Here is a 72,089-nt window from a genome sequence, read left to right on the forward strand (position 1 = left end):
CGAAAAATCAAAGATTACCGTGTCCACCTTAACCATGGCCTTAACTATGAAAAGCTTATCGTCAATGGGCATACATTTGTTTTAGACGGCGAGATGCACTCGCACTGTACCGCTTCTTTCGCGTGCGCAATCACGAAAGGAGGGTCGACAAGTCGTGTAAGCGCAAAAAAAAAAGAAAGAAAGAAAGAAAGAAAACGAGTTTTTAGACACGTTTGACGAGTTTGGTTGACAAGGTAGACGAGAAATATGTTTACGAGTTTGCATCTCTCGTGGCGACTATCGAACCAAACACTATTATGAGCGCTGAATCTTGAATGAGATACACAATACCTGATACTGAGATCATCCGACACGGATTCACTATTTATAGGAAATAGATAGATCGGCATGGCTGGAGTGTATTCATATTAGTTTCATATAACCTCACTAAATAAAAAATCAATTTTCATAATGCAACTGCTTCGGTGTGGCACCGTAGTTACCTGCCAACAGAAATTACACTTGTCTTTGGTGTTATTATCGTCCGCCGGACAGCAATCACACTACGATAGCGCTATTTTATATGCTTCCGCTAGAAGTTGCCTGCAAGTGCTGGACGCGCTGAGCCCAGTCCTAGCAGCCCTCGAGTAGAACCATGGCTGACAATCACCAATCGTTCCGCAAAGAGTTCAGAGAAACATCGACTATCCAGTCGAACGCCAGAGGACTTAGATGTCGGATGCCTGACTTTCGTCAGTTTGTATACTCTAACTACTTCCCAATCATCGTATTCTGTGAACCGAAATTATCAAACCCAATCCGGCTATCCGGCTATGAATCATGTCCTCAACTTGCAGCTAAAGCAGCAAGGTCATTGTGTTTATTCGTCGGGAGCTTACCTACGTCGTTCAGCACGTGCCACCTCATGATGAGAATCAGTATGTTTGCCTGACTGTTAAGAAGAAAAAGGTAGCCTTTACACTGGTGGGTACCTACTTATATACCCCATCAACCCGGTTTGATAGCAAGATACTACACGACATCTTGACAGCAAATCCTGGTCCATGGATTATCACAGGAGACTTTAACGCCAACCACCCTATCTGGGAAGCTCCAAAATTCACGCAACGGGCCGACGACTGGCTTCATTTGCATCTGACCATGGACTGTCCCTGATTGATGATGGGAGCCCTACCTTTCTACGAGGCTCATCATACAGCAGTTGCTTAGACTTGGTTTTTGTGTCACGTCGCATTGGCTACTCGTGTGAGGTAGTTTTTAGACATTGAGACGCATGGGAGTGTTCATATCCCCAGTTACCTTAAGATCAAAGGTTTGGCCAGCTGCCATTCGCCGAACACAATTAGGCGAATTGACTGGTGTACATTCGAAACCAACATGGAAGAAGCTTGCCGCAAAGGTCTCCCTTCTGGCCTTCAGCAAGCGATCAAGGAGGCAACGCAGAATGCGATGTGCGACATGCACCCAAATGTTCTCAAAATCCGACGTGGAGTTGGAGCGACTCCGTGCGATTCGTCGGCGGGCCGAGCAAAGATACCGACGTACAAAGTCCATCCATGATCTAAGAATAGCCAGACGCACGAAAAAGAAGATCCAGCGCCAAATGGACACACTGGAGTCTCGACGGTGGGCAAAATTTTGTGAATCCCTAGACCCCCTAAAATGTTTTTCTCGTATATGGAGAACCGTGCGAGGCCTACGTACATTTTGCGAACAACGCGTGCCATTCAAAGCCCTGGCACTTTTCCAACGTAGAGAGGACATCGAGGTAGCGGAAGATTTCTGCAGCAAGATTGCAGGTCAATCAACGTACACAGGCTCCCTTGGTACGGATAGCATTGCGCCGCATACACGGGATTCACGCATGGACTTGCTTTTCACCACCGAGGAGCTTGATTCGGCTCTTGTTTTGTGTAATCGGTCGTCGTCTCCTGGACCAGATGGCATATCGTACCGCATCTTGTGCCACCTGGGTCAGCGACCACGAAACGCTTTGCTGGATATATTCAATGAATGCTGGTGGGATGGAAACGTCCCTCAAGAATGGAAGACATGCCGTCTGGTGCCACTCCTCAAATCTGGCAAGTCACCACTAGAGCTCGTGTCATACCGCCCAATCGCGCTGGCAAGTTGTGTAGGGAAGGTGATGGAACGCATAATCCTTGCCAGATTGGATGGTGCCTGGAACGCTACCAAGTGTATCCAAACGCTGTGGCCGGTTTTCGACGTCTCCGCTGCTCCATCGATAATGTCATCGATCTGATCACTTACGTCCAACATCAAAAGAGACGTAAACGATTATCTGTCGGTATGTTTCTGGACGTAAAAGGAGCGTATGACAATGTTACTCATAATGCCATACTTGATGCTCTTGAATCGGTTGGCCTTGGTGGCCGAGTGTACCGGTGGACACGCAACTACTTAAACATGAGGTCCTTTTTTGTGCAGACCGATCACGGTCCGACGTCTCAACACCGCACATACCGTGGTGTTCCCCAAGTTGGCGTCTTGAGCCCCACACTATATTCAACCTTGTTCTTGTCGGTCTCCTGGAATGCATACCAAGTGCTGTCCAGATATCAATGTACGCCGATGACATCTGCGTGTGGACGTCAGGTGTAACACGTCCTCAGGTGCGCGCGAGACTTCAAAAATCTTCGACTTAAATATCGCCGTATCTCAGCGAACAAGGCCTCCAGATTTCACCTGAGAAATGTGCGCTGGTCGCGTTTACGCGGAAGTCAATGACATCCTACGCCATATCCATCAGTGAGCAAAACGTCTGTTACGCCAGGACGCATAGATTCTTAGGGGTGATCATTGATCGAGACCTCAGCTGGAGTCCCCATGTGGCCTACCTGAAGAAACGCCTAACGGACATTTCACACGTTTTCAAATTTCTTGGAGGGAAAACGTGAGGAACGTCAGTACACGCAATGTTACAACTCTGCAGGGCGCTGTTTCTCGGATATCTGAGGTACAGCTTACCTGCACTGAGCAATGCCTGCAGATCGAAGCAACATCCACACAATCGAGAGTGCTCAGGCGCAGGCACTAAGGGTTTGTCTTGGATTGCCGCGCTCCACATCGACAGCGGAAACAATTGCGATAGCTCAAGATTACCCAGTGACAACTCATATGACATTGGAAGTGCACACATCAGGCACATTGCTCGTGCCCCTTTCCATCACCTCGCCGTACTGCCGAAAGACCGGCCCAGTGCCTCGTTTTGCCAGGAGATATTGGCGCACCATGACTGCCTCCCTCGAGATTATACGCTTGCCAAGAGGCTGCTATCACCTCCTTGGTGTTGGGAACGTCCACAAGTTCGACTCTCGGTACCGGGGATTCGAATGAAAGCAGGGCTCTCGTCACCAGTTCTCAAGCAGCTATCTCTACTCATGCTGCACGAGATATACAAGGACCATTTGCACATTTGCACTGGTGGCTCAACAACTCTTGACGGATCTACAGGGGCTGTGATCTTCCCCCAAAAAAACCGTGACCATTCAGTTTCAAACTTCTCACTGGACAACGTCGACTGCTGCGGAGCTTGCTGCACTTCGCAGCGCACTTCACATGATTCACGAAGACTTACCACGAAGATGGAGCATATTTACAGATTCGAAGGCAGCCCTGTATTGTCTGCTATCCCTTCTACGTCGTGGATCACAAGAGCAACTTGTGCTGTAAATAAGGCACCTTTATCACCAACTAGCCGAAAAAGGACATGACATCACTTTTCAGTGACTGCCAGGCCACTGCGGCATCACGGGCACCGAACAGGCCGATGAAGCTGCGAGGAGGACTCACGAAAATGCTGTGAAGGAACCCATCTCATTATCAAGAGCCGATGCAGCAACAAAGCTTCGCATACTCGCGCGTGATGCCACATGATCCATGTGGAACACATCAGGTTTCCGGCATACTCGACTGCACCGCCTGGACCCATCCCTCCGACTACGCATTCCATCTGGACTTTCTCGAATCGAGACAACTTCTCTCTGCCGACTGTGGCTTGCAGTATCCTTTACGAATGCTTTTGCTTGCCGCATCGGAATGGCTGACAGTGCTGCCTGTAATAGTTGCGGCAGAGAGGAAACAATCCAACATATCCTGTGTCATTGTCCCCGCTACAGCTCCCAGAGGCAGTCGCTCGTGACGGAGCTGGCACGCCTCGACGACCGGCCGCTTTCTCAGCAGACGATCTTAGAATCCCGGCTGATACGGTCTTCACACCAGAAGGCGACGAGGGCGCTACTGAAGTTCCTCCGGTCAAGCGACCTGTTTGAACGACTGTGACGCTCCTGAGTTCCTTTGTGTGTGTATATGTGTGTGCTTTTTTATTCTCCCTCTCTTTCTATGTGTGTGCATTATTCTTTTCCTTTCTGTCTCCCCTTTCTCCTTCCCCAGTGCAGGGTAGCAAACTGGATATCTACTTTCCGGTTAACATCCCCGCCTTTCGGATCTCATTTATCTCTCTCTCTATGACATGCTAAAGATACAAGGGGTGTTCAAGTAAAACCTGAACTACTTGCCCCCGCGTTTCAGCAGAGCATAGATTGTAGCAGCACAGAAAGATTTCACCTTGCATCGCATTCGTTCACGGACAGCCTGTTTAGCCTCATTGTCACTGCCATAGTATTCACCTCTCAAACTCGTTCAGTAGTCCAAACAAATGAGTCACTAGGAGCGATGTTGGTACTGTATGGTAGATGTGGCAGTAGCTTTGTTCAAGAGAGCGCACGTGGTAATGAAGCGAGGCTTTTTCTTCTTGAGTGCATCTGAACACGTTGGAAAATCATAGAGTTGTACTCGCTTTTGATGGCCCTAGGGAGAAAATCAACATTACTGAGGCCGCATTCATCCAAACATTTCGCCAGAACTCATCTCCCAATGATTGTCGACAATAATGCGGTTAGCATTGAATCAATATAGTGACAAAACGTATTGCCCCACCGAAAGGAGTTATGTATAAGGCGTGTACTTCAGCGGGACTCCTTTTCGTGCTTCCCAAAGGTCTAGCGCCACGCCGCGAAGCCTGCGAGTAGCCTCCGAAATGCATGGCGCCCCGGTGCGTGCGAACGCTGAGAATAGCTCACTCGATTGACCCACACTGAGTGGTACATACTCAGTGACTCAAGTTGGTGAGAGGTTCTTGAAAAGCGGCACATGCCCAGTGCATTTGTGGCGGAGCCTGCTAATGCGTCGGGTTGATGTCCTTAAGGAACAATTGTGGCGTGGGTTTTTTCATCGCGGAAATTTAAGGGATCCTTCTCGTTATTGTAGATAGGTACATTTCTAGTCAGCACATACCTAGTTACCCAAGTTGGCGTCCAAAACGTTCACTGAAGAGAGGCACACACCCACTGGCACATACCCGTTACCCATCAGAGAGTTTCATTGAAGAACGGTACATACCCGGTCTCACTTCTACAGTTGACGCATGCCGACGTGACAGTGGTGTCAGATACGGACTCTTTTCCTGGCATCACTCAAGTTCCCCGACCACATCCAATCACCGTCGCATTCCAATTATGGTGCGCAGGGGCGCGTCAACCATCGTTACCGGGCCAGTCAGACAGGCTGGCGACCCCACCCTCGTGTGCCGCGCGTGAAGCTTTTGTCTCTCCCCCCTCTTCGTGACACTTCCCGAAAGTCCAACGGGATGCCGGCACGGTTCGAGATAGTTGACCCTAGTCCCGAGCGAAGCTGTTTTGCAGCTCTGGAAAGCCAACCCGTCCCCTCCAGCTGAGCGCTTCCAGGCGAGGACGCTACGCCGGAGGCAAGGCAACCATCGGAAAACTTCGAGAGTCCCCATTGGCCGAACATGACGCCACTGGCGCGGGCCCTACGATTGGAGAAAAATAACGACACCTGAGTGAACTAGACGATTGGCTGAATATGACGGGACCCCTAGAGACCGAAGGGGTTAAAAGCGAGAGACAGACCGAGAAAAGAGACGTTAGTCTTGCCGCGGGCCACAGCGTCCGATTTAGTGCTGGCCATAACGATGACTCTTCAACTGTTATCTGCTTTGTTATAATCCCGTAAATAATGTGAATAAGCCTGTTAGCATGATGTTCCGTATGAATAAGTCATCAACATCAGCCTATATTTATGTCCACTGCAGGACCAAGGCCTCTCCTGCGATCTCCAGTTACTCCTGCCTTGCGCTAGCTGATTCCAACTTGCGCCTGCAAATTCCCTAACTTCATAACCCCGCCTAGTGTTCTGCCGTCCTCGACTGCGCTTGCCTTCTCTTTGGTATCCATTTGGTATCTTTGGTAACTCTAATGATACACTGGTTATTCGTCCAACGCATTACATGGCCTGTCCAGCTCCAGTTTTCCCTCTTAATGTCAACTGTAATATCGGCTATCCCCGTTTGCTCTCTGATCTGAATAAGTATGCGTACGAAAAGATCCAATCGCGCCATACGCGCCGTGCACCGTATGCTGTACGGGGAAAAGCGTGGGAAAGCTTGCTAGAGAAAGCCTGCGAGGATGAGCTGAGAAGGATGGTGGTTTGATGAACGGTGGATTCCCGCGAGCACAATGTTGATGGTCACGTGATCAAGACCGCGCTAAGGCGAATGGGGGGGGGGGGGGGGGGGGGGTTAGCGCGCGTCTGCTCTTTTATCCTGGCCGTGGCGGCGGATGTCTGTCCGCGCGGCTGAGCGCATACGCGGCCCGCGCGCAGTATCTGTGAGGTAATTTGCGGCGGGTGTAAACGTGCAGTTCGAACCGAGATGGCTGGTGACTTCATGCGAGCTGTGTCCGCGCATAATCGCGCGGACACAGCGTAATCTCAAGCTTCCGACACATGGTGAAGCCAAAAGCAGCACGAAGCGTTCTTTCTCCGCTGCAGGCGCTCTTCATCATGCCCGCGTTGCGACTGCGAGTGTCCGTGGTCATCGAGTGAGATATGTTCATTCTTCCCTATGCGCGGGTGACACCATGCTCTTTAATTCAATTAGTAAGTGCATGTTTACTGCTATATATACGACCGACAAAACTTCGAACCTCAATTACTTCGTTTTTAGTTGTCTAATACTTTGCTATCACTATCAATGATTCGCCTTTTGGGCTAAAGTGCGACTTTCTTTGGTTTTTACAAGTACATGAAATATCTTACAGGATGTATTGCGGTGTTGGGTTTGGTCTTGGCTTTGGATTTGAACATTGTATACAAGGTGTTTGTGAGCCCTGGCATAACTGGCCAGAACGCTGTTGTTGCAGAATTAAACAACTAAAGCGTTCAAGTGCCGGAGGCAAATGCACGAAAACGTATTCGTGAATGAGCAAGGAAACCGTTATGCAATTTCTGCGGAATTGGAATTGTACCTGCCAACATTAATGCAGTTATCAGAAAACCGTTGTTTTTTGAGGTTCTGGCCCGCTTTTATGACAAGTTACAGCAAGCAGTCGAGCGTTTTGTGCCAGAAAAAATTCTGAAGAAAAGTGTTAAATAAATACTGTAGTTTATGGTGAGATTCGTAGCCTGGTAAGCACTTTCTCGCAAAGAACTTCGGCGATAGCTTCAACCGCAGTGCAGTAGCGCGGTTTCTAAACTTGGAATACACCCGCGTCTGTTGACAAGAAAACCAACTTGCGGTGTTAAATGGCCTAAATTCGTGCTGACTTCACCGAAAGTCAATGTTCGCACACTGCATGTCACCGTTGCCGAGAACTGGACCCTCCATGTCCGCGTTGTCATGCCGGGCCACGTCCCACTTTTCGACCATCTCCGTCTTAAACAAGAAGTGAGAGGAGCTGCTAACCTTCACTTTTCTTAATAAATACGCAGTTTGCCGATTGCACTGGTGTCTGTCACTTATGTCATCGCTTTTCCTTTTCTTTTTCTTTTGTTACCTAATGCTTTGACATCACAGGGCACGCTCCTAGGTTGAAAAGGAAGACCGGCAAAGACGTAAGTCCGGTAAGTGGATAAGTTTTGGTTTACGGCGTACCATGAGGGCGTATCAGTAGAACTACGATGAAATGGCTCATAACCCAGCTGAGTGAAGCTGCTTGCAGAAAACCGAGGAACAGGATTCCCAGAGGCCATGCTGGCAAGTCCCAGTGTTTACCGCTTGGAATACAAGGTATAGACAAAATTTTCTGTGGTACTAAGCCCGAACGGTCGGAACTCTTACCGCTGTTTTTCGGACGTTCGCAGGAGCAATTATCCTTTGATAAATCGCCCGATGGCTCAAGCAGCTTGTCAAAAATCAGTTCAATAAATGCAGTTCCTTTTCTCTTTTGGGTCCTTGTGATATCACTTGCAAAGCACGGTGTTGTGTTTATCTTCATGTGAACAATATTAAGTAGCTGTACCATAACTCACTCGCGGCACACGTTGAACAAAAACACTAAACTTAGTTCTTCCGGGTGTTTTCTCAGCGCCACAGCAGGCCCCTTCGCTTTCGCCGCACTACGCTGGTGCTCTGTGGCGACGGAAGTGACAATTTGCTACTCTATGCTAAAAACTATATTTTATTGCGATAGCAATTATATGGACACTACAACCGGATTTCTGCCGTCGCCGTCGCCGTCGCCGTGAGGTTCCCTATAGATAAAATCTTCGCCGCGCGCCGTATGCCCGAGCGGAAGCGTGCGGGGACGCGCGCTATCACGGAGAGCGAACGCACTCAATCTCCCACGCGCGCGCAAGGAAGCAGGAAGCCAGCGCCGGAGGGAGCGGGGGGGGGGGGGGGGCGCACTTCTCTGCCAACACTGCTGCCAACAACCGCGCTCGTCGCTCGCTCGCACCGTCTCTTATCTCCACACGGCTCTGACCTTTATGCGCCGTGCATTCGCCGCTCAGTTTCCGTTGAAGCGATAGACCGCACGTACCTTCGCCCGCTGCGGCGTATGCTTGCTGCCAAGCGTTTTTGACAGTCGTTGTCTGCTGTCATTCAGTGTGATCTCTTCGTGTTGTTTGTGCGCGCTCACACCACGCTTGTTCATTCAGTTCGTAATAGTCGGGCCACATTTTCCAACGCACGCTACACATGCAATGCTGCCCGGATCGGCAGTGCAGCGCTACAGGTGTGTCCCTTCGCACGCGCTGCCCACGGGAAGCGCTTCTCATCAACACCACCGTTTCGCACGCGCCTTCTCGTGGTCATCGAGTCTCTAGAGCTTCATGTCGGTCTACTTACGCCGCAGCAAACCTGCTTACTTAATCAGCTCATGTTTACTACAAGTCATATTGCTACCAAAGCCGCTCACCTTACTTCGTATGACATTGCTGTGTTGCTATCGCATTCATTGCTTCGCCCTTATGGCGAAACTGTGACATTTTTTTTCTAAACAACAAGTTTAGAAACTCAAAAGCATTGAGGCCTGAAAGTAGTGCTAGCTTTCCTTCCTATGATAAGGAAAATAATGCGTTACAGAGGCCCAACTAAGTGAGCGTCCAGACTATAGCGACGTCCGCTCGAAGGAAAAATTTTCCTGCATGCTTTCGGACGTGCATTTTCCTGAACCTGGCGCATGCATATCTTTCCCAGGCCGCCATGGAGTTGCTAGAGTGCATCGAAGCGCTACCTCCGGGGAACGTTCTTTTGCTCGATGATTCTGTCACTAAGAGATTCAACACCGCCAACAAAGATGGGCTGCCAGCTTCCGTTTTTCATCCGACCAAAGGTAAAGCGTTGCTATATAGAAAAACTCCACGTAGCGGCTATTGTAATTTCAGTTGCAGCGAACATCGCATGCCTTTGGCTTTTAAGCGAGAAACCTTTCAGCATCTGAGGCATTTCCAACGCTTCAGGAGAAGAAGGAACGCCATATAACAAAGAAAAGACGACAGGACCGTTCGTTTATTTTGTAAAGCGTGCTTCGATCCCCAAGTTTGTTCAGATGTTTTAGTATATGGCAGTGTCCTATAGTTCAATAAGCACCGTGACCACCTATGCCAGAGCTCAAAACCCTTGGTATGCAATGTTCAGGTCACTGCATAAAACCAAATCCAAGATATACGTTATCTTTTTTTTTTTTTATTTTGTTCTCCGGATTTTGTGGAGGCAGCAACAGTAGAGGGCAAATGCGATAAATAAAAGGTTAAAAGAAGACCCTGCGCATGCATGGCCCTCCTGGAGGTGGTTATGTAGTTATGTGAAACAAATCCCTCCTTGCGAGTCTTGACATGGAAGTGTGCTTGAGCGGGTTCTGACTATACTATTACCAAAGGCAGGTTTGGCGTTGGTTCCCGTTCTCACTGCTGGGTCATGGGCGACGGAGTCAAAGGGATCCCTGTGACGCGGCAGCCGAAGTTGAGCGATGCAGCTAGTTCGATACATGGGCCCGTGATACCCTTCTGCAGACAGTGCGCTAATATGAACATCCATTACTAATCATGCCGGTGAACCTCTTACTGGTAACAGCAAATTGAGGATGTAACAACTTTCTATAGGTCCTGGATCCATCGTTTTCCTTACAAATAAGAGGCGTTTGTAAGCAATATTTACTGGTCTGTTCTTTCTTTCGTATAAAATTCATTGTTAGAGTGTGAAGGCGCTTAGTGATGCACCATTCATTACGTTCACTGAGTGCACAAACTAGGTGCACTCAGTGAACTAGGTGCACTGCGTTGTAGCGTGCGCAGAAATTCTCGGTAGGTGTTCTCACTTTGTCGGACAATAATATGTCTGTCGGCAATCATGTAAAGTCTATAACTTTATTGAAGAAATTCACTGCACCCAGCAGTCCGTCTGCAAACAGAGAAACAATACAATTGAATTTTACACTTTAACAATACAATTGAAACAATACGATGCATTTCTTAAACAGATTTTGAGGATAGATGTTTCGAAAGTGGTGCTGGTCTTTGGATTTTTGCTAAGCCCACGTGACTTCACTAATCTTCGGCTTCAATTTTGCAATTATAAAGTTTGCCCTCAAGTGAATAATTATAGAGTCAATGAGCACGTTTAAATAATTAACAAATTTTCCCTCGTACTGATATCAGCCCACCTCGCCTATCTGCCAAAACGGCAGAGGCCTAGGTATAACAGTTTTGTTTGAAAGAAGGGGTTTCACATCAAAAGAAATCCTTGGAATGTAAAATAAATTATGAGAAAGCGGTGCCAAAGCACCCGTTACAACAGTGCTTCAAGTTGAGAGACGACTTTCTTTTTGTCGGCTTTTCACACTATGTGTTAAATAGATCTATACAACTTTGCCATTTTGAACTCTTGGCATGGAAACTTTTCAAGTGTATTTATACCTGCTGCAGATGCCACAGCCAATCAGCAAACGGCGATATAGCCGTATAGACATTTTTTGCGTTCACGATTGCGCGTAATGTTGTAGCTTGCAATAATGACAAAAATTATTAAGTGAGAATCTTTGGTTTGCCCATCGTATGTAAATTACATATTCTGCAGCTACAGACATGGTGATAAATTATACACACGGAAAACCTGCCTATCTAGTGGGGCGGCGAGGAGAACGTGCGTAGTCTGTGTGGAAAAAAAAAAGAACGTTGTCTCTCGCGAATAATTAACCGCATGGTCACCGAGTCGGAAAGAGGAAACATTTGAGTTATGGCTACCCAATGCAACATGTTTGCAATCAGAGACGCCGTAGTCAATGGTTCCAAATAAATTTCGATCGCTGGAGGTACGTTGACGCGCACCTAAATGGCAGTACACGAACGTTTTCCCATTCCACCTCACCGGAATAAGACTCGGTGGCGGGGAATCGAACCCGTAACCTCACGTTCAGCAGCAGAGCGCCATGGCTACTGAGTCGAAAGAGAAAATAGTTTCACCCGCCCATCCGCTGCCGCCCTGAGCGGTACTGGTTTGGCAGCAAAATTGTTTGCCGAGACGCGTGGGAAGTTCGAACTATCTTGCCTATGCAAATCGATGATATTTTCGAAGCATGATCACACAGGGTGTCATTTAAACATTTATCTAGGTTAATGAATTCCGTTGTATATTCTTCATTTTATTATATTCAAACGCGCAGTGTGCAATGTATGCACCGAATCCAAGCAATGTTATGCCGGAAGCTCGTCTGAGAACCATTTTAGATGCAAAGCAGCTTATGGTCGGGGCTATGTCACTCCCTCCCTCCGCCGTGCGGCGTCCACACCCCTACTGCGCCTGTACGCCATGCTCCGGCTTCCGGAACCGGAAGCCGGCTTCCTGTTCCACTTCCGGTTCCGCTTCCGGAGAACGCTTCCGGCGTTTTGCCCGAATGATCCCCCGGTGCTTTATCCACTCATCATCATTCACTTCGTGGATATGCGGTGTTGAAAAGAGGGCTCGAGCCGCTGCCACGAAACGGCAGCGGCGACAGGCCGATCCCGAAGTTCGGGCTCGCGAAGCCGAAAGGAAACGTCAACGCCGCCGAGAAGCTACTAGTAACTGATGCAACGAGGGCTCGCGTAATGAGAACTTGAGTCGACCCCATGGCTGCTTCGCATACTATACTCATACTTCGCCTACGGGAAGATGGTGTAATTTTTAAAAAATTATCTGCGCCTGAAACCCTCGCGTTCTACATAGCGACGGTGCTACGACAGCAAATACAGCGCAAATTCTGCAAGTGTTTCTTTCTATTGAGCGGCCGTGAAACATCATTCCCTTGCGCTCCTGAACTCGAATATTGATTACTGTCTTTCACGAATTGTCTACGTTGCAACAGTCGGCCACTTATTCATTCGCTTCTACAAATTTTGTTGATCACGTTTTCTTCCTTTTTATTCCCTTTGATCAGTCCTCAAAAAGAGCATGTATGCTTTGTAATATACCGGGTGAATTATTTTGATGTAAATAGGTTTATAAAAATTACAATTAACCAATGCGACCATGCTTTTTCTTCCCTATTTATTCGTTCACCACGGCGGACACTGGACCGTCGCAGTCTGTTCGCTAATTAACTATTAGTTTGAGCTTTTTTAAACGACGAGATGAGCGTGAAGAACTAGATAAATTAACTTCCTACTGACCGCTTAATAGTGAGAGAAGAGTTACGTAGGAAACGCAGCCAGCTAGATATTGCAATCCAAACTACTTGATGAGGATCCATTTATACAAGCATGGTCTCTATTAAGTTGACAAAGATAACACGTAGAACATACCTTGACAAAGTTAGTGCACAAGATAAACCTATACATTAGGGGCATGAGGATTGTTCGGTTACGTAAAAAACGCTTAACCTTGCACTCGGCCGCACAACGCTTGAAACAGCGAAGCTGGGCGATCGTAGCCCAGCATTTTCCGGAAGTGCGCACGAACTTTTCATCTTATTAGGGGGGGCGCTGCGATCGCCAGAGAGTGAAGACGCGGCCCACTTTGGCTCTTCGATGTTTTATTTTAAGTTTGCGTGGAACTATCATTCAACGTGGTAAACATTGAGCAACGACACCGTGAGTACTTTCTGTGAGTGTGGTGTGCTTTTTCACGGCTCCAATTGACGTTTTTTTCTGGCTACGAGGACTTTTTCGACGGCGACCCACTGACCTAAGCCTAACCACGTCTGGGCCCAGCCCGAGTGCGGCCTCGGCGAGGCCGGCCCGGTGAGCACGACATCATGTCGCCACCACAGCAACATTCGCACTCCAGTGGACCCAGCACGGAAGCTCCATGCTTACCTCAGCTTAGAGACGCCGAAAATTTGAAGAATAGCCCCTCCAGAATGCCGATAACGCGACGAGCGAAGCGCGCTGAGAGCGCCGAAACGCCGAGTGAACGCCGCGCTACAGCCGAAGACGCCGTGGCGCGTCCCTCGATGGAAGAGGCCAGAAGAAGGGAGTCGCAATTGAACGACCAAATGGATATTCAGGATGCTAGCGAGGACGACAACGACGATAGCAACGACGAAGACAACGAGGACAACGGAAGCCTTGAATGGTCCTTTTTCAGCAAGCGGAAACCAAACAGAAAAGTCAAGCCCGAACAGCTTCGCCTCGAACGGGTAAGTCGACCTCATTTTGCGCTCTCGATCAGGCCACTTAACAAGGTACACGTACATGACATACCTAAGCAGGCTATAACAGCAGCACTAGAGATGACGGCGAGAAGTTGGGAACTTGCAGAATTATCAATTTTCCGCTACGACCCTGCGGCGAACTGCATAAAGGTTACTTAGGTCAGGGTCAGGGATGAAGAACACGCGAAGAGGCTTGCGGCGCTGACCCGACTGGCTGAGAAAATGAGCGGTCGCGTTCGTACGTATGAAGTGATAATTGAAAGAACGCCAACACAGAAGGTGGGGAACAGTCGGGGGGTCATCAAGGTGCGTCCCGGCCAGACCATTGAATATATCAAGGATCACTTGAGATGCGAGACGGCAACTATCCTAGAGGCACGTCTGCTCGGGAAGACAAACATGCTGCTGCTAACATTTAACACGGAATCTCCCCCAAACAGGCTCGTATTGGATTATGAGATCACAAGGGTGCATGAGTACAGACCGAAGGTTATCGCTTGCTACAATTGTCACGGATTGGGACACATTGCCAAGTATTGCCCTTCAGACGAAGTTTGTAAGCAGTGTGGTAGAAAACACCCTCAAGACAACGAATGCGACGAAGAGCTATTCTGTGTCGCATGCCAGAAACAGGGCCACATATCGCTAAACTCGGCATGTCCTAGCCGTGCACCGAAAGACATTAAGAAAGTCGTGCAGAACACAGAAGAAGGGCAGAGGACAGTGACCTGGGCTGAAAAAGTGCTGGCAGGAACATCCACGCAACCCACACTATCCGCTCATTATGAGCAACAAATAAAAGAACTCAGAAAGGAAAATCAACAGTTGAGAGCAATGCTGCAGCAAATACTCGCACGACTACCACCAGAGCAACGAGATACGCCACCACCTCCAACGCCACGGCAACGTGAATCGGAGACGCCGGCAGACCGAGAAAAACGCACGCGTTCTAACAGTCGGGTCGGGCGATCAATTAGTCGAAAAATCACGGCAAACTCTAGAAAGCCGCAATATGTAGGACCCGCACAGACTCAGCAGAACCAGGCACCATCAGTGTCAAAACCACTCACAGCCCAAGACTCGGCGTATGCGCAGATGCTGAGCATCCTAAGGCAGGAAAGACACACTGAGACCCAGCGCCTCGAAAAGAACCTACGAGAGGAATTTCAGACAGTCACGAATGCAATACAAACTCAGATGAAAGCGATATTCACGGAAATTCAGAGAAATATTCAGAAGCAACATGATGAATCTAAAAGGCGTAAGCCAGCAGATGAAAGATGACGGCAAGGCCTATATGCATCCAATGGAACTGTCGAAGTTTTACGCAGAATGGATCCACACTAAGACAGCAAATTAAAAAATTCAAACCCCTTGTCGTGCTTCTACAGGAGACAAGGGGACCGTGCACTATTCAAGGTTACCGAACCTTTCAGCAGGCTACAATACTACACCAGGGCAATAGAAACCAACAAGCGCAAGGCCAAGCTGCCCTTTTAGTTAGACATGATTGCACCGCAACCGAACTGCAAATACCAGATTTGTGTAATGATTTCAGAGAAATTGTGGCAGTAAAGCTATGTCCACGCGGGCACCGGCCAATGGTTGCAGTTTCCGCGTACTACAGACCCCTAACGGGCAAGCACCGGAATGACTCCTACCAATGGCTCGGTAAGGTGCAGGCACAAGCTGGAGGCCTTCCCATTCTAGTGGGGGGAGACTTTAACGCCAAGCATCAAACATGGGGCTACGCCAAAGCTGACTCGAGAGGACGCATACTGCATGATGCAATAGAAATGTCAGCTCTGGATATATGCAACACACCAGAAACACCAACCCGCATAGGGCTACACGCGCGACAACAGGACACAACGCCCGATCTGACACTAGCCACTCCAGGGCTCATAAGGCAATGGGACGTAGAATCGACGACATGGGGAAGCGACCATTTACCAATAATCATCACGCTCAATCGCAAAAAGATCCGAGAAAGGAGAGAAACGGTGTTTTTTGACTGGAAAAAATTTCGAATGGCCACCGGGGACTCTTTTGCGGACTTTGAACAATTCAGCGCTATGATAGCGGAGGCACGGCCGGAGGCCAGAGAAACTATCCCATGCGATGACACTACAAGTCACATGGATATGCACCTTGCAAATCTATGGCGGAAGGTCAACCGCCTCACACAGCAATACCGGTATAAAGGAAAGCGTCACAAAGATCTAATGCGCCTTAAGCATCAATACCGACTCATCAAGGAATACCAACAACAACTCGAAGCAGACACGTGGCACAATACGTGCGCGAAGCTTGGCCGGGAGCCCGGTCTAAAAAGGCTATGGCAGATTTTAAGGAGCCTTCTTGGGAGAAAGAAAGGCGCGCCTCCTCTCGCGGAACTCTTTTTGCGAGAAGAGCCTGCCGTGCTGGAGGAGCGCGTCATCCACACTTTCTTCCCACATGCTGCCGAAGCGCCTCCGGAACCGCTGCCTTCTGCCACGATAGACAACGCGAAAGAGGAGCTAGACACGCCCTTTACGCTGAGTGAACTCGTAGCGGCCCTTGCACACGGTAAAACGAAGTCAGCTCCCGGGCACGATGGAGTGACTTGGCAAGAACTTCGAAACCTCAGCAATGAAGCTCAAGAACGGCTCTTAACAATTGTCAATGAATCCTGGGAATCCGGACTAGTGCCACATTCACTAAAGCTTTCCCTCATCTACCCTATACCGAAGCCGGGCAAAGACCACACGAAACCAGCTAATCTACGCCCCATAGCTCTAACGTCAACTATCTGCAAATTGATCGAAAGAATGCTAAACACGAGAATGCAGCACTACATGGAGTATGTACAACCGGGTTTGCATCCTGCGCAGGCAGGTTTTCGGCCGAACATGGGCACACATGACTGCCTCTGGTTGCTCCGCAGAGTGATCAACCGCAAGTCTCGCAAACAGATGCCTGACTATATTCTTGCAGTCGATATGCGTAAAGCATTCGATAACGTGAAACAAGAGGTCATCTTACAGGAATTAGCAACCAGATACCCTAGCCAAAGAACATACAATTGGATCCGTAGCTTCCTCCAAAGCAGACCAATCCAGCTCCATGGCAAGGCACCGGGATGGAGTCCGAGGACCTACTACTTGGATAGGGGTGTGCCCCAGGGCTCCATCCTCGGACCTATGCTATTCAATCTGGCCATGACACGGGTAGCAGAAAGTCTTGAGCGAGACACTTCGGCCCGTTTCACTATTTACGCCGATGATATAACAATATGGACGGAAGCGGCGGATTATTCCGACATGCAGAGCATGCAAACTGAACTGCAAGCAGCGATCCTGAGCCTTAGCAACACTTTAGATAACCTCGGACTGCAACTCTCGCCGGAGAAGACGGAACTGATCAGCGTAGACGGAAAGAAAGCGACCAATGTAAACAAGCAGATCACTTTACACATAGGCAAAAGCGATATTACGTCGACCAATGGACAAATTAGGATCCTCGGAGCACAGATTGCTAGCTGCAACAGCCCCCAGCTATGGATTCGCACACTAAAGCAAAAATGGAGACCGCTATTGCACATGGTTAGACGAATATCGAGCAAGTATGGTGGAGCGCGTCAGAAAGCGTGCCAAACGCTTGCAAAAGCAGTCGCGGTTGGAAGGATTCTTTACGGGGCACCCGTGTACGAATTCTCTGAACGAGACCTCAGCGACATCGAAAAGTTACACAGGGCCACCCTCCGTACTATCACTGGGCTACCGAAGCACACGAGGAACGAGGACCTGCTCAAGCTGGTAGCGATTCCACCCATACGGGACATAATCAATGAAGCACGAATTCGAATGCGATCCCGGTTGGAAAACACGACTCAGGGAAAACAGATCATCGCATGGGATAAACAAGTCCATGCGAAGCCAGAGCCCGCGGAAGCGACCATAACGCCACCATGGGAAGCACCACTGGGCATACGGAGGCAACAACGCCCTATCGCCAGACGAAACGTGGAAGCTAGACAAATATTTGAAAAGAGATTAGAACTAAGAACGCCGCAGCACACCATTGACATCTACACGGACGCTGCAATCAAAAACGACATGGCAAGCATGGCCTGGGTTAGCACATCTGCACCCCAACACAATGGCTATCACACATGTCAGCTTCCCGGGGGTGCAACCTTGCACGCAGAACTCTTAGCTATATGGGGAGCGGTCAACACCATTCCCATTGACATGGGAGACATTGTAGAGCAGAATGTGCGAAATAATTATCGGATCCTAACTGACTCGTACGAAGCGGTGGCCGAATTAACGGTGCCTACGACAGATGATGCTGTGGCCAACGACACCAGAAAAATGCTAAAGAGAATACAGGACAACGGGACAAATGTTGAAATCATATGGACACCGGGGCACACCGGCACGGATGGGGGAAACGCAGCCGCTCACGCAGTTGCCGCGCAAGCGGGTGGGCTTGATTACACGTACAGCTCCCCACACTCCATTTCCTCGCCAAACCCCGCTGACCAAAATCCATACCTAAAGATATTGGCCGAAGGCTCTCCTAGCAGAGCACTGATGCATTACATTCGCACTAAAATAAAAGCAGATAGTAAACGGAGACTATTAGAAGCTACACCAGTACATGTGTTTGACAACGGCGGCCTTACTCGCACGGAAGAGGTTTTTTTGAACAAGGTTATGGCCAATGCTGCATACACACCACACATACTTGAGAAATGGCACCAAACCAGACAAGCTACGACTGCGGACACTTATACCCGATGCACACATTGTCAGGAGTCATGCAGAGCAGACTTGCAACACCTCATTTGGAACTGTGCAGCTTTTTCACAAGGGAGATCCAACATTCAACATTTACTGCACGGAGATATTAGAACACTAGGAATTGAAATACAGACTAACCCTGAAACACAGAAAGCCATTGCGACATATGGCAGACAAAGTGGCTTGTTTCGAGTAGTGTAGAAGGGGTCGACCAGCCCGTGCGAGAGCGGCGGAAGTGAACATGCACCTGATTCTGCATAAAGCGGGAGATCAAAGACTGAGATGAAGATGTGCCTCAGCCAACAATCCGGGAAACCACATTCCTTTCCCACCTAATCCCCAACAGCGGCCTAGAGCCGTCCCCTTCCTTAAAATAAAGGCTTTATTCATTCATTCATCTTATTACTCATGATGATGATAATTTCTTTTCGCGCGTCTCGGACTCACGGCCGTCACTGCGCGTTGCATAGCGCAGCTTGGAACACCGACACCGCGTTCCAAGCCGACAGCGCGTTCAACCGCGTTGCAATGCCGACAACGCGTTCCAGCAGACTCTCTCCGTGAATGCGTCTCTCTCTCTAGCTCTCATAGCGCGCAAAACCTCTTCTTCACCTCGCAGAGCACGAGCGTGTGAACGCGCCAGCTGTGGGCGAAGACGACGACGCTCGCACGCAATCATATAGTTCGCATAAATGCATGCTCTGCAAGCGTGGCTGTATAGCCTAGTGGTTACAATGCTCGCCTTGGGACCGTGGGTACGCGAGCTCGAATCCCCCCTTCGCAAGAACGAGTAATTTCTGTTATTTCTTGATACAAACCACAAATTAACGCTGGCTTAAACAGCTTCGCTGTTAAAAGTAAAGTTGAAATCACTTAAAAAAAAACTGCATCCTTCGAGACCTTACGATCAGCTTGTTCCGAATGCCCAACATTTTATCGCACTTCATGGGGTCGCGGCATTAGGCGGCTGGCTTCAAGAAAAAAAAAAAGAAAAAAATTAGCCTAGCTTGCACTGGAGGCGCAATGCTAAAGAGATGATGGGCACCTAGCGAGTCCTGGCTTTTGGGCTAGGCTAACACTACCAAGTCATCCCCAGCATTTTCCGAATTTTATTGATTATTGATCGATTATCGATTAGCTATTGATTGGCTATCGTTTGAATATCGCAAGGTATTGGCCACGTTTTTGGGCTAGGCTAAGCACTATCAAGTCATCCCCAGCGTTTTTTTTAAATTTATTACTCATTGATCGATTATCGATTGGCTATAACAAGGTATTGGCCACGTATTTGGGCTATAGGCTAAGCACTACCAAGTCATTCCCAGCATTTCCCGGAATTTATATTATTGATCGATTATTGATTAGCTATTGATTTGCTATCGATTGGCTATCGATGACTGCCTAAGCTTAAGTAGTACCAACCATGCTTATCTAGACTTAGCCAGACTCAGCTTCACTAGTTCACAATGGTATGTGCCATTGCGCTTGGACCCTTTCTGCACTACCGCCAGGATCGGCCCACATTTTTTGTGGACGACTAACGAAATAACGGCCGGCTTAAACATATTCGCTATTAAAAGGCATCTTTGTTAATTTAACCACTGTGAGCACAATGAAATCCAACACTGGTGGCCCAGGAACGTGGTACGTGCGTTAATACCAGCGAGCTTAAATCCCCGCCCGTCCATGCTCTCTCGCAGATCGTGACGATAAATGCTATATCTTCTATAGTATGTAAACAGCTCGTAATGGTCAACTTGAACTTGGCAGCCAGATTTCAGTAAAAGTGCATCTGCAAGACACGCCTGGATTATGGATGTCAAGGCTTCACGTTTACTGAGAATGCTTTTTAACAGCGGAGCTGTTTAAGCCGGGCGTAATGTGTCTGCTGAATCCAAAAATGTGGGCCGATCCTGGCGGTAGTGCAGAAAGGGTCCAAGCGCAATGGCACATACCCCTGTGAACTAGCGAAGCTGAGCCTGGGTAAGTCTAGATAATCATGGTTGGGACTACTTAAGCTTAGTCAGTCCTCGATAACCAATCGATAGCCAATCAATAGCCAATTCGGAAAATTCCGGAAAATGCTGAGGATGTCTTGGTAGTGCTAAGCCTAGCCCAAATACGTGGCCAATACCTTGCGATAGCCAATCGATAGCCAATCAATAGCTAATCGATAATCGACAAATAATCAATGCGTTCCGGAAAATGCTGGGGTTGACTTGGTAGTGCTTAGTCTAGCCCAAAAGCCAGGACTAGCTAGGTGCCCATCAGCTCCGCTGTCTCTTTAGTATTGCGCCTCCAGTGCGAGCTACGCTAATTTTTATTATGTTAGTAAAAAGAAAAGATTATTCGTTGAGTTTTACCCTTAGCGGCTGCTATCTGCTTCTGGGTTCCGCGAGAAAGCTGTAAAACAGCAGGGGATATCGCATTACCGGAAGCGAACGAAATTAGCGACTCGACTTCACACACGCCATGAGTTTGGACGCAGTATATACGTAACACTAATTATTTATGCAACGTTTGCTGTAGTGTGCACTGGCCGATTAGTTGAAGCAACTGGTTGAAACTGAAAGGCACAGCTTTGCGAAATTGCGGCCTTTCAGTTGTAATTTTGAAGCAAAACTTTGTTCTCGAATTAGAACTACTCAAGGAACGACTCAATAACGCGAGTAGGTGAGCTAATTTGTACGTGCTTTGGGAGCAAGCACAGAACACAGAGCATCGCCCTGTGCGCCCTTGTTGTGTGTCCCCTGTTTGGCGCCGTTTGCTTCCAGAATGACTGTTTAACAAGTGTTGGACGGTATTTGTTAGAGACGAAGGGAACGCGCCCATGAAGTATAGCTTTCTCGGGAAACTTGAGAATCCAAGAACGATGCAAAAGTGACTGAATCTTTTCCTCAGTTCGTATTGCATGTACACGTCTCACTTGAACTCTCGGCGACATTGTAAAAGATTACTTTGTCGCAGCGAGAATAGTCTGTGCAGTCATCCAGACAAGAATTAACCGCAGATATTCTTCTTAAAAGCCTATTCATTACTATGAGCATTGGATGTCTGTTTAAGGCTTTCAACGTTGCTACCACACCTTTTTAATTTCACAAAATATAAGGTTTTAAGAAGCATGCGGGTAATGAACAATATGCATATTTTAAAATAACTGTGCTAGATTCTAACCTAGTATGCTTTCCGGATCATGGGTAAAAGTTAATCGCGCAATTGCACTGTAGCGGACTGACGGTGGCACGAACACCTCACCGCTCCGCAGAACGTACGACAGCGCCCCCTTTGTTGCAGGAACGGTTGAAGCGATCGATGTCAGAGGACTGAAAATCAGATCGGAACAACCTAAATTATGATGAAAATGAGGGGATACGTTGCAAGACAAGAAGCTTAAGAAGTGTAAGGTGAATGAGGGAACCACTGATAAAATATATAAAGAAAAAAAATGTGGTTGATCCCTCTTATATAGGAATCGGTATAGAACACGAAAGTGAAACGTGTCTTCACAGAAGTAGTGTAATGTTTATTGCACATTGATATATAATGTCTATTGGTGTTTTGTGGCTAAAGCGCCCTTAGGCGTTGATGCACCCACGCTGACGCCTGGTGGCACGTCTCCTCCATCACGACTACCAACGTCGATGACCATGAGCAACCGTCGTGCATATGGAAGCTGCACTACGCTGCACACGCTAGCACAACGCGAAAGACGAAGCACGTAACTGACACACTAATACAACGCGCAAGACAAAGCACGTAACTGAATCGTCACCGAGTCAAATCAGCGCGTACAGCGCGTCGTAATTGCAGCCTCCGCGATCAACTTCAGAAACATTTTCAGAGCTAATTGCGGAGGCCACGCTCCGCTGTGCTGAGTACGGTGAACGCCACCTAGGTGGCGTTGGTAGTGCTTCTTGATGCCAGCGTCCCTTCGAATGCTGGCATCGAGGCGTCGTAGTGCTGAGACCACCGAAGCGTTCACTGTCGGTGCGCGTTAGTGTCATAATGCAGTACTTCTCTTTTCTGCTCGTAGGCGGCGGCACCGCCCCGCGCAAGAGCGCGGGTACACGGAGGAGTGTTAGATATATAAGGCGCGTCTGTGTAGCTCTCTGCAAATGCGTTTGTGGCGCAATGGGTTAAACGCTCGGCGATCTATCGTCGCGGACCGAGAGGTCGTGGGTTCGATTTCCAAATTTTGCATGTTTGTGGAACTTTTTCTTCTGGTTTCTTTCTTTGTATTATGTTCGTGTACATTGTAAGCTGACGTATTTCCGTGACGGAAATACGTCAGTGAAGTCTTGGTGGACCCCGGCATAAAACACTTTCGTGTTAAAATAAATATTTGATCAAATATAGAACTGTATGTATGTATGAATTAGGAGGATAGTTCAAGCATTTGTGTGTGTGTTGATTAGAGGTGTACAAGTCAACAAAACACTACGAAGCCTGCTTTAACGGCTTGCAAAATGGCATGATTCACGTAAATTATCTCGCTATACATAGGATAATAAATAAATAAATAAATAAATAAATAAATAAATAAATAAAAACGTACGTTTAAGCAAGGTAAAAATGATGGCGTTGATATTGAAATAGTGAAAACCTATAATAATGTCGCTACAGTCGCCGGTCCGATCCAAAGGGTCGCTTGGTGCCACTTGAAATTCAAACGCGCAATTACTGTAATTAAATTACTGGCGGCTTACCAACCTTCTTGAAAAGTGCGGTATATGAAAAGTGCATTCTATCACGAAAAAAAAAAAAAACACCGCCCAAGCACTCCGTACAGATGGTTAACCAGCGAAGCTGAAACGTGCGGCCCCGGTGTTTAGCAGTGGGTTAATCCGGACGCTGCATTGAAGCGTTTCTCAATTATTGGTTACATGTTTGTGTTTCTAGTGGAACGCAAGCGCCAATGGCGGGCGGATGCTGCTAACCACGACGCCGAGGTAACTCGAAATATCGAACGCATGCGACAACGGCGAGCCGAGGAGGAGGCGTTGCGGGCAGAGCAGGTACGACGCAGAGAACTACGTCACTAACGGCGCTGCCAATGGCGCGCGCGCTTGGATGCGACAGAGAACGACGTAACCGACGGCGCAGCCAATGGATACGTTTAGCGAAACATGGGACGAACGGTTTTTCGTTTCGCCTAGCCATATACAGCTTTCGCTGTAAAAGAAAGCGTAGTCGATGTCGCCCCATGGACGCCGAACCTGTTATACTGTTAAGGCATTTCATTCTAGAATTTGTCGCCAGTGACGGATAACCGTTTTGTGGAGTGGCTGCTTTGTCACGCATTGCCAGGAGACATTCTTAATGGTTCCAGGAAAGGCGCAACTGCTGCGCGCACGAGCACATTTTAACAAAATTCGTGAGCGGAACATTCCGTCAGCTTTTACACACAGCGCGCAGGCTACATCGGTGAGGGCTTTAATCAACGTAATACTAATAATAACAATGGTAATGATGGGTGTGGTTCTGCTTCTCAAAGTTATTACGTTATGGAATGATGTCCTAGCACAGGGCTCCGAATTAGAACTGACCACCAGGGTTCACCACTTAATTAAAGTACCGGCGAAAGGGTTGTTTTGCTGCATTTGGCCTCTCTGAGCACGCTACCGCATCTACGAGGAATCCAGCCCTAAATATTGTAGTCACCAGTGGCGCACCGACGGGGGGCGGGGGGGTTGTACCCCCCCCCCCCCCCCCCTCCCTGAGGCCGACTTAACCCCCCCTTTTGTTTAACCCCTTTTCTTTCCTTACGCATTTGAGATTTGAGTACTGCAACTAAGATGTAAGACGCGCAATCATCTGCACACTCGCAAAAAGCGCATCTTTTGACAATTTCCAGTGAAGAAATCGAAATTATTGCTGTTTAGATGGTATTGGCAAACTGTCAACCCCCCCGGCAGAAATCCTGGGTGCGCTACTGGTAGTCACCAGCCAGAACGCCCGAGCGGTGGGTTTGCTAAAGACGCCTATAGGCGGCCATTCATAAAGTCGCCTCCTTGTAGGACAAATAATCCGGTTTTATGGGCCACTACATCTCGCAAGCACCGGCTGTTAAAATGTAAAATGAATTTCTTAGGGGATGGCAAGCTCTCCATATATTAGTGTAATGCATCAGAAACGAAAATTAAAAATGTGCTAACAAGGCAACCACTCACGCGATCGAAATTGAATAAATGGCTAACACGTTGTGCTGCTAACCATAAGATAAAAAAAAATGCAGCACCAACGTACGTATTGTAATCTATGTGAAGCGAATAAGCTAATAGCACATTATAACTCGTGTAGTTAATGCGCGTCCTTTTCGGTAAGCTAACTCAGGTTACTGGATTGCGCTATATGCCCCAGTTTATTTTACTATGTAGAGGACATAGCTGAGTTTCTTGCATTGCCAAACTGTCATTGCGACAGCGTTTACTACGGACCATCACGTATGACGCCATGGAATTCAACATTACTACATGACATTACCTTAAAGCAGTAATTTAGGCAAGGTCCGTGCGACAAGCTCACTCAACATTATTTTATCATCGCGGTATGCAGGAATCATAGGCGATGCAGTTCGAAGAGGCCCTGCAGCTGACGGGAGAGTTCGGCGTGTTCCAGTGGCTTCTCATCGCTTACTTGGCGCTGTTCATGGTTCCGATGCACGCGATCTCGATGGCCGTGCACGTGTTCACCCTGCTCGTGCCGCCGCACTGGTGCCGCCAGCAGGAGCTCGAGGCGGCGCTGAACTTGACGCGTGCAGAGGCGCGAGAACTGGGAGTCCCTCGTGAGCAGGACGGTAGCTGGAGTATGTGCACCATGTACGACATCAATGTGACAGCCCTGACAACAGGGCGACCGCTGAACGAGAGCTCCAGAGGCCTGCTGCCGGTTGTGCCCTGCCGAACCGGCTGGCACTACGACCACTCCGTCATCTACCCCACCATTGTCTCCGAGGCATGACAGTGAGCTTAATTTTCGCGTGCGCATGCTCAAAACATGGGTGGTCCACAAATGAAAACGCGATTTCAGTGGTTTCAAGGTGAAACCCTTGTGTGCGTACGTGCGTGTGTGCGTGAGCACGTGTGCGTGTGCGCGTGCGTGTGTGTTTGTGTGCGCTCACACGCGCAAACACGTGCGTAATAGAGATGCTAATATTAAACACGCGGTGTAATAGAGGTACCACACTCGCGCCCACCGTCCCTTCTAAACGAAATTCATACAATAAAATTTTAAAGGTAACTCCTAGTACACATTTTTGCAAGAATAAACAACTTGTAGAAATAAACAAATTATAGGATGAATATGGACTTAAAGTCACACTGTGATGATGGTGAAGAAACAAACACTGTCATCAGTGTGAGTTAGGAATGTACCTTTTTACTGCGTGCTCGTTATTTGGCGAACCTGTGCCTAGAAAGGCGAGCAAAAATCAAATCACGATAGCGGTGAGCACAATTGTCGGTCAATCGTCAAGTCTGAACTCACGGGTCTAGCGCGTCCGCCATTTATACTTGACTCATCGTGCATTTCACCATAATCGCTCATGCTCGCCCATTTTCGAGAATGTTACATCGCGCGCATAATCTGGCGGGGTATTCTGTCAAGTGTCCACTTATAGTGGGATGTCCATTTCGGCCGCTGCTCTAGTGCTGATTGGCTAGGCTGGGGCGAGAAGGAGACAGGTGCCCTCCGCCTGTCTCGTTCTCTATCGTACAGCTGCAGCCAATCAGCGGCGGCTGAAATCGACAGTCCATTAGTTGGACACTTGTAGTATACAGTCGAACGCCTTTAACGCGAAGTGCTTGGGGCCCCTGAAATCCTTCGTTATACAGATCACTTCGTTGTAAAGGTCACGCACCGCAGAGCCCACAATAAAACTGGGACAGAATTATTCATTCATTATACCGCTCATTTCGTTGTAAAGGCGTTCGTTGTAGATGCAATTGAGTGTAACCCCCGTTGGTTAAACAAGGCTCTTTCGTTATCTAATAGGCGACGATATTCACGACAATTTCGGATTCAGTAGGTGCATCTTGCGTCAAATGATAACATTATAACAGTGGAAAACCGGTGAAGAACGGTTACTGACAGAAAGCTGCACAATGTGACCGGAACAGCATGCATTACTATACATACATGACATTCAGTGACTGCTTTTATTTTATTTTTATTTATTTTTTTGCCAGAACACAACGCATATAATGAAGGCGTTGCTTTAATAAATAGAGAAATATATATAGTGTGGAAGGGTAGAACGCAGGTAACTGGCACATAACCTATCAACTTGTATTCGTTACGAGACGTTGAACATTCGCCACTGAACAAATTGTCTTCGCAGATGCATGCCAATGTCAGCAACATAAACACCAAAGACAGTGAAGCTGTGTCACCAATGCTCTTGTCACATACGGCGGCTTCGGGGCTCCTACGCAGGCGACGTTGCTGGACAACGCCGTCAGTTCCAACGCCGCAGCCGCATACGAACTCCTAGCTGACCTCCAACGTGGAATGCATGAGTAAAATGCGATGCGAAAAAAACATATATTATGGATTACTGACTGAAAATAAAACCGCACAAAGGAGCCGTACAAGTTCTTGGCTGTCTTCCAAAATGGAGCCGGTAAAAGGGAACATGATATACAAAAAGTACGGATTACTGGTTAAAAACACCGTGCGTGTAAGTTCAGTTAAATATTCCGAGGTTTCACGTGCCACAACCACGATCTGATTTGATGCCCGCCGTATTGCGGGACTGCACATTAATTTTGACCCCAGGGGATTCTTTAACGTGCACCCAATACACGATAAATGGTTTCTATATATTTTTTTTTCGTTTTGCTTCCATCGAAATGCGGCCACGGCCACGATTTGATCCCTTGACCTCGTGCTTAGAAGCGCAACGGCACATCCAAGTTGACTATTGGAGTGAGATACACGCAAGGTGAATTTAATTTTGTATTCAATGATCCTCACTTTCAAAGCGAATCCAGGCCTCGGGCACGTGCTGCGTTGCATTTACATTTGATATCGACCACGCCGTCACACACCGGCCATCTCATCCCGGAACGCCCCTTAACACCTTCGCTGCGAAATTTTGCAGCGCACTGCAACTTGAGGATTGTTGTCCTGATAGGTTAACCTAAAAAGCTACTCGTGGAAGTATTCCACGTGGGGACGCACGGAATCAGAAATGCGTACCGTGAGTTGCTGAAACCGTGGCCAAACTGAGCCTGCGTATGATCCATTTTTTATGCTTCCTGTAATTGTGTCCGCTTCGACAAATTGAGATAGCAGTCAGACGCACCATGCTTTCCGCGTAATAATATATCGCGCAACTTAAGCAGTACCAGAGTGGAAATGTATTTTTTTACGCTTAACTAAGCAAGAAAAAGAATAACAATATGCAGTGGAAACTTCTTGGTTTCCTCGTCTCTGTTTTTCGTTTTATACTTGAGGTTTCCGCAACTCAAACAAATGCGAAGACAAGGTGGCAGTTCTCTTAATCAACGGTGTTCGAACAAATGATGTTTGGGGCTGGAGCCAACATTTCGGAACGTTTCGGCAAGTGTTTCATCAGCGCCCACCACACTGTCACCAGCGCCCACCACCACTACTGTTTCACCACTGTGAGGCATCTCTTGTTACATCCCTGCTAATCACTCCCAGTCAACCTCTGTCTTGCTCAGCTTTTAACACGATAGCGTTAAGTGCCCCATGTCGTAGAAAATCCGGTATCAGCGTCGTTGTATATCTGAGCTAAAATTTCCGTATATATTTAGGCATATGTATATGCCACGCCTTGCTATATGACATGCGGTAGTATGCATGATGTATTGCCACACGATTCTATCACTAAAGTTGCTCGTACCTTGTCTTACATTCTTGACAACGTTATTCCTCGGAATTTTGAGAATGACAATCCACAAACAAATGTCACGAAACAAACCATGCCTTTTGTTCTTCTAGCTGGATTGGGTATGCGGCCAGAGTTGGAAAGCGTACGTCTCCCATACAGTCTTCTTCGGCTCCATGGCGATTGGCGTCGTTTTCTTTGGTGCCATCAGCGACAAGTAAGTTGCGCTTATCTTACGTTCTTCAGGCTTAATCTCATTCATAGTGGCGAACTATGATGCACGTCTATGAAGGCTCGTCAACAAGAATCTTGTACTTCTTTTTAGAGGCAGAGCCTAACATGTATTTGCTTAAAGATATATCCGTCATTTTCATCAGTTTCTTTTTCTTTATTTTTTTTTATTCCGTGATGCAGCAGTAAACTTATCCTTCATGTCACAGGGTCTAAAGCTGGTCGATTGTGGCAGCACAGTGATAATCATGCGTCACAGGTCTCCTCTGTTCATTTTCTTTCCCTGTTCTGCGTCTCTGCTACTCCAGCAATTTGCAAAATGGGTTTCATCCTTTTTAGTAATTTGTCGGTAACACGCTGTTTGTAAACGTGGAAATATTCATTTGCCTCAATCTTCAAGGCCGAGTAGTAGCGCTGAGTGCTGCTTTGAAGTGACGCACGAAATCTCAACGCTCACAATGATATGCAGAAATACACATCATGTATGAAATCGTCTTACGCAGGTTAATAAAGTTGAGGAGTGGTAAAAGGATCGAGGGAGAGAAATTGAATTGAATTATGGGCTATTACTTGCCAAAACCACGTTTTGATTATGAGGCACGTGCCCACTATTACGTGCCCCCACTGCACGAAACACGGGCGTCTTTGCATTTCGCCCCCATCGAAATGCGGCCGCCGCAGCCGCGATTTTATCCCGCAACCTCGTGCCTAGCAGCGCAACACCATCGCCGCTAAGGCACCGCAGAGGGCGAGGGAGAGAAAAAGAAAGGCAACGCGCGCAGAACTTTTGAGTGGACATTGTAGGTGCAACATGCTAACCAAAAATGCGAGCTGTTTCTTTTTTTTTTTTTCTCATAATAGGAAATGCGAGGGAGGTACACTCGCCATAGGACACGAAGTGTTATGTATTTGACGTGAAGTTTGTATTGAGTATAAACTGTGAACGCTTTCATGTGGCATGCATTATTATGAAATCGGTGAGTGTGTCTGGCTTAGCACGATTTGGTGCGCTAGATGGTTCAACGTTCTTTGGGCTGCGGCGCAGGACAAACGGGAACGTAGAAACAAACGCTCGTTTTGCGTGCGCTGAATCCCAACTACTGCGGCTGGCTGTATAGCATAGAGGAGGCCGGCCTGAATTGCTCCACCGCTGGACGAGTCCATATTAGTGGAGAGCACATAAACGCTTCAAAAGCTAGAAGGTAACAGCTGGAACATGATACGTCTAGCAAGTGGCGAGTAACGGCACGTAGCTTTAAGGGCCACCATTCCCCCAAGTGTTTAAAGCTCAACAGCTGAGCGTCATCGGCTAGCAAAAATGTCGCCGTTGTCCTTCACTCATGCCGAGCGTAGACTTCCCAAGCATTTTTTTAATCGATCCTTCTACTTGTCTTGCAGGGTGGGACGGGTCCCCGTCATGGTGGCAGTGTACATGTTAGCGGGTGTGGGAGCTGCCACCAGCTACTTCTGTAAAGACATCTACGTCTTCTTGGCCACACGCGTCATCGAGGGAGGTGTGATGCTCTCCATTTGTACCATCCCATTTGTGCTAGGTGAGCACCAGGCGCAACAACACTTGCGATCAAAACGCGATGCGTTTTTAGTCAAGAGGCCGCGTCCCATCCTTATCCTGTGTAAGGATACTGGTCTCGAAATCCATTCAGCGCGCCGAAAGAACCCAAATGAGCAAGCTTACCATAATGTTTCTGAATTCACAAAGGTGCTATTACTTAAATTTCACGCCAAAATTTAAGTTCAGTGTAGCCTTCATTTTCTGTGGTATAATAAGCCTTATTCTTACGTTGAGGAAACAGTTTTTCAGAAGTAACCTCCACTGTTAGGCCTCATACTGTCACACTAAGGAAAGATGTTCCCTGCTTTAAAGTGGTATCACCACGTGAGGACGATGTCCCGTATTCTTCATGTGCAGCGCCGCCACGCGGAACTGCCTATAGAGGAGGAGGACTTTGCTAGAAAGCGCCAATGCAGTCCTGTACGGCTGGAAAGTTTAGTTGTCTTGGAACCTGTTGTTGTTCGCAACCTCAGCAACGACTTCCCAAATTTCTGCTCGCGTGTTTATGGCGAAGAGACTCACCGTAAATTGCATAAAGAAATCTTCCCATCATGTATGATGGGACCCTATCAAGGTTGTACCATTGATAGGGTCCTCGACTCGTATAACTTTAACGATTACTCTGTTCGGGAGCGGCCGGTTGATATGGTGAAGGATTGCTGGGTCGCGCCTTGGTTTGAGCACCCCTGTGTGCGCACGCTCATAACTTGTTCCTTTCCTTCTCCCTTTTCTACTTTCGTTTCTGCCCGCTTTCCCCTCCCTCAGTGCAGGGTAGCAAGCCAGGTGCAACCTGGTATAACCTCCTTGCCTTTCTTTTCTTCCTCTTTCTCTTCTAACCATGGACCTCTCGCATGTACAGCGCTGGAGTACATGCCCGCGAAGAAGCGCATGCTCATGGCAGGTGTGTTCGGATTCGCCTACCCTCTTCTGGGCGCCACAATTCCATGGGTGGCCTATGCTCTCGCCCACTGGCGCCTCCTCAACGCCGTCATCCTGTTGCCTTGCCTCGGTGGAACCGTCGTTACCCTGTAAGACATGGCTTTTCTAAAATAAGTAGATGGTGCCGCGGATTTCAGTGAGATTAAGCTGGTTGAACATAGACGCCCCACCGGCACTCCTTAGGCAACTTCTTAATAAATGAAACACTTATTGTCATAAGGCTGATGGTAAATTGCTGCAAATTATTCATTTAAACATGCAGCCAGACTTCAATAAGAACTACCAACTGATGATTTTCCTGGACAGTTTACGCGAACACTTCGATGACGGTGTCAATAACTTTCATTGGTCCTGAGAAACAGGCCAGGGGGAGCCGAAGGCTCCCTCAGGTCAAGTCGGTGGCTCTGCCCACGATGGCACCGGGAGGCGAAATCCCGTCCCGATGTCGTGGGCTCTCTGGACTGCCTGGAGTTGGATGGGGTGGTGGTCGCTTCTTAGGAACTCCTCCCACTGTTCCTTTATGGCAAGTATAGAGTTTTCTATGGCTTGGCACAGCCAGAACATATGGTCAAAAGAGCATGAATCGGCTCCCCAGTGGTAGCCACGGCTACGCACCACAAATTACGACTGGCTTAAAGAGCTTCTCTGTTAAAAAGTCATCCGTTGCATCAATTGGCCTCAAGCAACTTACCCTGTTTCACATTTAATCTCCAGCATCACATTAAAAGACATTTTTTCTTCCTGTTTCACATTTATGCAGAGTACGGACATACTGTGCACGTGTATACCGATGGCTCTGTGACACCATAAGATTCCGCTGCAGGCTTCGTCATCCCACATATGATCTTCGCATGGCGGTTTAAACTAGACCATAGGTCAACATCAACTGCCGCAGAACTTGTTGCTATCTGGGAGGCACTTCGATTTCTCTCCGAGGAGCCTCCTCAGACGGGGCCCGTATTATTCAATGGCTTTAGAAATTACAGAGCATCTCCACCATGCAAATATATAAATGGCCCTAATATCACCTTTCAGTGGATACCATCCCACTGTGGCGTGATAAGGAACGAACAGGCAGACGCTTAAGCGAAAACTACTTTAAATAATGCTTCTCAAGTTCGTACTCCCTTCTCACGAACAAACACAAACGCCCTAGTTTGTTGCGTAATACGCAACTGTATGTTGGAGCACTGGACCCAACCAGATCGACGTGACAAGCGAGTGCATGAATGGGACCCAGCAATGAAATTCCCCGTATGTCTCTCAAGCTCAAAAGAAGCCAAACAAGCATGGTGCACAGGATTCGCCTTGGTGTCGCATTCACCAAGCGTTATAGACATCTGGTAGGTTACAGTGACACTGGCCCAAATTGTGAATGCTGTCAGGTACTAGAAACAGTTGATCACATATTTTGCGTTTGTCCCGCGTACGCGCAAGAACGTCATAAACTGGTATATTCCATTGCAAACGTCGATAAGCGGCCGCTATCAGACGAGTTTCCTTTAGGTCCTTGGACTAATGCAAACAGCGCAGCCCTAATAACAAGTGCCGATATAGCCTTTCTGCAAGCCACTGGTCTGGAGGCACGGCTTTAGATATGCCACAGCGTTGTGAACTTGTATATAGGCACCTCCTCCTCATATCATCATCACCATTAATTAGACGTTTTTAAGCGAAGCTTTATAGGCTCACAAGTTTCGGCGGCAGTGGTGGTGTTGCTGTCACGCTGAAAAGTGGGCCGATCCTGGTGATAGTGCAGAAAGGGTCCAAGCTCAATGGCAAATACCAGGTACAAAAAAGAAAGATAAAAATAGCGAGATAAAGAAAGAGAAAGAAAGAAAATCACTAGCCCTTCCCCTGTCGAGAAAACGGGGGTAAGCGAAGGTTGTCGTGTGTGTACTTGACCTGCTACTTCGTTTGCCACCTACTACTTTTCGTTCCCTTTCGTGGTACTTTTCGTTCCTTTTCCTTCTAGTACCTCTGTTTCCCTTTCGAGCAACTTTTCCTTCCGTTGCGTTGTACGTTTACTTCCCTCGATGCATACATTTAATAAACATGCTGTGAACAGCTACAGTGTATTTTGCACACAGAAAATACATGGCTTAAGAGAACTTCGTGCTTTCGATACCGGTTGTGGTTAGCAAATCGTCATTTGTAATCATAACCATCGTTATCAGCGTAATAAGTTCATAGCTGAACAAGAACCTGCTCAAATGCCCTCCAGTAACATTTGTCCATTACCTAAGGCAGGAGTCCTTTGTTTCCCCCAAATTCAGTCCAACCAATTCTCAGCCAACCGGGAACCTTCTTCGTATGCATCTGCAAGTATTTAAGGCCTCTAGTAGCTATAGACGTCTTGCGAATAAAACTGCAAAAAGCAACGGCGAGGTTATTAAATACAATTGGGCTACTCTGTGCATTCTCGAAGGCTGAGATTGATACTAAGCCACATAGAGATTAGCTATCTGGGAAAATATTTGCGAATAAGCATGGTTCCTTTATTGACAGCATGTCCGTTTAAAGAATGTGTGTTTGCTACGAAGGTACCGCATTGGTGACGTCTGCAGTGCAGAGTTTGAGCCGTAAGCGCCAACTGAAGTTCGCCCTTTGTTCCTTGTGTTTCTTTTTCCAGCGCTGTATTTTTAAGCGAAGCTTTATAGGCTCACAAGTGTCGGCCGTGATGGTGGTGGTGTCACGCTGAAAAGTGGGCCGATCCTGGTGGTAGTGCAGAAAGGTTAATTCATTATGGGGTTTTACGTGCCAAAACCACGATCTAATTATGAGGCACGCCGTAGTGGGAGACTCCGGAAATGTGGACCAGCTGGGGTTCTTTAACGTGCACCTAAATCTAAGTTCACGGGTGTTTTCGCATTTCACCCCCAACGAAATGCGGCCGCCGTGGCCGGGATTCGATCCCGTGACCTCGTGCTCAGCAGTAGTGCAGAAAGGGACCAAGCTCAATGGCACATACCAGGGACAAGAAAGAAAGAGAAAGAGAGAGACAGAGAAACAGAGAAAGAGATAGACAGAAAGAAGAGAGAGAAACAGAAAGAGAGAGAGAGAAAGAAAATTACCAGCCCTGCCCCTCTCGAGGAAATGGGGGTAAGCGAAGGTTGTCGTGTGTGTACTTGACGCACTACTTTCCCTTCCCTTTCCTAATACTTTTCGTTCCCTTTCGTGGCACTTTTCGTTCCTTTTCCTTCTACCTCTGTTTCCCTTTCGTGCAACTTTTCCTTCCATTGCGTTGTACGTTTACTTCCCTCGATGCATACATTTAATAAGCGTTTATGTTTTATTTCCGTGACATGTCGTGAACCTTACATTACCCTGACTAAGGTCAGATACATACACGACAAGCTTCGTTTACCCCCATTTTCTCGACAGGGGAAGGGCTGGTGAATTTTTTCTCCCCATTCCTTTTCCCCAGTGTAGAGTAGCAGGCCAGAGCAAGTTATAGCTCAGGCTGACCTCTCTGCCTTAATGTAGATAAATATGTCTCACGGTTCACTCCCGCTGCCTGATATTCTTTGTCATTTATCGCCCCCCACAAGGGCACTTGTCGATCTCCTTTGACCACTGCGAACCATTCGTTGATCACCTCATGTACTTTTTTTTTAATTTTAACTTCGGAGGTGATGCGTCGTACATAGCTGGCGTTTTAAATATCAGTATTGGTGGAAGTGCCACAAAATAGCGTCATCAGTATTAGACATCATTTTCTACAACCCCAATATACCGTTTACGTGTCGTATTGCTGTTGACGTAAGCGACCACTTACCTATAGTATTGCGCGCAGAGAAGCACGCTAGTAATAAGGAAAATGTCATGATAACTAAGCAACAACTTGTTTTCTAAAATAAGCTTGGCTTATTTAAAAGTATTATTATTTAAAAGTGGAATTAGCACTGTGAACTGGAGTCTGTCGCGTTAACTCAGCTGATAGTGCTTATACGAAGTTTCTTGGTCTTTTCTTGTCCATTTATCAGGCATGTTTCCCCATGGTTACTGTATACTTCTCAAGAAATCTCGTAAGTCATGGATGGCCCTGGCCTTTTATGACTCATCAAAAAAAAAAAAACACAAACTTTTTGCCATCTTCATTAAAATCATACAAGGAGGCTGACGTGCTTTCATGGTACAAGTCGCCGTGTAACCTACCGAATGGTGATCCAACAATCTCTTCAGCCAGCGTCTCGCAAGCAAACCAAAACACAAATGGAAGCGCCTTAATTGCATATTAAAAAAAACCACAGTCTTTTAAGACTACTAACTAAAACTGAAACATGGTATTCGTGGACACAATTTAAATCTCTTTTAATCACATTTGCGTTCTCGGTTGCAATAAGTCGATATTAACCACTTTAATTCAGAAGCGCTCAAAATATTTAGTGGCGTCTTCCAAGGTAGTATCTTGGGTCCGCTCCTATTTACTGTAAATATAAACGACAATTCTAATACTAGTAGCCAGTTATAGCTCAGGCCGACCTATCTGCCTTTCTTTAAATAAATATATCTCACGGTTCACTCCCGCTGCCTGATATTGCGCCTTACTTGCATATTGAAAAAAAAAAAAACCCACAGCCTTCTAATACTACTAACTAAAACTGAAACATGGTATTCGTGCACACGATTTAAATCTCTTTTAATCACATTTGCGTTCTCGGTTGCAATAAGTCGATATTAGCCACTTTAATTCAGCATCGCTCAAAATATTTAGTGGCGTCTTCCAAGGTAGTATGTTGGGTCCGCTCCTATATTTACTGTAAATATTGTTACGCGCTATGCCGAGCATGGAAGAATGCGCCAAAAAGACAGTGAAGACGACGATCTGGGCAGCGCTCGTGTTGTTGTTCTGCCATCTTGCCAGCCGTCTCTCTCTCTCTGTATATATCGTGTAAATATAATTTTCCTATCCCTTTTGCTACTCTCATCCCCGTGGCATTTTGGTGGAAGTGCTGGGTACCCACACGGTACAACGGAGCTCCGCAGCGGCCGACGCTTGGCTTTATCCACGATGGCGGAAGAAGTGTCTGCGCCCACCGAGGCAGCTGCAACGACAACGGTCGTCCTGGCTCAGCTAAAGGACCCAGGCACATTCTGCGGGACTGACAACGTCGACATCGAGGACTGGCTACCCCTGTACGAGCGTGCAAGTAAGAATAATCACTGGGATGAGACGATCATGTTGGCAAACATATTATTCTATCTCAAGGGAACCACGAAGGTGTGGTTTCAGAATAATGAAGAGGAAATTGGGAGCTGGGATGCATGCAAGGAAAAGATGCGTTCCCTGTTCGGCAAGTCCGCAGGTAGAAAGGCAGCAGCAAAGAAGGAGCTGGCATCTCGTGCACAGACAGCGACAGAGTCATACCTGACTTATATACAGGACGTGCTTGCCCTTTGCCACAAAGCCGACGACGGCATCACGGAGTCTGAGAAAGTAGGCCACGTGTTAAAGGGCATATCAGATGATGCCTTCAACCTGCTGATCTGCAAAGACTGCGACACCATCGATGCCATCATCCAAGAGTGCAAGCGCTTTGAGGCCACCAAAAGTCGACGCATTGCCAATAATTTCGCTCGACTTCCGAACACGCCAGCAACGTGGTCCTGCGAAGACGTACCTGAGCCGTCGGCGCCGCTCACCGTGGAACACGTGAAAAAGATCATCCGACGTGAACTTGACGCTGCGTCTCCTGCTTCTACGTGTGGCCGTACTTGTGATCATAGCTCCCAGATGGTGCCACTAGTCCAAGCTATCGTTCATCAGGAGCTCTCCAATGCTGGCCTGGACTCTGTGTGCGCCGCAGCTCCTTCGCAGCCGATCGACCGCCGTCCCTCACTTTCGCACGCCCAAGGTCAAAGGCCGCCTTTCCGTAACCGCAACCCAGCCGAGTGGAGGACTGCTGATGACCGTCCCATTTGCTTTAACTGCCGTCGTATTGGACACGTGGCCCGCCATTGTAACAGCCGGTGGTATTGGTATCAGGCTCCCTATGGAAACAACCGTCGCCCCGACATGGATCACGGCCGATTTCAGCCCTACCACGAGCATCCCCAAACCACCGCTGAAGACGCTCCCCCCATGTCGTATCGTCGTTCGCCATCCCCACGTGGTCACCAGTTCCGTTCGCCGTTGTCGCGTCGCCAATCATCTCGCTCGCCCCAATTTCGCCGCCCTACGTCGCCGATTGAACGACTCTCTCGGGAAAACTAGACGATGCAGCTCCCAGAGGTGATGCTGCATCGACCACCCGCCTGCCAAATCCTCTGACCACACTGCAGACCAGACAAAACCTGATAGACGTTAAACTGGATGACGCACATGTTGTCGCTCTAGTGGACACTGGGGCTCAGATATCAGTGATGAATTCGGAGCTTCGTCGCCGCCTTAAGAAGGTCCTAACACCACCCACAGTACCGCTCATTCGTGTCGCCGATGGCGGAACGTTTCCCGTGCTAGGGATGTGCTCCGCCCGAATAAGAGTTGCTGACCGATCCACAAGCGTACTCCTTGCCGTGATCGAGAAATGCTGCCATGACCTCATTCTCGGTATGGATTTTCTGTCTGCCCATTCTGCCCTTATTGACTGTGGAACCGGCTTGCTTCAGCTAGACCTACCGTGCTACCATGACGCTACTACTACACGCCAACCGCGCTTGTGCTCAGTGGATTACGTTAGGCTACCTCCTCAAGCCATTATGTATGTGAACTTGCGGTCTCGTTCGCCCATTCCCGACGGCGATTACATCTTGACCCCGATCGTTGACGTCGTATTCGCCAAAAACGTCGCTCTTCCTCACACGCTTATTAGAGTTGCAGATAATCACACGTCGCTACCCATACTGAACTTTAGCTGGTGCGCGCAACTCATCCCAAGCGGCATGACTCTAGGCCACATTGCTTCTATCGATGAGTGTGCCGTTTCTGCATTCGTCACCGACGCTTGTTTATCCTCTGCCCCTTCCTCTTTCTCACACATTCTCGTCGACGGTGATATTGACAAGATGATTGCGTCTGACCTCCTTCCTGCACATACAGCCGATATGCGGCGCATATTGAAGTCCTACCGCGACATCTTTGACTTCAATGACCGTCCTGTGGTCACTCATAAAATCAATACTGGGGACGCCAGCCCAATCAGACGACGTCCCTATCGCGTGTCCCATGCCGAGCGAGAAGTGATACAGCGTGAAGTCGACAAGATGCTCACCAAGGACGTCATTGAACCTTCATGCAGTCCATGGGCATCACCGGTCGTCCTAGTAAAGAAGAAAGATGGCAGCTGGCGCTTCTGCGTCGACTAACGCCACTTAAACAAGCTAACGCGCAAGGACGTCTACCCTTTGCCGCGGATCGATGACGCTCTCGACTGTCTACACGGCTCTGTCTACTTCTCTTCTATCGACCTGAGGTCAGGCTACTAGCAGATAGATCTCCGTCGATGATCAAGACCGTGAAAAGACCGCATTTGTTACGCCGGATGGACTTTACCAGTTTAAGGTAAGGCCCTTTGGACTGTGTAATGCCCCAGCCACATTTGAAAGGATGATGGACTCCCTCCTTCATGAATACAAATGGTCAACTTGCCTGTGTTACCTTGACGATGTCATCGTGTTCTCACCGACATTTGACAGTCACCTTAGCCAATTGTCGGCAGTTCTTGAAGTTTTCAGGCGAGCAGGCCTTCAGCTGAACTCTTCCAAATGCCGTTTTGGCCGCCGCGAAATCACTGTGCTTGGCCACCTTGTGAGTGCTGAAGGCGTGCAACCTGACCCAGAAAAAACTCGTGTTGTCAAAGACTTCCCTATACCACGTTCCACTAAAGACGTCCGGAGCTTTGTCGGCTTGTGCTCCTATTTTCGACGTTTTGTCAGGAACTTCGCCGACGTTGCCCGTCCGCTCACGGAACTCTTGAAGAAGGAAACGCCATTTTCTTGGGGTCCTGAACAGGCCACTGCGTTTCACACGCTCACGACGTTACTTACGTCACCACCCATCTTGGCCCATTTTGACCCGTCAGCCCCTACTGAACTTCGCACCGACGCCAGTGGACATGGCATCGGCGCTGTTCTCGCCCAGCAGCAACAAGGACGCGATCGCGTCATCGCCTATGCCAGTCGCCTTCTTTCCTCTTCGGAGTGCAAATTTTCGATCACTGAGCGCGAGTGCCTCGCACTGGTTTGGGCTGTCAGAAAGTTTCGACCATACTTGTTTGGCCGCACCTTTTCGGTCATCACAGACCACCATGCGCTTTGCTGGTTGTCTTCCCTCAAAGATCCGACTGGACGACTTGGTCGCTGGGCACTGAAACTGCAAGAATACAGCTTTGACGTCACTTACAAGTGTGGCAGACTGCACCAGGATGCGGACTGCCTATCCCGTCATCCAGTGGACCCTCCCGACTTGTCAGCGCACGATTCGGACGCCTGTGTCTTCGCGATATCCGATTTATCCGACATACGCAGCGAACAGCTCAGCGATGCCAATTTGCGGTCAATTATCCGCCGTCTACGCTCTCATGACTGTGCCCCGTCCCTACAATTATTCGTGCTTCGTGACGGCATCTTATACAGACGCAATACCAGCTCCGATGGCCCAGAGCTTCTACTGGTTGTTCCCGAAACACTCCGTTCCACTGTCCTCGAACAGCTTCATGATGCCCCAACCGCTGGACATATCGGAGCAACTCGCACGTACGATTGCGTTCGGCGTCGGTTCTTCTGGCCAGGCCTCCACCGCTCTGTGCGCCGATACGTTGCTTCTTGCGAGTCTTGCCAGCGCCACAAGCATCCATCCTTGTCGCCAGCCGGTCCTCTTCAGCCCATCGACATTCCCGGTGTCCCGTTCTACCGCGTCGGCCTTGATCTCATCGGGCCATTCCCAACATCTCTGACTGGGAACAAGTGGATTGCCGTCGCTACGGACTACGCGACACGATACGCTATCACGCGGGCACTACCGACAAGCTGTGCCACTGACGTTGCGGAATTCCAACTTTACGACGTTATTCTTCACCACGGCGCTCCTCGACAGCTGCTGACCGACCGTGGTCGCTCCTTTCTGTACAAAGTCGTCGACGACAGTCTTCATTCGTGTTCCATCCGTCACAAGCTAACCACCGCCTACCATCCGCAAACCAATGGGCTTAGCGAGCGCCTCAACCGCACGCTGACCACAACGCTCTCCATGTACGTTTCCTCAGACCACCGTGATTGGGACAGCACCTTGCCTTATGTGACATTCGCCTACAACTCGTCACGCCATGACACCGCTGGCTTTTCCCCCTTTTATCTCTTGTTTGGCCGCCATCCCACATTGCCCTTCGAGACTCTTTTACCATCACCTGTGCACCCTGCTACCGACTACGCTCGCGATGCAGCTTCTCGGGCTGCAACGGCTCGCCAGATTGCCAGGGATCGTCTTCATGCCTCCCAGCTGTCCCAGAAGGCCCGCTACGATAGCCATCACAGAGTCGTTAATTACTCTCCGGGCTCTTTGGTCCTCCTCTGGACGCCTTGCCACCACGTTGGCTTGTCGTCAAAGCTTCTTTCCCGATACTCCGGGCCTTACAAGGTCCTACGCCAAGTCACAGACGTCACGTACGAGATCACTCCATTGGACAGTCGCTCATCTGCCGCGTCCGTCACTGATATCGTGCACGTCTCCCGCCTTAAGCCTTATGTTGTCGGACAAGATCCTACTGCTCCTTAAGCGCCGAGACGGCGCTCTCGACGGCGGGGGTTCCTTGTTACGCGCTATGCCGAGCATGGAAGAATGCGCCAAAAAGACGGTGAAGACGACGATCTGGGCAGCGCTCGTGTTGTTGTTCTGCCATCTTGCCAGCCGTCTCTCTCTCTGTATATATCGTGTAAATATAATTTTCCTATCCCTTTTGCTACTCTCATCCCCGTGGCAATATGAACGACAATTAGTAGCCAGGCAAAGTTTATATGCCGACGACACATTTTTTTCTAGCTCCTCCTGACTTATCATTACTAATAGATGCTGCAAAGAACGTACTAAAATCACTGGAAGAATGGGCGCTATACATAACACCTTAACGATAAATGATGAAAACACTAAAGCAACGCTTTTTGTTCCTGAAGAAAAATACGCGTGCATTCCACCACCCATCCACTGAACAACTGTGGCGTCGAGTATGTAATAAGTTGACATCGTTTGGTATTGCTTTTGCATCCACACTTTCTTGTGATGCCCACGTCACACACGTTTGCCACACTGTTACTCCTGTTGTCGGCATCACTTACCGTAATAGTTCGATTCACCGCGCGAACCCAGCTCGTTCTTCTTCCTCTTTTCTCGAGTGATTGCGCCTGGGCGCCTCGTTCAAACAATCAAATACCACACGCGTGTAGCAATATTACCTGTCGTCACTAAGCTAAACTTGTGTTACGCCTTTTTCTTTTTATCTTTGAGCTATTGTTTTCCTGTTTGTCGAAAACTTCTCGATACTCAAAAACTTCTCGATTTGAAAAAAATGCTACACTTATTGCTAATCTACCTTTTGATTTGCACACCACTTACATTTATGAGCGGTTCAGTGTATTTCTCGCAAAGGAACTTTCTGACCAAAAACTATAATGTTTCTGTAAAAAGAAAATTGCCAGAAATTATACTTGTTTCGCGAAGCTCTACATAGCACAGAAGCGCTCCCTATTGAACTAGAACCCCAGAAACCTTCCTGTTGCTCCATTACAAAACTAACTAGGGTCTTGGAATGTTAAAATGTATAATACCTAAATTTCTTAACCTGTCAATGCCTGATAAATAAACATGGGCACGTTTTACATAAATACTGTTCTAACATTATGTGGATACCTCTGAAAGTTTCTAGTATTTATTTTTGTATTATTTTCATTCATATTCTGCTTAAATATGTTCTATGCGTAGGCATGTGTCACACAGATTTCTTGCATGTACTTTGCTACTGCTGACTTCCTGAGGTGGCGAAGCCAGTCAAGCGGCGACGTGACGCTGCTTTTTTTTTTCTCGTCGCTGATTTACTTTTGATTGATTGATTGATTGATTGATTGATTGATTGATTGATTGATTGATTGATTGATTGATAGTTGTCCTGGCGCCCAATTTTGTCAAGATATATTACCTGTTCAAGGAATGAAGCAGAGAGAGATAAAGAAAGACAAGGAGGTTAGCAAGTGCAAATACCGGCTGGCTACCCTGTACTGGGGAAAAAGTGAAGTAAGAAAATTCACGCAATAACGCGACCCTACGCACTACAACGTTCAAAGCAGGAATGAAGCAAATGAAGCAATGGAATATACGATCGAAAGAGCATGGCGATTCTTGCAGCTCTGTCCGCATTTTTGCTGTTGACAGACAGCGCAAAGGGCGACGGGTCTTGACGGAGGATGGCGATGCATCGGACACAACGGGTGCGGCCATCGCCTATCATTTTCGCTGGCGGCCTATTCATGTATTCGGTCTGCGTGCAGCCTCGATCGTTCATTCGTAGCATGTTTGAGGGCACTAATGTTGCTGGGTGCACGTGCTTAGTCGCGTGCACGTTTCCAAATCTCGCGCGCTTTCTTTGCAGCTTGGAAAAATGAAAGCCATAGCAGATATAATCCCGGAAATAAATTATCTGGATAGTGCTCCATATGTTCGACGACTTCTGCACTGAAGATGTTGCGTTTAAAGCTGCGCTTAAGAAGTTAGTTAATGAATATTTTTTTATTATCTAAGGTCATAGTAAAACCATTCTAAGTTACTCAAGAGGACTTAAAATTAAGTCGATTTTATTCTCGTAACGCTCGCGTTATACTTATTAAGGCTTGGCATGATTTAGCTAAAACACTCTGTATACTTCCCCTCTTTGGGCGTAGTAATGAAAATAAAAATTAATAGATATGTTGTCTCAATAGAAATATAAAAAAAAAAGATTTGTTTTCTTTTTTTGAGGTAAGCCCGAGTTTGCCTTCGCGCTTTACGGGTGCATACTCAGCACTTTTGTTTATGCTTCTGCCCTTCAATTGCTTTTCGTCCACAAGTAGTGCTTTAAACAGGCGTTTGTACAAAGCGCGCAAGCGTTACTTTGACCGCGATGCATTATCACTTCCAGGGTGTACGGCGGCACCCGGGCGGCGCGCCATGTTGGTGCACTCCGTAGCGAGGAGAAGTGCGCTTCGTATAAATGGTGTGATGGGCTCCAAAGTAAAAGAAGGTAAGCTGAAAACGAAGTCATGGAAATGTGCGTTTTCTATAGCATTTTCCGAGGTGTGCACAAGCGTGGTGAATAAAAGTGAGGCCGTATGCCAAGCGGGGCCGTATGCGCAGATGTAACGCCTTGTTTACATAAAATCGGCGCTAATATCGCTTCTAGCTTGCACGTGTCGCTGCATAGTCTTTAATTTGAAAACGTGGCACATAGCGAGGCTCTACTTTACTACGTTCTTGTGTAGTAGGTCACCTGTCAGAAATCTTCGATGACTGCAACCCCGACTGGACTCCGTCACAACATATGTCGCCAGCGCTGGCATGCACGAATGCTACTATGTGAACAGATACTTCCGAATACGGAGCATTTTTTTTTCTGTTCAGGTTAACCACTCGCAAACATTGGCTGAGCGCTCCGAGGCGGATGCATTCAGCGCATACCCCGCTTGTTGTGACGGAGGCTAGTCGGGGTTGGAGTCATCAAAGAGTTGCGACGGGCGGCCTACAACATGGAAACGTAGACATGAAAGTCTGCAGCGACACGTGCAAGCTAGAAGTAATAATTGCGCCGATTTTATGTAAACAAGGCGCATGACCGCGATCCGACCCGCTTACACGAAACGAATACGCATAGTCTAACAACCGATGGTTCACGTCAATAACTGCTAAAACATGCCGAAAACAAACCCTATATTTGTAAGAACTCACAGCGAGTTCATCCGCGCATGTTGATACGGGAGATCCATCGCGTCGTCGCTGTTCATAATGTTCCCTATTTTTATCGCACACGTGTCTTCACACCTAAATTCGAAAAAGCTAAAAAAACACTCATTTTCATGACTTCGTTTACAGCTCATTAACAGCGGAGCTGTTTATGCCCAGCGTAATCTGTCTGTCGTAGACAGAAAACTGTAGGCCGATCCTGGAGGTAATGCAGAAAGAGTGCAAGCGCAATGGCACATACCTCTATGAACTAGCGAAGCTGGCTTGGATAAGTCTAGATAAGCATGGTTGGTGCTACTTAAGCTTAGTCATCCATCGATAGCCAATCAATAGCTAATTGATAATCGATCAATAATCAATAAATTCTGGGAAATTCTGGGGATGACTTGGTATTGTTTAGCCTAGCCCAAAAGCCAGGACTAGCTAGGTGCCCATCAGCCCCGCTGTCCCTTTAGCATTACGCCTCCAGTGCAAGCTATACGCTAATTTTTCTTCTATATTACTTTGCACTGGTTGCTGCAGCAAAAGACAGCGCATCGCATCATTTATTCGACGCGCACTTGCGGCAGTGCGCGCGTGCTTCTTTCCGCTACGGCGTGCACCAACATGGTCGCCGCCATGTGTGCATACACCCTATATCACCATGCAGTCGTGAGGGCAAGGGTTGTGTAGTCCACTAACTTCCAATAATAAACAGTGGCTTGCTTTCTTCTTTTGTATTTTGCCTTTCAAAGTTTTATACCGGAATCCATACGGTGGCTGCTCTCAAAAGGAAAGACTGACAAGGCCAAGAAAGTACTGCTCTGCGTTGCCCGAATAAACGGCAAACATTTGAAAGTTTCAGCGATAGACTCTCTCCAGGTGGGTAGTTCTTAGTCACAACCAAAACCATTGCTGCATGCGGCGATAGTTTGTGCAAATATCAATACTTGCACAAAAATGTACGTCTGCTTCTAAAGAGTAATTTCATCACATGCTACGCGGTCGATGTAGAATTAAGCAAGCAGCAAGTGTGAAATAACGGTGTTTAAATAAAACTGCGCGCTGTGTTAGTAAAAAACTTAGTTCGTGTTCGTCTTTTTCTTTTCATAGCCACCGAGACAGGGCGATTCAGTCCCGTCATCAACAGCAGCGATATTCAAGTATCCATCTTTGCGCAGGAGCTTCGTAATAACGCTCTTTCTTCGGTGAGTGAACGATAATTCTCGGCATTGGCGTTGGGGTAGATAAACTCGTTTCAATTATGTGCAATGTAGCCAGCACGTGCCACAAGCCAGAATTTCACTCTTTTATCTTTCGCACGCTTCATTCGACGTGAACCTGTGCCGTGGGATGAGATATAGAAGGTTGTAGACGTTGTAGACCACTGAGCATGCGGGCCAGCAAACTGCTACACCGAACGTTTGAGCCTTCATCATCACCTACCCGCTATGTCACAATTAAGAAATTATGTGAATGGTACATCCACGAGCCCTAATTACATGCCTTCCAGCAACTATAAATAAATATGTAAGACTCATGTGCCCTTTCCCAGTTGCAAATACTAGCATACAGTTCACGGTACAGCATAAAAACTTGCATGTAGACGACCGAAGAGAGCCGTGCAATAGTCTGGTAATAAATTAGCTTATTACGTACCGGTTGTTGTCTTGCTTCAATTAAAGCACTGACAATGTGACACAATGACGGCGGAGGAGACTCTCATTCGCACTCTTCCTCTATGGCTCATATATTCTTGTGCATTCAGTTAGCTAATTAGTCATGCGTCAATTACGCGAATATTGAGGTACTCACAAGACCTCGCTACTACAATCAGAAAAGTATTACGCGGCATTCATGAACACCTGATTAACATGAGTGCACAAGGCTACCTCGATGGGGTTCTCTTTTTTTTTTTTTTCGGGCTTTGAGGGAAAAATTCGAAATACAACAAAGGGAGCTTACCATGTGTTTGCATGCCCAAATTGTAGAGCACTGAAGTGCATTTTTAGTGAACGACGTTCATGTGCTCACCGCGATGAACCTAACAGCGTTTCGGTCCGCTTTCGACGAGTTCCCATGTCAGCTGTGACCATGCATCAATGCCGATCATCACCCCAGTGAAACTTCTTTGCGGCAGTCAGATGCGTACACTGGATCCAGTGATGATTATTTTTCCTCGGCAATTACGTAGGCTTCATTCAGTGAAAACACACTTAAGAGCTCTACATACGAATCACGGAAGCCTAGTGACGTCATCTTCGTATTTTGCGAGGTGTTTACTGCTCAGAAAGCGTCATAACATTAAAAAGGAGGGCACGTCGGCTAAACCTTTACGCAGTCAGTTTCCCAAGTCGATATATTGTGGCTGGTGAAAGCAAATTATTTGCAGAAAGGGTTATTCTGTATTCGCAAATAAGCAAAAGCTGTGCGTGACAATTTCGTTTTTCCTTTTTCTTTTTTTTTCACTTTTCTGCGCGAAAGTGACCCAAGTAGTAGAAAATATAGTGAAGTCCTAGACATCACACTGATAATGATCAGAACCCAAGCTTGGACACACAGTCAAAGAATGAGTTTGTGGCTGAAAATTTAACCTGTTTTGCATTCTCCGCCATCTTTTCTCATTCTAACCAATCAGAGAAAACGCAACATCTCTATTGCTACTTTTACGGAGCTATCCTATAACACTTGTCAGGATGGCGTGAGTAAGATACAATCTTCTGCTAATCCAAAGATTTGAGCGTCTGTGACAGGTGGCGTTGGAATTGTGACGACCTTACCAGGTGGCATGTAAAATACAATAATAGGCAACGACATGCGTAAATCCCCGAACGCGAATAAAGGTGCCTTCAAAGAAGGCTCACTACGTTGTACCTACTCGTATTTAGTCTACCCAGAGACGGACAGAGACGTCAGCATTACCGTATCCCTGAGACCTGTATGCTTACGCAGGATGATTGCGTGCCTGGCAAACCAAGCGGGTCAGCTGTACGTGGCCACCGCAAGCGATGACCCATTTGTGCTATCGTCAACAACGAATGCCGTGGACATTGTGGGCATTTGGGTTGCGGTTCCGCTGGCTGACAAATGCGGACGCCGTGCCACAGTGGCTTGCTCCTGTGCTCTCGCAGGCCTGTGCTATCTGATCGCAGCTGGTCTCAACGGTGAGCATGGTTTCCGTGCTAACGCGAACACAACGGTTCGGCACCGTTACCATGCACCCGAGATGGATGACGTGGTAGTCGTGGCACATCAGCTCAGTATAGAACAACAGATTTGTTCCGTGGTTAGCTATGCCGCCAGACTCTGAAGAGTGCTTAAAAAGTTTGCTATCCTTTAAAGTAAGTAGAAGAAATAAATACAGTATTTTGAATAATGACGGCACAAGACATTGTCCTTCAGTAATGCCTACTCCAGTCATAGTATTTATGAAAGAAAATGGCAATAAAAAATTGTAGAGGCGCTTTTGGCGCTACAAAAGAATTAAATCCTCTTCCACGCTCTGAAGCCACATATTGTACAACAGGATTCTCACTGTATAGCTCCGCGTCATCCTCAGGACTTAAGTCACTTGCGAGGGCGCACCTATAGCTCATAGTACTCAATCGTCACCTTCTGCACATCTGCCCCATAGATATCGGATCCCCTCTTTCTATACCCCACGTAGAGAAGCGGGCCATAAATACACATGCACATCCATGTCGCAACCATATCAGTCACACTATCTCTGTTCCTGTAAGAGCATCGGGTGTTGTTCCAGGAATGCCCGCGGCCCTTTTAGCCGCTCTGATGGCAGGCCGGACCATGCTGACGATCGCGTACGACGTCGGAAGCGTCTATGCAGCGGAGATCTATCCTACCGAGATCAGGACCCAGGCCCTATCCACGCGCCAGGCGATCGGCTCCGTCGGAAGAATTCTCAGTTCGCACGTTGTCCAGCTGGTGAGCTGCAAGCACTCTTCTGCATGCATCAATGTGAATCAATGACATCCACTACGCCTGGCATCAATATCGTTGTATAAAAACCAGGCCAGAATTCAGAACAGTTAACTCTCTGAGTATGCGGTAGCATTTATATGGTGATTCGACGTCTGGATAGCTGCGCGTGCGTCACGGGCGACCTTGCACCTTTTAATTTGTGAAAGTGATGTTTCTGCACCTCGCATCTCTTACAAACATGTGATTTCTTGCACATTGTGACGGAGCTCGCGTACGCACAACGCACCTCGAGTTTTATGTTCATCATCAGCCTATATTTATGTCCACTGCAGGACGAAGGCCTCTCCCTGCGATCTCCAATTGAGTTCCCTCATGACTCCGAGTTTTATGTTAGATACCTCCAAAGTGGGTAAAGTTCAGTAAGACCATAAAGAGATGCGTTACCGGTCAGCGGATCGAATCTATCTTCCAGCACAGCAGCCCAATGCTCAACCACTAGGCCAGGGTCGCGTGCATGTTTCTCTAGAGCCAAAGTCGCTCTTTGAAACGTTTGACGCTTGCGTCACGTGCCAGTTTTTCGAATTCTATCAGTATAATTAGTAGGACTGTATTTAATTGAATTTGAAAAAAGAATTCGATGCAGGCCACGCCGATCATCGTGACTAATATGTATCTATCACTAACACCAGTGGTTCAAAAGTTTTGCTTCACTTTTACGTTTAATGCAATTAGCTTTCTTTGCATACTTCAGCCATTTTGAATATATATATATATATATATATATAGTGCTTAAGGTCAGGAAGGGTCCGGGGGAGCCGCCCCTTTGAGCGTCCAGATACGTTAATGACCGAGCGTTCGTTGCTCCTTGCACTGTCGATGATTCCGGGGTGATTATGCGCAAAGCGTGGCCGAGTCTCGAACCATAACTTCGCAAAAACTTGGCCGATCCGAGATAAAGCTAGGTGGGGTCACCAGCTTCGCTGTTTGCCCAGTCTTCGCACCACTATACTCGTGGACAACTTTCTGTGGAAATGAAGGGAAAGATACGGGCACGTGGATGCTGCACATGTGTTACCAAGTAGTCCGGCAGCGTTTGACAGTGCTTTTGGTTGCTCGGAACAGACGCTGAATCGACGCAGCTTCCACGTGCGACGGTTTAGCGTTTGCCCAGACGCGGAAGGGAAAAGCCACAAGATAAGTAAACTTTTACACTCAGTGGTATGTTCTGTCTTATTCAACTGTTGCTAATAAGCTGTTTGTTTTCTCTTCCCCAGCCTAAACTAATGGGGATTAAAACGCGGGACTCTTTTCAGAAGCGCTCTCACTTGTGCACGCTTTGCCTCCGTAGCTTTCCCTTCATTGCCACAGAAAGTTGTCCGCGAGTATAGTGTGAAGCTGCCCCCCCCCCCCCTTTTTTTTTTTTTGATGCTTGTATTTGCTTGCCTGGCGTTGAGAGTGCGTGTTTAGAGTTATCTTCATTTCTTAATGTTCTTTTTTTGTTCTTTGAGAATGTATTACTACCATGTAATAAACTGCTAAAAACGAGGCTTAAGTAATGCGCATGGTTACAGCATCGGACTATTCTACTGGGAGACCGAGGTTCAATCTTAACATTTGCATGCATTTCTTTATTAAAGCTAAGTTTTCTAGGCCAACCCTCCCGCACTTTGCCTAGCATGGCTGCATGCTGCCGCTGCCTTGCCGAATAGCTGACAAATAGGCCAGCACTCGTACAACGAATAAGCTGTTAACGCGATAGCGTTAAGGGCCCCGTGTCGCAGAAAATCCGGCGCCGGCAACCAGCGTGTGATGTCAGCGAGTGGCGGAGAAATCATCCCCAACCACCCCGACCGCGCAGGCCCTCCACGTGGTGCAAGGTTTTGGTTAACAAAAATTAAATTTCTCACAGTGAAATCCGTCACAAAAATGGTAAAGTCGTACTTTTCGGCGTCGGATTCGCCGTCGGATTGATTACCACTCGGCATCGGATTGTAATTTGAATATACGAAAAAACCTAATTCTGCTACGAGGAAACTCAAAACACCCCCCCCCCCCCCCCCCCAAACCCCTTTTCCACCATTTCTACCAGACCTACAGCCGCGCGTTCGGGTACTTGCGAAAATTATATCCAGATGGCGCTCACATCCTAGGCAGGTTAGGGAGCCTACAAGCAAGCTTTGTTTGCCTGGTAATTCGTTTTGATCGGGCCCCATGTCGCAGAAAATACGGTGTCGGTGGCGGCGTCAACGGCGTCCAATAATGTTATCGCGTTTTGTTTATGGTCATTCGCTTTCCGGTAAAATCCGATAATTCCCGATTTTTCCACCCAAATTAAATTTGATAAAAATCCGGCTAAATCAAATTTCTCCCCGAAGTATGCCCTTTTGTAAATGATAATAATAAGCGCAGATGTTACAATACTAATGAACGCTGCCCACTTTATGTGAGCATGTGATCAAATTATGTATTAAATTATTAATATTATTATAACATTGAATATGGCATATGCTTTGTTTTCGCTTAAAACTCGAGCGAAAATCGATATACACAAAAATATAACATATTAATCAACTGCCGGCGTTGAGTGGACGAAAGCTTGATGCTTTTCCAGTAGCCGCGTTTACGTGGATACGACAATGGCGCACTGCATCGCATTTACTGCACCTCGTATACATGTAAACAGCGGTAATGTACTTGCAGGCGAAATAACGCATGACTGGCGTTGCTTTGCAGTGCGAACGGTTGCTGTGTTGAGAGGCTGGTTACTCAACTACGTTACGTTCAAAGTTCAAGAGTGGCTAATTCTTCTATAGCTGGTGTTCTAATATTTTGGTTGCTAGAGCGTTTGTTAGGATCCAGTAAAACGGGACAACAGAAAAGGACGAAAGGCCCGACAGGTCTAGAATGGACACAGAAATGCTTCCAATGCATATGATAGTGCATGTCAAGAAGGACTGTAAACTACGGAAAACCATCTCAACTTCTGCAAAACTTGTCCGAAAACCATCACAATTTCTGCAAAGCTTGCCCCTGCGCTACTTTTTACAGCGAAGTTGCTGAGGGGTAGTTCCCCCAGGATCGTGTAAAAAAAATTACTCCATCTCCCGCTAAAGCGAACCATGCGTAACGAAGTGACGCAGCAGTTAGTTTTCGGACGCATCAGCTCACCAGGAAGACTACGATGACGGGGGATGAGCTCTGGCAGCGGCAGGTGCAGATCGGCAGGTACGACGACAACAAGAAGTAACATTTGAAGAAACTATATTTATTATTGCGATAGCAATTATATGGACACTCAAAAGCAGATTTCTGCCGTCGGCGTCGCCGTCGCCGTAGCCGTGAGGTTCCGTATGACGTCAATGGAGATGAAATCGTCGCCGCGCGCCGAACGCTGTATGTGCGAGTGAAAGGGCGCGAGGGACGCGCGCTTTCACGGGGAGTGAACGCACGGCGGAGAACAAACGCGCGTTCTGCTCTGTGCTCCCTTAAGGGCTGCAGAATTAGGCGTCTCTTTCCTCCTCTACAATCACCATACATGTAGAGCAAACGTGCCTTCTTCCGACGCACGAAAGGCCGCGGGGGGAGGGGGAGGGAAGGGAGGCGACGTTTAGCTGCGGCACTAAGTGCCTATTTATATCAGAGGCTCCGGCAATAGTCACCAACGCCGCACGCATTTTGAGCGAACGCGGGCATAACGCCGACGGCGTCGACAACAGTTCTGCGTGTTGCCGGTGCTGCTGCATGTCCAAGTTTCTACAGCTGATAAAGCTGCTATCATTACTCCGTATAGCTCTCTTCAAGTTTGCTATCGCAATTGATGCTTCACCTTTCAGGTGAAACTGCGACAACTTTCTATTTAACTTGGCATTAACTTGGTTCCTTAAAACTGTACACACACATATTATACATGAAACGATGTCATACCGATCGTCGACGGCCTGCCTGACCGGCCTGGTCTCCCGTGGTGAAGTGGCGCCGTGGGCTGCTGTGTCCTTGCTCACCCAAAATGACTCAAAACGCCTTCCTTAAATGCGTTTCTACAGCATGCAAGGGGCCCGCGGACCCGTGGGAGACGCAAGCCTCTGTACCAATCGCCTATTCAAGCCAATCAGGCAAGCCGTCGGGCTCCAATAGGGGCCAGAGTTTTCGGGACCACGCAGACATGGTCGCGACAATAGACCGTGAACACCAAATTTGGCCATGCCGAATGAACCTTCCCCCCCCCCCCCCCCCCCGATACAGCCGAGCGTGGAGAGACCGCACTACACGTGCACACACTCGTTCAAACCCTTTTCGGGATTCCTCAAGGTCGGCCGCAGAGTACGTTCTTCGCGACACATCTGTGGATGCGAAGCAGCGGGGAGATGGTTTCGCGGCCGAGCGCTCATCGCGGCGCTGCACAGGAGAGAGAATGAGGCGCGCGCACGCTCCGTCATTTTCATACCGCGGAACTACCAGTGGCGCCCCCAGCGGAGTATACAGCTGTCGCACCACTTGTCGAGCGCGCCGCTCCGGATTCCTAGAAGAGAGAAAGGGGGAGTTTAGGAGAGGAGAGAGAGAGGGAGGGGACGCGCGTGCGCTGTGGGCGTGTGGCGCGCGGGCGCCGCTCCGTAGAGTGTTCCTAGAGGAGAGAAAGGGGGAACGTAGGAGAGGATAGAGAGGGGGAGGAGACGCGCATGCGCTGTGGGGGTGTGGGACGCGGGCGCCGCTCTGTACAGGATTCCTAGAGGAGAGAAAGGGGGGAGCGTAGGAGAGAGGGGGAGGGGACGCGTATGCACTGTGGGGGTGTGGGACGCGCGACGACAGAGCCGGCGGCAAGAAATGCTTCGCATAAAAAAAAACTATCAACTTCAGCATTGGCTCGAGCGTCGTCGTCTTCCGCAGCTGCCTCTTTGGCGCCCCTCGGTTGGCGCCCCGCGAGCCGCTCAGTGGCTCGGCATGCGCTCGTGCCACAGCTCCGCCGTTCGTCGTCGTCGTCGTCGTCTGCTTCCACAGCTGGCTGCGTTGCCACTAATCATTCTAGCGTAGAATTTCATTTCTCTTCTGTCGTCGTAATGGGGAGGCCGCGTTTAGGGGTTATGAGCCATTGCTTAAGGAGGTATGAGCCATTCATGAGCAACTAACGACGTGTCCTAACGCGTTTTAGGCACGCCGCCGCGAACGTGCTCGCGAAAGGGCTCGTCGTCGATGTGCCGATTCAAGCGTGAGGGCTTCCGAAGCCCAGGCGAAACGTCAGCGAAGAGCCGCGGACCGCGAGTTTAGGGAGCGCAAGTTGAGGCCAAACGTCAGGGTCGTCTTGCCCTACCGGAATCCGACAACGGTGGTGCACGCCTCGGCAACGCTATAGCGCCAACTTCCCCGATGCGACGGCCAGGTTTCAACGCGAGTTTCTCAACCGGAACGTTCATGATAGACATGTTCGGTTGGGTGATGCCCAACGACGATACGCCCTAATGCCCGTGGAAAATGGGCTTTATTACGCCCATTATCATCGTGGCGGTAATATTCACTATACAGCAGGTCCACTATATATAGTCACAGCTTCGCTGGCTTCCATCTTCACTGTAGTGGAAGGGCTCTGAATTTTTTAAAACTTTTTTCCTTTGTTCAAAAGTGAAGAGAGCAAAGTAAAGTAAAGAACAGATTGCCAGACAAGTCTCAATTCGCGATTTCTTAGGCACTAATAATGCTTGATAAAGAGTATTTGTAGAGATGAGTTTGTTACATGATTTGCGAGCCGCTCTATTCCCCATTACATGCTCCTGTATGGATTCCCGTGAAATGGAAACACTTCCATCCGACGTATGCATTCAAAAGCTCACGAAATAAAGTTTTTCGTTCATTCATTCCTGTGAGTGATTTCGTTTGTTTAATTAAAACACTTGTGTTTAAAAAATGTCGCAGTTTCGCCCGAAAGGCGAAACATCGATTGCGATAGCAAATTAGTAGAGAGCTATTTGGAGTAGGGATAGTAGTTTTATCGAATGCATAAACTTGGACACATTGGCTTACTAACTGAATTAACAATCGTGGTGTCAGCGCGCACAAACAAACATGAATTGATCACACTGAATGAACGCAGCCAACGACTGTCAAAACGCTGGCAGCAAGCGCAGGTTCGCGCGGTCTATCGCTTCAACGGAAACTGAGCGGCGAATGTACAGCGCATACAAAGGTCAGAGCCGTGTGGAGATAAGAGACGGTGCGGGCGACCGGCACCGCCGGGCAAAGGGCAGCGGAGAAGTTGTTGGCAGAGGAGAAGCTGCCCCCCTCCCCCCCCCCCTCTTCCCGTTTCTTGCTTTCGCGTGGGAGATTGAGTGGCAAGATACGCCTTTGGTGCCGGAGCACAGCGCCGCTCCGCCTCCCTCCCTCCCATACCCCCACGGCCTTTCGCGCGACGGTCGTGTTTGCCTGCCGCCGTGCGTTCGATTCCGTGATAGCGCGCGTCCCCCGCGCGCTTTCGCTCGCGCATGCGGCGCGCGGCGACGATTTAATCGCCCTTGGAATCTATGCGGAACCTTACGGCGACGGAGACGACGACGGCGACGCCGACGGCAGAAATCCGGTTGAAGTGTCCATATAATTGTTATCGCAATAAAAGAGATCACTGCTTTTGTTAATCGTTTTCGAAAGTTATAATCAGGAAAATCCCGAACATTCGGCTTCCTGACAACAAAATCCCCAATTTCATCCCGGTTGTTCTCTTTAAGTAAAACACACAATTTTTACCCTCCGAGTTCCAGAAAAATATACAGTGCCCGAAAATGAAGAACCCTATATATACTTATATGCAGCCCCTTCTGTACTACCCCTACAGATGTGTCGGTTGCCGGCTCTGTTTCATACAAAATTTAGCAATGAAACAACAAGTATACGCCTTTAAGCACATCATTGCTTTGTAGGATGAGGTGACGGTTGCCGTACGTCTTCCCTACATTTATTCTGGGAGGCGAAGGCGGAACGGCGAGCGGAGCGGCGGGTACGGCGTTCGACCGGGTACGACCCTTTCCGCGGAGCATGCAGTTTGTTTTAGAGAAACGAGATGGCACTCACGGCGGCGCGCCATACCTCTCCTCAGCGACCGCGCACGAATACGAAACCATTACCGCTTCTAGAAACCTTGCTTCTGTGCGATCAGCTGTCGGAAATGCAACTGAGTTTTCGCTAACACACTGTGCTCCAATCGTGCTAGATTGAATCATGTGGATTGAAGACGTAAGCAGTAGTTGGATGCAAAAATAGTGACTGGCATGTTAATGAATACAATGAATCTGTGTGGCCAAGTCCGCGGACCGCTGCTGCCACTGTCCGAACGTGTTACCGGCACTTCGTGATGTACGGCGTTCCTCGAGGATACAGAAATTTGCTTATCCGCCAGCCTTGTATCGTTAACCTTCAAAGAAAGGGCTTCATCCCCAGAACGTCGGCAAGAGTGAGTACCACTCGTTAAACAATGACAAAGGGAGTAGCGCCGCTTCCTGTCATAGTAAGTTTCGCGCACGTTATCTATACACATATGTCCCAAATGACAGGAAAGCTTACGCCCACTCTATCGCCGACGTATTAAGAATAAGTGAATGGGCGCGCACTTGAGTATATGCGCACTGTATAGGCACAATAAATGACGGACTACATCTATATAGCGCACGAGTGGTCGAAGCTGAATGTTTCGTGACGGTCCACAAGAGTAAGCGAGTTACTAGCTGTAATATATATTTGCTACAGGGTATTACAATGTACAAAACAGCTACGTTTCAAGCCTTGTGCGCAGCAAGAACAAATCTATCGGAACTGAGCCCACCCGCGAGCGATTAGGTAGAAAATAATCAGATAGTGGCCCCACCGAGGAACTTCACTGAGTCAGAAACTGACAAGCCACTGCTTCAGAATATTTACCGAATAAAGAACAAAGAGCAAAACACACTAATCCTGACTGAATTCACAATCGGAAAGCTTGGATAGCTTGGAATACATATTTAGCCCCGCTTTTAGAACAAGCACCATATACGCTGCTTGCGCCGTTTGGACGTAGCTTAATCAGGTCCGAAAGCGCTTTTGCGTGTTCTCTGAAGCTGTGATCAAAGCTTCGTGCCGTCCACCTAGTCACCGTCTACGATATCTCCGAAAACAGAGGTTTTCTAAGCCGCGCCGGCGTCATACGCTTCCATTGTAAACAAGGAGGCAACGGAGGCAGTTGAGGGAAGCAATGGACGCGTCACCACGTGATCAAACATGGCAGCGTCCACGGGATCGCCGCGAAAAGGGTCTTGCTCGCGACCTGAGGACCTGAGCCACGCGAGATGCGCGCCGCTGATGATGATAGATCGTTGTGGGAACTGACGCTACATCCCTCCCCCCCCCCCCTCCTCCCCTACCCTTCCGCCTTCTCAGAGACGATGTCCAACTGAAGGTAATTGGGCACTTTTAGTCCTACACGTACCTTTGCTAAAGTGGAGCTTTCTATGACTGCTTTCGCGGGGTATGGAGCGCATGCTCGGTCGGCTTCTTGCCGAGTAAGGCGGGCCGGTCCAGCAGATAATTCAAGAGTAATTAAGCTCGGCTGATCCCGGAAATGCCGTGATGAAAAGTGGGCCGATACCGGAGACAATGTAATCAACGGTCATATATAGGCGACGTGTGTGTGGTCTCTGCGTCTTACCGGGCAGGGCGCAATCGTTATGCTGCCGAACGCGCTGCTGAAGATGAACAGCATTAGAACATTTCATTAGCCACTTCATGAATGCTTCGTTTAATATAGATTCCGAAATGCGCATTATATCTGCATTTCTTTAATTTATTTTATGTGTATGCGATATTCAGCAAGACAGCAGAAGCCCTGATCAGCGCAGTCCGGGAGGTTTCGCTAAGAAAGCTTCGCTTTAATGCATGTCGCGGCATATACTAATGAGCGGAGAGCTCCGTGTGCCTTTTCATGTCTTCTTTTGTCTTTATCTTACCCGCCGCGGTGGCTTAGCGGCTATATATAGTGTTGCGCTGCTAAGCACGAGGACGCGGGATCAAATCCCGGTCGCGGCGGCCGCATTTCGATGGGGACGAAATGCAAAAACAACCGTGTCACCTGCATTGAGGGCACGTTAAAGATCCGCCGGTGGTCAAAATTAATCCGGAGTCCCCCACTATACTGCGTGGCTCATAATCAAGTGGTGGTTTTGGCCCGCAAAACCCCAGAATTAAGTTTTGTCCCTGTCTGTTCCTGCGTGCGCTATATCCCTCTGGTTCTTAAGAAATTGTGCGACGATGGCTCATGAACACTTTCATTATGCAAATGTTAATGATAATGTTATTCATAAATTAATTTAGTGCACATGTTGCAAGTGTTTAATTGAAGTGAGTCCTGGCAGGTTTATCATCACAATATATTCGTAATTAAAGTTGACCGTATAAGGTGTTTTAGTGGTCAGTGTAAGTAAAACACGAACGTATATTTCATTCCGAGGTGAGTGATCAGGGCTTTCTTCGAAAATGATACGCTGAACTTCTATATATGCCATTAATTATAAGCCACAACCTTGAACGTATACGTATACATTCGAACTGGCGCTGCCTCCGGACAGCAAAATTTCGCTTGCTTTTCTGCGTACCGCTAACACCAGCTTTTTCACGACTCGTTGGCGGTCCTCGAAAGGCCGTCTACAGTCGTTCCTTGCCCCTGTTCGTTGTAGGTGGGCTGTCCTGCGTGTCGGCGCTGATAACACTGCCGCTTCCCGAGACCAACAACCAGAGGCTACCGGAGACGTTCCAAGAAGCCGAGGCGATGCACGAGCTGCCCGTCGTTCCTTTATTTCCCTGCTGCGTGAGAGCGAAAGTGCGCAGAGGCGACGTACTCGCCATGTCGGCCGCCGCCACCATCCAAGCTGACGCTCCGCACGATACGGAGAGGAAAGAACATCTCCTCAGCCATCCTGCGGCTGAACACGGAGGCGTAGGCCATGCGATGTCCGGCATTAGCAAGCTTTGAACACATGCAGGTCACTCCTGCGAGGCACGCCGAAGTAGCGCGGTGGCAGTACTCACCTGAAAGTCATGTTTTCAAGGGGGCTGACCCTTTAGCAAATGAGCGAGCGCGTTTTAGCGTTTTCGCCTATCGTTTCGCACCGGTACAGCTGACTGAGGTAGGGCCTGAAGTTGTCCGACTGAGCCCTTTGCACTGGCCGAGGGAGCAGTGCAAGGTCTATATTTATAAAAAAGGCGTAGTCCAGCCTCAATCAGATCAAGCATCAGGGAAGTTTGATAGATCAAAATTTTGCGTAGAGAGCTTTCACTGGGAAAAAAAAGCAGAATAAAATGTCCCTAATCCCTAATAACACTGCTGAAGGACCCGATGAAATCCCATTACAGCTAATCAAACAGCTGAGTCCAAAGAACAAGGTACTGCTGACTAATGTCATAGAGCAAGTGATTAAAATGAAGAAAAAACAGTTTTGATTGCATGAAAGCAAGGTTAACCTTATCTACAAGGGCAAAGGTGGCAAGGATAAGGCAGGCTCGTACAGGCCAGTCACAGTAACGTCAGTGACATATAGAATGACAATGTAAGCCATAGAATTAGAGGTGTCGAATTGGCTGGACAAACGCGATATACAGGGGGAACTACAGGATCGGTTTAGACCAGGTAGGCCCTCAGAAGAAAAATATTTTCTATTAAGTGTATAGATATTTCAATAGCTCCGAATAGACCTTTAGGGATAGCGTTTTTAGGTAATGGGGTGCTTATGACAACGTAGACAGGGAATGGTTATGCGATATTCTCAATCACGAAAGCACAGATGGCGATCTCGTGGAGCTGCCGAGGAAGATATATAGGGACAACCGAGTACAAATCTTGTGGCAAGGCTGAAAGTGCAATGAAGTGGTGGAAATTCACCAAAGACTAAAGCATGGATTCCCTCTGTCTTCATAGTTGTTCATGCTTTAGATTAAGGGCATAGAAAGACGACTCGAAAACAATGAATTAGGGTTACAGAAGGCCACTGGGCTGATATATGCGGGCTACTCGCGGATAATACAAGAGATTTACAACGACTTGCGAATATAAGTTGCAATGCAGCAACGAATCTAGGCCTTAAGCTTAAGCAATGAAATCGGGAATTATGATACTTGCTTACCAGACGAGTAATTACGTGATATCAATTAAAGAGCAAGTGATCCTCATAAACAAGCAATATAATTACCTGCGTGTAGGTACTTACAAACTACTACTACAAGCAATTACAAGCTACTAATCATCCCAAAATAAGCACAAAAAAACGGTGAGACTTTTACGAAGAAGCCCAAAAAAGCGAAAGTTGAACAAGTTGTCTCATTCTTGAAAGTAGTTTATTTACAGTATGAAAAAAAATGTGGTTGATCCCTCTTATATAGGAATCGGTATAGAACACGAAAGTGAAACGTGTCTTCACAGAAGTAGTGTAATGTTTATTGCACATTGATATATAATGTCTATTGGTGTTGTGTGGCTAAAGCGCCCTTAGGCGTTGATGCACCCACGCTGACGCCTGGTGGCACGTCTCCTCCATCACGACTACCAACGTCGATGACCATGAGCAACCGTCGTGCATATGGAAGCTGCACTACGCTGCACACGCTAGCACAACGCGAAAGACGAAGCACGTAACTGACACACTAATACAACGCGCAAGACAAAGCACGTAACTGAATCGTCACCGAGTCAAATCAGCGCGTACAGCGCGTCGTAATTGCAGCCTCCGCGATCAACTTCAGAAACATTTTCAGAGCTAATTGCGGAGGCCACGCTCCGCTGTGCTGAGTACGGTGAACGCCACCTAGGTGGCGTTGGTAGTGCTTCTTGATGCCAGCGTCCCTTCGAATGCTGGCATCGAGGCGTCGTAGTGCTGACACCACCGAAGCGTTCACTGTCGGTGCGCGTTAGTGTCATAATGCAGTACTTCTCTTTTCTGCTCGTAGGCGGCGGCACCGCCCCGAGCAAGAGCGCGGGTACACGGAGGAGTGTTAGATATATAAGGCGCGTCTGTGTAGCTCTCTGCAAATGCGTTTGTGGCGCAATGGGTTAAACGCTCGGCGATCTATCGTCGCGGACCGAGAGGTCGTGGGTTCGATTTCCAAATTTTGCATGTTTGTGGAACTTTTTCTTCTGGTTTCTTTCTTTGTATTATGTTCGTGTACATTGTAAGAACGTCATATCCGTGACGGAAATACGTCAGTGAAGTCTTGGTGGACCCCGGCATAAAACACTTTCGTGTTAAAAAAAATCAAAAATACGACGGGAAGGTAAGCAAATAATTTTAATTATGTTGTACAAAGAAAATATGCAAAATAATGAACGAAAGCACTCATTTACTTTTTAAAATAGTCTTGAGGACTGAGCCCTGTTCATTGCACGTTTGCCAGTACATGAATCTCACACTTGCAATATTTGCATGCTGCTTTTCTATCGTCCCCGGTGACTGGGCGTAACCAGTCCTTGAGCTGCGTTTTCTTTTCCCAATTTTTACAATATATTTTACCATATTCCGACCACTTCGAAGCCATTTTGCACAAAGAACACTGGCAAACCACTACGACGACCACGACTGCTGCCAAAAGGTCAGGAGAAACATACTGCAAGGCGTCAAAACATTGATGAATGGATAGGGACAGTTTCGTACTTTGTGACTTTTGCTCCTTTTGCGTATACTTAACAACAAACGCGTGTGGTGGACATAAAAATAACAATATTTGTAGAAAAAACGCGAATGAGCCCAAAAGAGCACATCTCTAACCCTCTCCCAGTAACGTCCGATGTCCCCCAGGGTCGGCACTGGGCCCGCCGTTGTTCTTAATATACATAAATGACTTGCCTTTACACGTGACATGTTAGAGCCGTATGTTTGCGGACGACTGCGTCATTTATCGTACTATCACTAATCCTTCTGAGCAGGAAGCTCTTCAAAATGATCTGGACTGTATTGAAGCATAGTGCGACCAGTGGCTCATGACACCACTAAATGTAAATCAGTACCTTTTTCGCGTCGTCGTTCTTCTACTTCTTCTAACTGGGGTTTTACGTGCCAAAACCAGTTCTGATTATGAGACACGCCGTAGTGGAGGGCTCCGGATTAATTTTGACCATCTGGGGTTCTTTAACGTGCACTACAACGCAAGCACACGGGCGTTTTTGCATTTCGCCTCCATCGAAAGGCGGCCGCCGGGACCGGGATTCGATCCCGCGACCTCGTGCTCAGCAGCGCAACGCTTTAGCTGACTGAGCCACCCCGGCGGGTTTCGCGTCGTCGTAATCGCTCATATTTTTCTTACGCTGTTGGTAATGTTAATGTTGAGAGTGTCGAAACATATAAGTACTTAGGAGTAACATTGTCATACGATCTAACATGGTGCGCACATACCACTAACACAATATAGTCTCCTAATAAAACAATCGGCTTTCTGAAACGTCATGTATGTCATGCTCCTGCACTTTTAAAGTTGCTGACTTACAAATCTATCATCAGACCGAAACTTGAGTACGCCGCTGCCATCTGGAGCCCGCATCATTATCATCATCAGTCTATATCTATGTCACTGCAGGACGAAGGCCTCTCCCTGCGATCTCCAATTACACCTGTATTGCGCTAGCTGATTCCAACTTGCGCCTGCAGACTTCCTACCTTCATCACCCCACCTAGTTTTCTGCCATCCTCGACTGGCTTCCCTTCTCTTGGTATCCATTCTGTAACTCTAATGGTCCACCTGTTATCCATCCTACACATTGCATGGCCTGCCCAGCTCCATTCCCACTGAACACAAGACGTTTTGTAGCCGTCTTGGACCAGCCAAAATGAACTAGAACGACTACAACTATTCAAGACGGCTACAAAACGTCCTTTTATGTACGTGTTGAGAACGGCTTGCGAGAGACGCCTAGGGGACATCTTGTTAAGCTGTTTCAAACTATCATCTTGCTAAGACGGCTATAAAACGTTTTTAAAAACGTCTTGAAGATATCTGTGCAGATCCTTATCCAGATATATGTATAAAATATGCATTTCTGTTCTTTCCGCTGCTTTATACGGTTGTTAGATGTCTAGAACCCATACTGGCCACACAGCCTGTGCTTAAAAACATGTACATGCACTGCCTTTCCTTTGGTCTTTGGTCTGTCATTTTACCATCTTGTAAGCTGTACATTTCCATTAGCTGCACATGTGTCGTTGTGCTGTATGTCCAGTAACACGTTCGCCTTTGTCTATACGTATTCACGCAGGAAAAAAAACATGAAGCAAACGTAAAAAATTGTGCTGCATTGAAGTCAGCATAAATTACAAGATCTAAGACTTCTAACCACGTTAAATGAGAAAACAGAAAAAGTCAAAAATAAATCCAAGGATTGTACGTGCCTAAACTATGAAGCTGACTGTAGGTGGCGACTCCGGATTAATTTAGACCACCTGGGATCTTTAAGATACACATAATTATAAGTACACGATCGTTGTTGCGTTTCGCTCCTATCGTATCCGCGATCTCGAGCTCTGCAGCGCGGTGCTATAGCCACTTAGCTACCGTGGCGGGTAACAGAAAATGTGTGCCTACGCTGAGCATGCTGCGCAAATTTAGTGTGAGCGTTAGTTTCAGATAGATGAATAGGTTATGATATATTTGATAGATGAATATTATGATATTATTATCATAATATGATATATCATTGATATATCATATCATAACGATATATTTTTGTGGCAGAAGAACGCGCGCTGTAACTCGGGTTTCTACCTGTGCGTTTTTCTGCAGGCTGTCACAATCGGCGTTTTTCGCACGGTGCTAGTTCAACCTTCACGCCAGCGCATTATTTGGCAGTTTTTCACTCCTGCCGAAATCTGCACATTGAGCTGCATCACAATTCTGCTGTCAGCTGTTCAATAAAGTAGTAAAAAAACTATAGTACATCGCAAGTTCATAAATTCCTTATAATGATTTTCACCGTCGTGTACTCCGAAGTTGTGAGACTAAATCATTCATTTCATCAAGACGCCTTGACAAGATAAACAAGATCTCGTGAAAACCATTTTAAACGTTTACAAGACATCTTGGAGACGTTCTGGCAAGATATTAGAAACTTCAGGACATCTTACAAAGATTTTGTCGGACGTCTTAAAACATAGCAGTCTCTAAGACCGTCTAATGCACCGCCAAATGTGGGATATCAGAAGTCTTACAAGACGTCTTGTAGTCGTCTTAAAGACGGTCAGAAGACGTCTTGCGAGACATCTTGGGAACGTTTTGAAAACGGCTACAAGACGTTCTGTTGGACGTTTCGAGGATATCTTGAAAACGTTTTTAAATGCTTTAAACATCTACTGGTAAACTAAGGCATGGCCTTTTCTAGTCGCTCGTATTGAGCTAATTAAGTCCTAAATTTTGTTTTACAGTATTTATAGTATTCACAAAAGATAGTGACAGTGAAAATAAACTTATTCTAAAGTGCAGAGGACGTGAAATCTGAAAACGACGTAGGTTATTTCAACACAGAATGTATTCCACAAAGTTACCAAGTCTTCACTTCGAGGAAAAAAAAGTGAAGAAACAAATAAGCAATAAACATGGTGACTGAATATATACATACTAAAGTACAACGGACTTGACCTCTCTAAACTTAAGTTCAACACCTAATCTATTGTCAGCTAGGGAAAGCGCTAGCACAAAGATGACATTTTAAATAGTCTCTTGAAGCTAAAATTAGGTCATATTGCAATCCAGATGGTCTGTCTCCTTCCGATGTCAACTATCCCACGAAATGTTGCTTAGCTTCAGTGATCTATCTAGAAACGGCATACACCGCCCATTACGGTCCGGGATGACCAACATCATTTTACCCACCTTGTCAACACTGATCTAGATTTGCAGATGAAATAATATTACCAACACTATTACAGAAGTTTTCCTTGCGTGGATGTTTGGCACGCACAAGAATTTAGATACACAAAACACACTTTCATTATAGGAATAATTATAAAGGAATTGAGCGTCTCCCTGTTATCTGCTACATAGAGAAATCAATGAGGATGCTCCTATTCCTCGCAATATTGAAAAAAAGCTTGGCTTTACCGACAGCACCAATGCCTATGGCCCATTTCTTACAACCAACCATAGCATCACTGAAATATTGGCAAAGCCACAAACGCGATAAACACGTATCAAAGCCGCGCTTAACATAACGCATGATTATTCACACAAATGAAGTGCTAAAGTGGCCAAAGGTTTCAAAGAATTTTTAATAAATCAGTACCACGCCACTACATAAGCAAAATGTTTCTAATGCACCTCCTAGAGTTTTGCATTGTGTTTTGCATTGCTCTGTTATCACAAATTGGTCACTTCACGATTCAGGGAGCTGGCTTAAGACAGCTCCACAGACTGATGCGCTGATTCCACAGGCTGATGCAAAACTCAGCGTGTTCAAATGTTGCTTGACCTCAGATTTGGCACCTGCAATTAGAAGGTAAGACAAAATATTAACAAATATGTTACAGTGAAACTTCGTTATAACGAAACGGGATATAACAAATTATTGTATAAAGCAAAACGACATTCCCGTTGAAATCCCCGAAGATATCCATGTTTTTATAACCTCGTTTCAACGAAGTAAAATTATCCTACTAAGAGAAACACCAAACTTGATTTTTCTCCGAAACAAGAAATGCCCGACCTTTGCAGGCTCGCTTCTGCTCTCCGCAGGGTAGATCCACACATTCGGTGCCGATGTTTAAAATATTCAGGTATTTGCGTTGAATCCACCGTCGAACACTGGTCCTTGTCACCACTATGCGTAGTTGCGCATAAGCACACTCTAGATCGCCAACGCAATTTCTCTCACTGCAGCACCGCGCAGGCTAGTTAGTGCAGCTATAGGCGTGGCCTCGAAGATTGCGCCGGTGCAATTTCAGAGGCCACGCCTCCCTGTGTGTACCATGTGCTGCTCGAACACGACGAACATTGTTTGTGTCGCAGCGTGCAACCTATTCAACCGCGTAGCCGTTTCGCCGGTTGTGCGATGCTAGAGACCACCCAACTAAAAGCGGTAGCGAAAGATCATCACATTGAAACAGAAGGCAGCTATCGTAAAGGCAATCGTGTCAGATGCTAAGAAGTGGTGTGTTAAGGACGCGGAAGTTTCTTTTGCTGTTTTATTAGAAGTTCGGCGAGCACGTGGTCATGTAGTGGTTCTCCTGGCCGAAAAGTCTTCTTCTATGCAAGTTCTAATTTGTGCGCGACATTGAGCCTATGTTGCAGTGAACGGCAGTAATGAATATAATGACATAATTTTGGCTCCCCCTTGAACTTCGCTATAAAAAGATTTTATTGCATGTGACTGATAAGAGTTCACACTCATTTATATCGCAGCCCTGTTTGCAAACAGTAACTGTTACAGTAACCGGCCACGCGCCCTCGAGCTCGCACGACCCTCGCCTATGTCCCTTGAGTGAGCAAGGCCATCGCAATTGTTCTGCAACCCTATGAAGTCAATGTCCCACGTTTCGGCCCACTAGTTGCAGCATGAACAGGCAGATGTGAAGATGCACAAGATATGTTCCAAGCGTTGTATACAGAACAGCCTGCGTGAATCGCGACCAGCTTTACAAAAGCGAAAGCAGTCATTTTGAAAGCGCTTGAAGCAAGAAATCTATGCCAAAGAGATGAATTCGAAATGAATCAGAAGTGAAGAAACAATGTCGTTTCCAATGACCTTGCGGAGCACGTGGCAACCTGAATATGCCACTGACGAGACAAGGCTAATTCTATCATTGCCAAGGAAACTGGATTTGAAGGCAGTATCTCGCTCGAATCTCTTGCTATCCAGACTACAGAAAACTACAGAAAAAAGTCGCAGTTTCCCCTGAAAGGCGAAGCATCAATTGCGATAGCAAATTTGTAGAGAGCTATACGGAGTAATGATAGTAGCTTTATCAGCTGTATAAACTTCGACATGCAGCAGCACCGGCAACACGCAGAACTGTTGTCGACGCCGTCGGCGTTTTGCCCGCGTTCGCACAAAATGCGTGTGGCGTTGGGGACTGTTGCCGGAGCCTGTGATATAAATAGGCACTTGGTACCGCAGCTAAACGTCGCCTAGATGCGTAGATGCGTAGATGGAAACGCGTAGATGGCTTGGCGATATTTCTTTAACCAGAGAAACCAACACGGGCACAAGATATGGGGTGTGCTGTAGGTGCGCAAATCCCGTGTTCGGCAGCCGCATTATAATGGGGGCGAAATGCAAAAATTCTCGTGTGCTGTGTATTGGGTGCACGTTATAGAGCCACAGGTGGTCAAAATGCATCCGAAGTCCCCTACTAAGGCGTACCTCATAATCATATCGCGCTTCTGGCACGTAAAGCACCAGATTTTCATTAATTTTAATTACGAGTTCACCTGAAGTTTCGTTTTCTGCCCGCGAGATTTAGCATGTTCAGATTCATGGCCTGCGGTACGAACGCCAAAGCGAATTAACTTAAGCCATGCACAATTTTTGAGTCAAATGGATAGCGTGAAAGAAAATTATGTGCAAAGCGTCCATGAGCAGGCACCCACAAAATCGCAATACTTTAGTAGTGCCAACCAGCAATCAATAGATTCGAAGCGTGAGTGACTGTAGCTCGACCGAATGCGCTCTACACAATAACATCACCGTCACTAATCGCAAATGAAAAGAATAAAACAGGTGGGCCACACGCAACCAGTACAATACTAGTTGAAACGTAACACGTTGCAAGCAAGCGCAGTAACACGTAACAGCGAGCGCGCGATTTTCCGCGAGAACCATGGGGATCAAAATTCGAGGCGGGAATATTTTTGAACGGCGCTACCGCGCCACCCAGGAATTCAATAACAATAAACATGCCAAACAAATTATTTCGGCTATGCAAGTTTGCCTGATCGCGTTCGTGATCGCCAACAATGCGGGAATGGTGGGCCACTGGAAGAGCAAGCAGCGTAGTTTTAAATCGGTAAACCAGCGACACTAGTTGAAGCGTTTATGTTTCGGCATGCGTACAGCAACAGCTGTGATAGGCCTGTCATGAGTAATTAACTCTCCTTAACGTTTAAAAACTTAATTATGGGGTTTTACGCGCCAAAACCACGATCTGATTATGAGGCACGCCAAAGTGGGGGATTCCGGAATAATTTGGACCACCTTGTCTTGTCTCCTTAGCGTGCACCTAAATCTAAGTACACGGTTGTTTTAGCATTTCGCCCTCACAGGGACGCTAACTGTCCCGAACGCATTCCACGGACCATGGATGACTGCCATATAATTAGGAATTGAATTTGTCAGTGTAGCACTATATCTTGCACGTTGTCAAGATCATCGAGAAAAACACGAAAACGCGTCATGAAACAGTTATTCACAATGTGAAAAAAGCAAGCATTATTTTATCTGTGAAATTACATGTATCAACGTTTAATTTGATACCGCGGCAAGCTCTCAGCATACCTTTCGAGCGCGTCGCGCAAACGTGACGTGCCCATACAAAGGGCGTTTTGGGGTAACAATTCTCAAAAATAAGGCACTTTCGTGCGGTACTCGCCTTTTTTTTTTTTTTTGTCGGTATCGATGAGGCAGGATCCGCTTTCCGAGTCAAAGAAGCGACGCCGCGTACTCCGAGAGTCAACACTGGTCCTTGGTTAACGCATTGAAAACACAAAATGGAGAGCACGCCTGCACGCTCTGCGAGTGTTCTAAATCCCTAAGAAAGGCGCGAACGCCCGAGCAACCGGCGCCCCTTCCCGCCGTGAAAGATGTGAAAGGGGGAAAGTTTGGAAGGGCAGGTCGTGAGAGAAAACGGCGAAGCGAGGTTGGAGGCATTGAGAGAGAGTGGTTGTGAAGAGGAAACGGCGCTATGCAGCCAGGGCCGTCGGGCATGGAGGAAGGTAGAAAATTCCAATCTCATCCTCCTTCCATGTCTGCCAGTCGCGGTGCCTTTAGCCTTTCGTTAGCACGGAGAAAGGAAACTCCGGAAACGCGCTCAAGTAGAGCGCCCGCACTGAAATGCGCAATGCTTGCAGCGTTAGCTCCGGATACTTGGGAATGGTGAAATCGACATTCTCGGCAATCGCTACACCGATTTCGATGACGTTTGTTTGCATTTAAAATACAGTGTAAAATCAAGCATGTGCTAGACGCAGATGTTGATTTAATGTCGGCGCTGTATTTCGAAAGTGTCCAAAATTTCAAAGTATCAAGTTTACAACTCTGCGACATAGCAATACTAAACGATATCACAATTTTGTAATGTGCACCTAATAACACATCCAAAGCAGACAAAATAGATTCAGTATATGCGGCTCTGAAAGATACCGCTAACTATCGAACGTGATTATTTTTATGCAGAGCCCTTTTAAACGTTGTGATAAGTGCACGTGGACTACAAACTTATTTCTAACGCAAATTGGCCCTCTTTAAGCGCTCTAATCAAGGTAGACGCTTGCATAAGCCCCCCCGCCCCTCCCCTCCCCCCCCTCCGTTATGCATCCGCCGTATATGGCTGTATTGAGCTGCTGACCAACCCTGCTCAGTCCTGGTAACTGCAATATCGGTCTTGGTGCAGAGTTACGAGTTTGTTACGTTCGCGCTTCTATTCTGAAAAATATTCTAATATACAAAGCAAGGTCATTCAAAACATTTCAAATACGTCGCAAATAAACGTTGCAGTATTAAAATTTTCGGAAATGCTTACTATGATATGTGGTGCAATTCTAAAATCGTCGTGCTGTGGTTGCAAATAATTGGGCAAAACGAACATGTCTCGATGAAATGCATGATATGCTGCTCTCCCTCCAAAGTGCGCATCATTATTTATAGCGCCAATTATAGCTATAAATTTTGAGCGTATATAGCTATTTAATTTGAAAGAGCGATGAAATGAATGATTCAGTCTCACAACTTGGGAGTACACGACGGTGAAAAGCGTTATAAGGAATTTATGAACTTGCGATCTACTATAGTTTTTTTACTATACTTGATTGAACAGCTGACAGTGGAATTGTGATGCAGCTTAATGTGCAGATTTCGGTAGGAGTGAAAAACTGCCAAGAAACGCGCTGGCGTGAAGGCTGAACTAGCACCGTGCGAAAAACGCCGATTGTGACAGCCTGCAGAAAAACGCACAGGTAGAAACCCGAGTTACTGCGCGCGTTCTTCTGCCACAAAAATATATAATTGGACTAACCTATTCATCTATCTGTAACTAACACTCACACTATATATTTGCGCAGCATGCTTAGCGTAGGCACACGTTTTCTGTTACCCGCCACGGTAGCTAAGCGGCTATATCATCGCGCTGCAGAGCTCGAGATCGCGGGTACGATAGGAGCGAAACGCAACAACGATCGTGTACTTATAATTATGTGTATCTTAAAGATCCCAGGTGATCTAAATTAATCCGGAGTCTCCACCTACAGTCAGCTTCATAGTTTAGGCACGTACAATCCTTGGATTTATTTTTGACTTTTTCTGTTTTCTCATTTAACGTGGTTAGAAGCCTTAGATCTTGTAATTTATGCTGACTTCAATGTAGCACAATTTTTTACGTTTGCTTCATGTTTTTTTTTTCTTCGTGAATACGTATAGACAAAGGCGGACGTGTTACTGGACATACAGCACAACGACACATGTGCAGCTAATGGAAATGTACAGCTTACAAGATGGTAAAATGACAGACCAAAGGAAAGGCAGTGCATGTACATGTTTTTAAGCACAGGCTGTGTAGCCAGTATGGGTTCTAGACATCTAACAACCGTATAAAGCAGCGGAAAGAACAGAAATGCATATTTTATACATATATCTGGATAAGGATTCGCACAGATATCTCCAAGGCGTTTTTACAAAACGTTTTCTAGCCGTCTTAGCAAGATGATAGTTTGTAACAGCTTAACAAGATGCCTTCTAGGCGTCTTTCGCAGGACGTCCTCAGGACATACATAAAAGGACGTTCTGTAGCCGTCTTGAATAGTTGTAGACGTTCTAGTTCGCTTTGGCTGGCCCAGGACGGCTACAAAACGTCTTGTGTTCAGTGGGAAATATTCCATTTGCCAGAGCTATTCATATCCAATTTCTAAACGTTTTTAATCTGGTCTACAAATGATCTTGAAAAGTTTACGATAATCTGAAGCTAATTTTCGTGGGTTCCGGATGAGTCGAAGCGTCGGCGTCGAGTGCAAAAGAGCTCCTGGTGCAGTGCCAAGCACTGTTGCCTATCGCGGCCTACGCATCCTCTACCAAGTCACATGCAAACGAACATGTCCACGAAAATAAATCTAGAATACCGTCTTTGGTATGCAGCAACGATGTTGACAACCAAAATGGGAATGACATCCCGCTAAGAAAAAATGGGCACGTCTGGACGAGCGTCTAAGCCAGGGCTTTTGCACCAAGCGCACATGAAATAAGGACAGTATGACAAAGCAAAAGTTTATTGAAAAAGTAACACTTGTGCAAGATTTGAGCAAAATGTATAAAATATATACAAAGTAAATCGAATTAAAAGTACCCCAACAATGACTAAAGCTCGCAGAAACAATTCTTAATGAACTAGTAACTGATAAACAATGACTAGAACATACAAACAAAATTCGTAAAGTGTCTTATTTAGCAAAGTAAACAGCCCATGCTGTCAGATGAACAGACTAAAGTTATTTAGAGATTGATATCACAGCAACTGCAAGAAGCAGACTGAGAAATGCGAGATTTAATCGCATGGTAGCTGCCTACAAGCAATGTTCCCAATAATCTAGAAGCTTGAAAAGAACACAAAAGGAATAGCGCCGCATACCATCAAAAACAAGCACTGGGAACATGTTAACATCAAAAATACTGCCTTTGGGATACATCAAATAATGTAACGGTGTGAATTAAAAGAACCATCAAACCAAAAAGCAACAATCAAGTAAAAATAGTAAAAAATACTCAAATGGGGAAATCAGTGTCACAAGTGAGCCCCATTGTGATGCAGTGTGCAATGAGACACAGTAATGCTACATAAATAAAATAATCTTAGCATTCTAGTACACGAGAAATGGATGTATAAGCCTGATATTAGAAACCTATATAAACCTGGAAATGAAGTGTAACGCACTGGAAGCTGCATTTAAGTAACCAAGGAAGTAATTCTCGGTTTATATGGAAAGAATTGTACAAGAGGCACACATGTACCACTCTGGAAAACAAGCATAAGGACGCAATGAATCATCTGCCAACCAGTGAATACGTTTGTACACTGCCACGTTACACTTTACACACATCTCCTCTTTCCTTAAGTAAAAAAAAAGGCACTCTGCATCACAAGAAGCTTTTGCACATGCAACCCCGAGCAAACGCTTTAACAGTTCGTCCTCTAGCAGCCATCGTCATCTTCCTCGGCCGCATTTTATACAGGGTGTTTCACGTAACTTGGACCAAACTTTAAAAATGTGCAAATGACCACGTAGCTGGCAATGTTGTTTGTAGCCGCTTGGAGACACTCAGATTTTTTTTTTGCATTCCGCCTAATTAAATAATTCGGCTTCATTAATTCTTCAGCTTCTCAATTATTATAATTAGATAAGTGTCAATGAGTTTATTGTAGATAAACATGAAAACCTCCCGATACAGCTTTCTGGTGCTCAATACGTGCTACATAAAAGCGTTTTTCCGAATGTAAAAGAAGCCCCCGAACACACTCAAAACTGCCGCGCGACTGGCCGCTAGAGCCAGTTTGCGTGTATTTTGACAGTTATCTCATTGACACTTATCTAATTATAATAACTGAGAAGGTGATTGGCGGTCTCCAAGCGACGGCAAACATTACCTTGGTTCTGTCCAGCTACGTATAATTTGCACATTTCTGAAGTTCAATTGGCCCAAGTTAAATGAAACTAGAGGCTTGGGCTAGTCGGTACATACTCG

At 47.2% G+C, this 72,089-nt stretch overlaps 1 protein-coding gene across 1 annotated transcript; it reads left to right on the forward strand.

Moving 5' to 3' along the window:
• The first annotated feature begins 25,303 nt into the window (after nt 1-25,303).
• LOC119457083 (beta-alanine transporter) lies at nt 25,304-59,173 on the forward strand. Its single transcript, XM_049669203.1, has 9 exons — nt 25,304-25,690; nt 28,703-28,806; nt 30,219-30,373; nt 31,253-31,424; nt 44,989-45,115; nt 45,347-45,441; nt 47,186-47,397; nt 47,994-48,175; nt 57,819-59,173. The coding sequence occupies exons 1-9, from the start codon at nt 25,304-25,306 to the stop codon at nt 58,149-58,151; spliced, it is 1,767 nt and encodes a 588-aa protein (XP_049525160.1). The 3' UTR covers nt 58,152-59,173.
• Nucleotides 59,174-72,089: the final 12,916 nt, after the last annotated feature.

The sequence above is a fragment of the Dermacentor silvarum genome, chromosome 6, assembly GCF_013339745.2.
Source record: "Dermacentor silvarum isolate Dsil-2018 chromosome 6, BIME_Dsil_1.4, whole genome shotgun sequence".
Lineage (NCBI taxonomy): Eukaryota > Metazoa > Arthropoda > Arachnida > Ixodida > Ixodidae > Dermacentor > Dermacentor silvarum.

Coding starts and splice junctions, on each gene's coding strand:
- LOC119457083 (XM_049669203.1), top strand. CDS start 25,304: ATGCAGTTCGAAGAGGCCCTGCAGCTGACGGGAGAGTTCGGCGTGTTC. Junction 25,691..28,702: donor ACCCCACCATTGTCTCCGAG/GCATGACAGTGA, acceptor TTGTTCTTCTAG/CTGGATTGGGTATGCGGCCA. Junction 47,398..47,993: donor GATCGCAGCTGGTCTCAACG/GTGAGCATGGTT, acceptor GTGTTGTTCCAG/GAATGCCCGCGGCCCTTTTA.